The sequence below is a fragment of the Fundulus heteroclitus genome, chromosome 5, assembly GCF_011125445.2.
Source record: "Fundulus heteroclitus isolate FHET01 chromosome 5, MU-UCD_Fhet_4.1, whole genome shotgun sequence".
Taxonomy (NCBI): Eukaryota; Metazoa; Chordata; class Actinopteri; order Cyprinodontiformes; family Fundulidae; genus Fundulus; species Fundulus heteroclitus.
In genome coordinates, this window is record NC_046365.1 from 26,580,423 (window position 1) to 26,650,607 (window position 70,185).

The 70,185-nt window shown below is 42.4% G+C and overlaps 4 protein-coding genes across 11 annotated transcripts in view; 2 read left to right on the forward strand and 2 right to left on the reverse strand.

The window, feature by feature from the left end:
- crebbpa (CREB binding protein a) overlaps window positions 1-18,541 on the forward strand; it is a 56,039-nt gene extending 37,498 nt beyond the window's left edge. The window contains exons 12-30 of one of the 5 annotated variants that reach the window (XM_036137312.1): window positions 1-68; window positions 339-647; window positions 979-1,131; window positions 2,741-2,912; window positions 4,309-4,427; window positions 4,543-4,782; window positions 6,229-6,317; window positions 7,128-7,208; window positions 7,514-7,570; window positions 8,835-8,912; window positions 9,015-9,082; window positions 9,379-9,529; window positions 9,866-10,012; window positions 10,949-11,062; window positions 11,157-11,322; window positions 11,433-11,600; window positions 13,072-13,233; window positions 14,470-14,751; window positions 14,860-18,541. The exon at window positions 1-68 is cut by the window's left edge and continues 139 nt beyond it. In XM_036137312.1, coding sequence (XP_035993205.1) covers window positions 1-68; window positions 339-647; window positions 979-1,131; window positions 2,741-2,912; window positions 4,309-4,427; window positions 4,543-4,782; window positions 6,229-6,317; window positions 7,128-7,208; window positions 7,514-7,570; window positions 8,835-8,912; window positions 9,015-9,082; window positions 9,379-9,529; window positions 9,866-10,012; window positions 10,949-11,062; window positions 11,157-11,322; window positions 11,433-11,600; window positions 13,072-13,233; window positions 14,470-14,751; window positions 14,860-17,127 — 4,892 coding nt within the window. In that variant the 3' untranslated portion in view covers window positions 17,128-18,541. The remainder of the gene's footprint in view (window positions 69-338; window positions 648-978; window positions 1,132-2,740; window positions 2,913-4,308; window positions 4,428-4,542; window positions 4,783-6,228; window positions 6,318-7,127; window positions 7,209-7,513; window positions 7,571-8,834; window positions 8,913-9,014; window positions 9,083-9,378; window positions 9,530-9,865; window positions 10,013-10,948; window positions 11,063-11,156; window positions 11,323-11,432; window positions 11,601-13,071; window positions 13,234-14,469; window positions 14,752-14,859) is intronic. The other 4 variants (XM_036137313.1, XM_036137315.1, XM_036137314.1 and 1 more) reach the window with 4 other exon arrangements.
- Window positions 18,542-21,448: 2,907 nt separating this feature from the next.
- On the forward strand, window positions 21,449-41,882 carry slx4 (SLX4 structure-specific endonuclease subunit homolog (S. cerevisiae)). Its single transcript, XM_012866919.3, is given in 15 exon segments — window positions 21,449-21,657; window positions 21,763-22,253; window positions 22,537-22,747; window positions 24,827-25,042; window positions 25,122-25,339; window positions 28,697-28,998; window positions 29,206-29,380; window positions 30,775-30,920; window positions 32,279-32,428; window positions 34,004-34,173; window positions 35,958-37,565; window positions 37,567-37,712; window positions 39,366-39,465; window positions 39,629-39,919; window positions 41,350-41,882. Coding segments are annotated over 14 exon segments (4,491 nt in total). The 5' UTR covers window positions 21,449-21,657; window positions 21,763-21,862; the 3' UTR covers window positions 41,717-41,882.
- A 52-nt stretch (window positions 41,883-41,934) lies between these two features.
- On the reverse strand, window positions 41,935-50,617 carry mcrip2 (MAPK regulated corepressor interacting protein 2). 2 transcript variants are annotated; one of them, XM_012866946.3, is made up of 5 exons: window positions 50,084-50,617; window positions 49,894-49,963; window positions 48,540-48,676; window positions 45,394-45,495; window positions 41,935-42,362 (listed from the first exon to the last, which is right to left on the reverse strand). In XM_012866946.3, the coding sequence occupies exons 1-5, from the start codon at window positions 50,136-50,138 to the stop codon at window positions 42,292-42,294; spliced, it is 435 nt and encodes a 144-aa protein (XP_012722400.1). In that variant the 5' UTR covers window positions 50,139-50,617; the 3' UTR covers window positions 41,935-42,291. The 2 variants fall into 2 exon arrangements, with proteins under 2 accessions (XP_012722400.1, XP_035993210.1); XM_036137317.1 differs by lacking the exons at window positions 49,894-49,963; window positions 50,084-50,617 and adding an exon at window positions 48,779-48,971.
- Window positions 50,618-56,167: 5,550 nt separating this feature from the next.
- gde1 (glycerophosphodiester phosphodiesterase 1) lies at window positions 56,168-69,749 on the reverse strand. Of its 3 annotated transcripts, XM_021318757.2 has the most exons (8): window positions 69,499-69,744; window positions 69,176-69,312; window positions 64,969-65,144; window positions 63,709-63,814; window positions 61,336-61,428; window positions 59,238-59,449; window positions 58,845-59,010; window positions 56,168-57,441 (listed from the first exon to the last, which is right to left on the reverse strand). In XM_021318757.2, exons 2-7 carry the CDS (start codon window positions 69,308-69,310, stop codon window positions 58,863-58,865), a joined length of 870 nt encoding a protein of 289 aa, XP_021174432.2. In that variant the 5' UTR covers window positions 69,311-69,312; window positions 69,499-69,744; the 3' UTR covers window positions 56,168-57,441; window positions 58,845-58,862. The 3 variants fall into 3 exon arrangements, with proteins under 3 accessions (XP_021174432.2, XP_012722443.2, XP_035993211.1); XM_012866989.3 differs by having other exon boundaries at window positions 69,176-69,748; XM_036137318.1 differs by lacking the exon at window positions 56,168-57,441 and having other exon boundaries at window positions 58,727-59,010; window positions 69,176-69,749.
- Between the last annotated feature and the right edge of the window lie 436 nt (window positions 69,750-70,185).

The window sequence follows — 70,185 nt, forward strand, 5'->3', positions numbered from 1 at the left end:
CCAGCGCCATGAATGTTACGGTGGGTCCCGGCATGGGCCAGCCGCAGGCTCAGGCGCCTGTCACCCAGGTGAGACGCCGGGGGTGTGGAGCTGTAGTAAACCAAGCTGCGGGACTGATCTCATGACTAATTTGACATTCTCACAAAGTCATGTTAATTTCAAGTTATTCCCAGAAGTACATGAACTAATTGCTTTTTTTTTTTTAATTGATCATGCCGATCCCAGTGCGCTCTCTAAACCCTGAATTGTTTGCGGTGTTGTCCGTCTGACCTGTTATCGTGCGTTTGGCCGCTTATCTCGTGTTTTTGTCCGCCTGCTCCTTGTGTCCTTTTCTCCAGCAGCAGCAGCAAGCCAACGCTAATCTCCCCATGAACGCACTGGGGCCCCCGCTGGGCCCTCAGCTAGCCTCCTCCCAAACCCCCTTGCACTCCACGCCTCCGCCCACTGCTTCCTCGGCCTCCGCGGCTGGGGCGGCCACTAACCTGCCGCACCCCCAGTCCTCCTCCAGCCGCAGCTCCACCCCCACCCTCCCCGGCCCGGCCCCGGCCCAGGGGGCCACCCCGCCCTGCCCCTCTCAGCCCCAACCCCAGCCGGAGCTCCCAGCGGCGGCGCAGACGCAGCCCCTGCCTCAGCCCCCTACCACGCCGGTGAGACCGAGTCCCTCAGCATGCCGTCAAATTTTGACACCCCCCCCCCCCCTCCCCTCCTCTCTGTGCAGACTTCCACCCCTCTGATTAGCATCTACCCACCCATCCCATTCACATCCACCTTTCTGATAACTGCATCCTCACCTATAGCCACCATCACAAAGGGAATGTCACACATTTTCTACTCGGGGAGGCAGCAACACAGGAGGGTTGTTTATGTGTCATCAGCCCTGCATGCAGAAAAATGGGATGGGGGGGGGGCGGGTAGAGACTGTTATCAAGAACTTCATATTTAACCTTCGTCTCCTATCTTTTTTTTTTTGTGTCCCAGCTCTCGCAGCCAGGGGCCAGTCTGGATAACCGAGTGCCCACGCCTGCCTCGGCCGCCAGCGCCGACCTGCCGGCCCAGGAGGTCAAAGCGGAGACGCAGACCGACCAGCAGGAGTTTGAAGCCGCCGGTGGGAAGATTGAACCCAAGACTGAGGTGGGTGCGACCGGCCCGCCGAGTCACATCACGAGTCTGTTAGGTCACTATCAGCCATCCATCCATTTTCTAACACGTCTATCCCTATTGGATGGCCGAGAGGGCGGGGTCCACCCTGGACAGGTCCCCAGTCTATCGCTGGACAGGACAAGGAACCGTTCTCACACACCTAAGGAGAATTTAATTAACCTAACAGATGTTTTTGGACTGTGGGAGGAAGCCGGTCAGGGAGAGTTGAACCCAGGACCTTCTTGCTGCATGGCTACAGCTCTACCCACTGCGCCACTGTGCAGCTCTCTAATAACTTCTTTTCTCTTTTTTTTCTCCCTCACCTGAATTATCTTTAGACAGATTTTTTTTTTTGCTAAATCTAAATGCTGATTTTTTTGCCTCCGAAATGAGAGTTTTATGCAATACGCTACTAGATCCAGGGTTCCCGCGGATCCTTAAAAAGTCTTAAAAGGCATTGAATTCTGTAATATAGGACTAAGGCCTTAATTAGCATTAAAATGTCTTAAATCAGTCTTTCTTAGGTCTTAAAATTGTTACCAGGTCATAAATAGGATTTTATTTTTGTAATCCTTACCAAACAGTAAAATAATTGACACAATTATAATTTTTTAAATTTACCAAACGGCTCAATGTAACCGTTATTGGTTCCGGCCCGATAGGGAACCAATAAAAACTGTTGCGGCCGGACCATAGCTGTGAAAAAGAGTTGCCACTGGTTATGTTGTGGTTTTTAAAACTGATTTATAGTTTATTTTAGTAGGGAACAAAACAAAGTTTGTGAATTCAGTTCAGTAGTTGTTAAAAATGTATCTGTAATTTGTGTGTTTTTTAGCTTTCTTCCTATATGGAATGTTTTTCAAAATTTTAAACATGTCTACTGGGCCAGAAGGTAATGGTTTATGTTAAAATAAACATTTGGGTAAAGTTGTCGCAACCAAGTTTATCTTGTTTATCGTGAAGTTGGTCTTAACTTTTTATTTCAAGTGGCATTAAAAAGTCTTAAAAAGTCTTGAATTTAACTTGCCTTACGCTGTAGGAACCCTGTAGATCTATAATGGTCATTGCTCAAAGGGTGTCGGGTTATGGTCGTCATCCTCCATCAGCTTGGATGATTAGTGTTCCTCTGTACACACAAAGCTGCAGACCTCGCAGCAAATCCTCCCTTCCTTTCCTTTATTTGGGCTTCACAACATTAAACATGCAATGTTATTAAATATTGCTAACACCGTAACGATTATGATTAGAGCAGATTTCTCCTCTTTTTCTGTTCCATCATTCCAATATTCCCAACTCTCTCTGTGCGCTTTGATCTACATCAGGTGGAATCATCAAAGGCAGTAAAATCCATTCAATTTGACAAATAATCTTATTGGACTGCAGGGTTTGACTTCATGGCAACTCAAATATAAAAACCTACCAATGTGTCCGAGCATTCCTGTGCAGATGCTGGGTTTTGTGCATGTACACAGCCGGGTTTGTGTCTCAACGTTTGCTGTACTTTTACATGTTTCTAAATCATTCTGCATTTGTTTCACAAATGCGCTTTTAATTTCTCTAAAACCAGGCCCTGGTAGGATAATTATTCTCTTAATTACAGGCTGAGAACGACTCTGCCTCAGCTGTGGTGAAGAAAGAGGAGTCGGAAGAAAAGCCGGAGCCAATGGAGGTGGAGGAGAAAAAGCCGGAAATGAAGACGGAACCCAAAGAAGAGGAGGAGAATGGCACTAATGGCACCAGCTCCTCGTCTCCTCCCCAGTCACGGCGGAAAAGTGAGTCTCTGGTTCACGGAGCTCTGAGAAGCCGTTTACTCCAGCTAGGGCTCGCCTGCTCCAGATCTGTACTCATGTTCCAGCTCCTAAAATGATCTCATGGAGGAACAGCCAGAGCGCTCTCAGTGGTGTCTGAAGACACTCAGAGAGAAGACCCTTAAAAAAATACAAGAACACACTGTGGGGTGTGGGGGGGGGGGGATGAAAGTGCTGTGCAGGTGTTAATAGGTAATAAGGCGTGTTCAGATAAAAATAAATTGGTCAAGCTGAAATACCACACAACAATTGAAGAGAAGCTAAAAAGTTTGCAGCTAGTCTTTAGCATCTGATGTAGGGCTGAACGATTATCATGTCTTTTTAAACATATACAAACTACAAATCAATTTGTTTCCTCGCTGTGCAGATTAGTTGCTAAAACAACCCGCAGCATCTAAACTCAGAGCAGAAATGATTGCGTTCTGCCTACAATATATTTCAACCAAAATTGCAATTTTGACTTTTCTCTGCATTAACCACAAGCAACAAAAATGCCCTCTAAATAAAGATGTTTGTAAACAAGGACTATTTAAAACAAGAACTTTTAATGTTTCTATTAATCAGAATATTATTCAAGAGAACAGCTTTTAATTAACTTGGACATCAATCGTTGTTGAACATAAAGTGCAATTAAGTCTATGTATTAAACTGATTGATCAGAACTTAATGCTATGTATGATTATATAAACTCTAAAACAAGTAATAAAGTTAGATTATCTCACTGCTGCAACCCTCTTCCCTTCCATGTGGAGGCAAATCCACTTTAAACATTTTACCGACACCTAAAGGACGCGTCTGATTCACTAATTGTTACATAGCCAAAAATTGCAGACCTCTGCGATTTGGAAATTGCGTTTTTTTAAATCGCAATTATATTAAAAATGCGATTAATTGTGCAGCCCTAATCTGATGCATTTAAATATTTGTAGAAAAGAGGCGCACAAATGGCAGTCAGTTTACAGAACAATGTAAAAAAATTAAAATAAAGAAGCTATTTGCATAAATGTATCAAACCCTCTACGAGAAAATAGACGCGTTATAGACAAGTGAAATAGTTTGACCTTTATGTTTATGATGAATAAACGCCCTCATCACTCTGGGTTTATCCAGTGCTGGTTTTAGAGCCCATGAGTTGACTAGTATGACTAGTTTAAAAACAAACATCGTTGTATTTTAGCTCTTAAACAATATTTTGACGATCACAGTCCCAGTTACAGGCCTATTATGTTCGACACCAGACTGGACTTATACTCAGTGGTATAAAATGAAGATTTTATCCTCCTTTAGATTGTAATCCCGTGTATCTTAACTTGCCTGTTTTCTGCATAACTTAGTGTGCCTCCTCTTTGTTTGTTTTCAGTATTCAAGCCTGAGGAGTTGCGGCAGGCGTTGATGCCGACTCTGGAGTCTCTGTACCGGCAGGACCCGGAATCGTTGCCGTTCAGACAGCCGGTGGACCCCATGCTCCTCGGTATCCCGGTACGCATCACAGCGTCTCCCGCCGGCTTCAAACAACAGCTCAGACACTGAGAACCTGTGGCTGAGTTAGCGGACACACCGGCTCACTGTACCATATTTATATACGTTTCCCTAGGACTACTTCGATATCGTTAAGAACCCCATAGACCTGTCCACCATAAAGCGTAAGCTGGACACGGGCCAGTACCAGGAGCCCTGGCAGTACGTGGATGACGTGTGGCTGATGTTCAACAACGCCTGGCTTTACAACCGCAAGACGTCCCGCGTCTACAAGTACTGCTCCAAGCTGGCCGAGGTCTTCGAGTCCGAGATCGACCCCGTCATGCAGAGTCTGGGCTACTGCTGCGGGAGGAAGGTGAGACGGACACGCCCAAAACCGGCAGGCTAAATGTGAAGCAGAGCTGGAGTATGATTTCTCTTTGGTGTTTTAATTCATACTTTCTTCAATATTGTTGTTTTCTATTAACTTAAGAAGCTTCCTGTCATTCCAACAGGATCTTTCTTCATATTATTCCTGGAGAATAGGGATGTCTCAATCTGATTTTAACATTTTTGTTTGTCTCCAATACCAACCCGAGTTTAGGCCCCAGCATTAGCTGATGCTGATACATTTAGGGTATTAATGTTAAAGTGGAGGTTTACATTTCATCAGCATTACCTCATTCACACCAGACAAGAATGTTTCTGACCCCGCTGTGTTACTTTCTATAGCAGGGTTCCCACGGATCCTTAAAAAGTCATAAAAGGCATTGAATTCTGTATTATAAAACTAAGGCCTTAATTGGCATTAAAATGTCTTAAATTAGTCGTTCTTAGGTCTTAAAATTGTTACTAGGTCATAAATAGGATGTTATTTTTGTAATCCTTACCAAACGGTAAAATAATTGACACAATTATATTTTTTAATTTACCGAACGGCTCAATGTAACCATTATTGGTTCCTTTCCGATAGCGGAACCAATAAAAACTGTTGCGGCCGGATCATAGCTGAGAAAAAGAGTTGGCACTGGTTATGTTGTGGTTTTTAAAACTGATTTATAGTTTATCTTAGAAGGAAACAAAACAAAGTTTGTGAATTCAGTTCAGTAGTTGTTAAAAATGTATCTGTAAGTTGTGTGTGTTTTTTAGCTTTCTTCCTATATGGAATGTTTTTCAAAATGTTAAACATGTCTACTGGGCCAGAAGGTAATGGTTTATGTTAAAATAAACATTTGGGTGAAGTTGTCACAACCAGGTTTATCTTATTTATCGTCAAGTTGGTCTTAACTTTTTATTTCAAGTGGCATTAAAAAGGTCTTAAAAAGTCTTGAATTTCACTTGCCTTATGCTGTAGGAACACTGTGTAGAACCTTCTTAAAAAGCGGCTCCGCTCCAGGGTTATATTCGTCTTTTCTGTTTTAGAGAACTACAAAGGTGAGCACCAGCCCGTCTTACTGTATTGCAGGTTTTTGACGCCGTTTGTTTAAAAATGCGTTGATCCACACCCCCCGTATGAAATATCCATCTTGGATTTTCCCCGCACTGCAGTGCGTGTTGCTTTATTTCCTCTGTGCTTTTGTTGAGGATTATTTATGCAGCTTAAATAGTTGTTGATATGCGGGGCTGTTTTTTTTTTTTTCCAGCGTTATTGGTCGTTGTAGAGCTCTCTGATTGGATGGAGAGCTTCTCGTTAGGTTTTAAAAAAAAACCCTAGCTGAAGATGAGTTAAAGGTTGCGAGCAATAAGTTGAATGATCAAAACATTTCTTCTGCTTCTAATTGAAAGTTTTCGCTGATTTTCACCCACTCATTGTTTTCCGCAGTACGAGTTCTCCCCTCAAACTCTCTGTTGCTATGGCAAGCAGCTCTGCACCATACCTACTGGAGGAACTTACTACAGCTACCAAAACAGGTACGTCTGCACAGGTTTGGTTTTATTTATTTTTTTATATTTGTGAGTCTCAAATCTAAGCGGTTTGAGGGGGGGGGATCCTCATTTGCATGCCCAGCTGTTTTTACTGTGTGTACAACAGATTTGAGGCATTTACCAGCGTTGCCCGTCCCCTGCAGCAGGGTTCTGTTCATCGGCGGCGGCTCTGATCCACGTAGGACCGTTATATCAGCGGCTACAGCTTAAATGGTTAAACTTCCCCGTCCCGAAGCCGCACGGCGTTGTAAAATGTTTGTTCTAGCATTTATTAACTGCCAAACTTCCAGGATCGTGACAAAAAGGGAAATGCTTTATGCCCAAAGATAATTGTGCAACAATCTGCAGAGGGACTGAAATTACGGTGCCTCCATTCTCTCAAAAAAGATGATCTTATTTTAAGGCCACAAGCGGCTTCGCCCATCATTACCTGCTGCCTGGCAGCTGAAATGTGGCGTTTTATTGGGTTTTTTCCTCCCCCTGCTGTATGGATAGTGCAACTGCAAGCTTGTTCCCCCCCCCCTCACTTACACAAGGCACTCAGAGCGTGCAGCATTAGAGAGAGACGCTATCAGACTGTGGCAGCACAGCTCATTTACACTCTCAATGGGAGCGCTAGGATTCCCTGCCGTCTGTTAGAAAACATAAAAACACGCTGCAGTTTGTCGGCGAGCCGCAAACAAGTAGCGTAACGTCAGCTCATCGGGTCCAAAGTCGTACGTCTCACACGACAACCTTTTTAGTTTGAATTGAGAGCATTGAGTGTGTTTTTTTTTTTTTTTTTTTTTTTTCCAGGTATCATTTCTGTGAAAAATGCTTCAATGAGATCCAGGGAGACAGCGTGACGTTAGGAGACGATCCGGCACAGCCGCAGACGTAAGTCAATGGAGCAGCGAGGAACGCTAAATTAATTCACACACCTAATCTCTCAGAATAGCAGTCATGTTGGTTATAAACACAGCACTCCTTAAGATTATATTTTAATTTTTTTTGCCTTTTTTAAATAAACTAGTGTATTCATCTCAATGCAAAATCGTTTTAATTAAGTACTGTGGAAACGTTCCTTTAAACAAGTGAATTATTTATATTTACTAAATTATTTCTTTGTATTCAAACTTTAGTAACACACTTCCTATAATGATGATTATTTTTCTTTCTCGTTTATTTTTGTGCCGCTTCAGAATGATATCAAAAGACCAGTTTGAGCGCAAGAAGAATGACGTTCTCGACCCCGAACCGTAAGTAAAGAAAATGCCGTCTAAGCAAAACAGCTTTCTGAATGCGGAAACAATCGGTGCTAAATGTTTTTGTTACATTATTCACTGCTGGCTCCTTCACCAGAGGAAAGTGCATGTTTTGGAGCCTTATTTATAATTTATTTTTTAATTTCCCATCATTTTTATGGAACTGTATTTCAGTGGTTACTGCAGCTATTAATAAAGCTTATGTGCTGTTGATGTTGCCAGACTTGGATAGAAAAAATTGAGTCACGGGTTAAAGAACAGCAATTATAGCAATAAAGAAGCAAATTATATGCAAGATGTTAAGTTGTCGTAAAAGGTTATTTTTTTAAACTCAACAGGTGTTTTGACCATGTGTTCTTAAATGGCTTTTATTACAATTAAGCCACATTTTCCTAACCCTTGGTCACTCTTTGTTAGCCTTTAGCATTGCTAAAGGTATACATCAGGCACTAAGGGCAGTGAGAATCTGTCCATGATCGGAACGTAAAGTTAAAATGTAATATTTGACCAATTTTTGTGGCCAAGCAGTCATTTCTTTTAAATACAGCATTGCACACTGACATGGGTGACTTGTACAGCTAACGTTTTGTGCTCTGCTTTGGTTTTTCCTTATGCGTGTGACCCCCCCCTGAATAACAGTGCCAGAGACTGGCGAGCCCATTTTGCTCAGCAGGATTTTTTTTTTTTTGTGGAATTAGAGATTAAAGTCATAAAATTATGAGAATAAAGTAACATTTTAGTAATATTTAGTAAGGAAATGCTAAATCTTTTCATCACATCGGCATGAAATCGTCTCGTGGCCCAAACCCCTACTTTGGGAACCTTATTTGCAAGGTAGCAAACTTGCATTAATTTTGTCCACAGACAGTTTGGCTTCAGTGACTTTGCTGCCATTAAACATAAAGTCAGCCGATGGCCCGCGGTCCTCCGCAGTTGGAACCGTTTTAAATCGAATCTTGGAGCAAACCCGCCCAGAAACAAACTGAAGTGTCTCAATCCTTTGTGTGTGTTTTTTTATTATTATTAATAAACTTTACCACCATAAAAATATTTTAAATCAGCACCTTTCATTCTTGCTAAGGTGAAGCTGTTTGCATGATGATACAAAGGCTCATGTTTTGTCGATAAACAAAACATGTTGAAATGTGCTAAATCTATCTAGAACCACCTGTTAAAAAAAAAAAAAACTTGATCTTTAATCTGAAATCCTGCCAGTAATGATTGTTAATCTCCTGATTGTATTTTTGTCCCCCTCCAGGTTTGTTGAATGTAAAGACTGTGGACGCAAAATGCACCAGATCTGTGTTTTACACTACGAGGTCATTTGGCCGTCAGGGTGAGATCTTCTTTCACGGACGTTCTTGCTGCAGATGTTTGTATTTAAATCACTCATTTGTGTTCAGATAAGCAACAGTGGAATCTCTCTCAATGTGTTCAGATTCATCTGTGACAACTGTTTGAAGAAGAGTGGGAAATCACGGAAGGAGAACAAGTTCACCGCTAAAAGTCAGTACTCCCAGTGCGGAGCTCCTTTTACCCAGCTGTCAAGTTTTTGTGCTCTTTTATTAAGATAATTGTCGTTTAATTTGCAGTAATCTTATTGAACCCCACAGACCGCCTTGTAATAGTTGTGGGCTCTGGATCCCACATCAGCACCATCACATCATTGTGCTGCTTTTAATGGGAATGCAAATGTTGTTTGAAGTCTTGATGAAATTCCTGCTTTCCTTGTAACCCGGACTTGTGTCAAAGTTTGTTGGTTTTAAAGTTTTTTTCCCCTCGAATGTGCCGCTCCGCTTTAGGGCTGCAGTCGACGCGACTGGGAATGTACATAGAGGACCGTGTGAATAAATACTTGAAGAGGCAGAACCACCCAGAGGCCGGGGAAGTGTTTGTGCGAGTGGTGGCGAGCTCCGACAAAACAGTCGAAGTTAAACCCGGCATGAAAGCCAGGTAAGCTCAGAACGGCTCGACTAATTTAGACCGTGGTCTCGGGTTTTCGTCTGAAAACATCTTGTTAAAGACTAACTCAGAGCACTGCGTATTCATGGAGGGAAAATTACTAATTGCAAAACTTTTTAATAAATGGAAATCATTTGCAATATTTTGCCTTTACTTTGACTCCTCAAAAAGAAAATCCAGTGCAGCAGTTTGCCTTTAAAAGTCATCTGAATAATATTTTACCTGTAATTTAATCCCAGTATAATTTCACTCTGAGACACTCACAGCTCTGTGGTAAATTTTAATACCTTTCTTTTTCTTTTTTTTTTGTCCTTTTCATGACAACAGGTTTGTGGACACGGGTGAGATGCCCGATACGTTTCCCTACAGAACCAAAGCACTTTTTGCGTTTGAGGAGATTGATGGTGTTGATGTTTGCTTCTTTGGCATGCACGTGCAGGAGTACGGCTCCGAATGCCCATTTCCTAACACTAGGTTGGTCTGTTTGTGTATATTGATATATCTTAATTAATTACAGTATCATCCAATGATTGATGTTTCTCCAAGTCAGTTCAAACGGTAAAATGTACTTAGATCCGTTACAATCAGAGTAATACATTTCAAGCTTTTCTTTGCTAATTTCCACCATTGTAACTTACCTGCTAATGAAAACTCAAAGCTTCGGTTTCTCAAAAAAGGTTGGATATTACATATAAAAGAAGGCTTTTTAATACAGAAATGTTGTGTTTTGGCCTACGCAGTCGAGGTCGTTCAGTTAAAAATGGAAAATTTAGTGGAAGGAAAAGCGTATTTGGCAGATGTAGAAAAGCAGGGTGTAGGGGAAGATCCGCAGGCTGTGGACTGTTGCTGGTGTCGGGGCTTCGGGGGCCAAAACGCACAGCTGTTCATGTCGAACCGTTCCAGAACCAGAGACTTCAAAAGCATCTTAGCTGGTTTACAGAGAGAAAAGGCTGGACTGTTGCTCAGTGGTCCGAAAAATGCTGTTTTCAGATGGAAAAAAAGTTTTTTTTTCATTTGGAAACCTGGGCTTCCTGAACCACAGGCTGCTGGCCACGCCTCATCGATGCAGTAATTCACGCAGGAGGAGCTCAGACCAAGTTTTAAGAACATATACAGTACAGTTCATGGATTTACTCTTCTGCAGGCAGATTTTTCTGTGTCAGAAATGCTTTTTATTGGTCTTGGGTAATATTCAAATTTTCTGAGAAACTGAATTTTGGGTTTTTATTATCTAGAACCTGCTCTGGGAAATCAGTCTATATTATGAATTCTACTTTTTCAATTGAATTACTGAAGTAAATGGTAATTGATGGTGTAGTTTGAGACACACTTCCAATAGTTTGACCACATGAAGGTAAAATAATCAGTTTTTCATGATCTTTAACATTTACGTCCTCTGAATCTTTGCAGACGGGTCTACATATCGTACCTTGACAGTATTCACTTCTTCAGACCCAGAATTCTACGAACAGCGGTGTACCATGAGATTCTTATAGGCTATCTTGAGTATGTAAAAAAACTCGGGTAAGTCTTACACTTTCATAAAAAAAAAAAAAAAAACATCCTTTAAACCCAGGTCGTTGAGCCGAAGTGAACTGTTGTCCGTGTGGTTCTGAAGTTACACCCAGGGCCACATCTGGGCTTGTCCGCCCAGCGAAGGAGATGACTACATCTTCCACTGCCATCCTCCTGAACAGAAGATCCCCAAGCCTAAGAGACTGCAGGAGTGGTACAGGAAGATGCTGGACAAGGCCTTCGCTGAGAGGATCTTGCACGACTACAAGGTAGGTAAAAAAAAAAAAGGGCCGTTCTTAAAGAGGAGGACAACTCTTGGCAAGAATACTTTGTTTTAAATCATTTAATTAATATCTGGTGTGAAACTTCTTTTCTTCAGGACATCTTCAAACAGGCGACCGAGGACCGACTGACCAGCGCCAATGAGCTGCCGTACTTTGAAGGCGACTTCTGGCCCAACGTGTTGGAGGAGAGCATCAAGGAGCTGGAGCAGGAGGAGGAGGAGAGGAAGAAGGAGGAGAACACCGCTGCCACCGAAACTCCAGAGGTATTCTTCCATACTATAGTTTTGTGAGAAACTCTATTTGAATCTTAAAGGGAGCTATAAGTTAGATATTTCCTGTAAAATAAACCTAAATCATTCACCTTTCTCACCCGGGATGGACGTAATATTCCTTATAAACATTCGATCCTCTCCATCAACAATGTCTTAGTCACGCTTTTCTCCTTTCAAACTGAGAAGTATGGGCCGGTGTAGGTACCAGATTGACTCGGGTCCTGCCCCTTCTGATGACGTCACTATACATGGTTGGTTTAACGTTTGCTCAATTGCGCAAAATATTGAAATTGGTCTGGACAACTTACTAAAGTAATTATAGCGGGGTGTAGGTTTTATTCGAGAGCGGGATTGCGTTTGTAAATAGACAATTTTACGAAGAAATTCGCCATTGTCCCTGCGCCTCCCGATGACGTCACCTTATGGCAACACCAGTCAAACAAACTACATTGAGCCCGCGGTCTGCATTTGTAACAAATCAATTTTGTTAAGTTAATTTAGCGGTTTCTTTTTTCTCAAAAGCTTGAACAATGTACCAAATACCACAATAAAAAAATAATCAAATTCATCACAATCTCATCTGGAATAATAAAAAAAGACGTGATCAGAAAGAACAACATCAGTACAAAAAGGAGGAATGAACGTTTTGATTTTAAAGTGATGAATGCCGTGATAAAATTTAGTTTGGCTGCTGAATTTTATTAAAAATGAAATTAGTTTATGGTTTAGTTTCCCTTCACAACTTAAAAAAAATTGGAGGAATGAAATCTCTCTAAGGTTGTAACTTTGATCCGGCAAAATTACATTGCAAAATGATGTTAAAAGTTTTCATACCTTGACTAATTTACGGGAAAATAAATAACCATAAATTAACAAAATACAATTGATTTGTAAATGGAGACTGCGGGCGCAATGTAGTGTGTTTGAGATGAGTTGCCATATGTTGAAGTCTTCGAGAAGCGCAGACCCCGCCCCGAGTCGATCTGGTACCTACACCGGAACTACTTCAGTTCTGAGTGTAGACCGTGTTTACTTCCTGGTTCCTCAGCCAATCATATTAGAGTTCCCAGGGTTCCCAACACAGAGCGCAGCATTTGGTGTTTTATGTTGGCAAAAGAGCAGCAGCCTGCTAACGTGGAAGCCAGTAAGAGAAATAGAAGAGAATAGATCATCATAGATCTATCCCGTGTAAGTAAAAATAAAATAAAAAAAACGACATATTAGATTGTTGTGATTGGTGAGCTGCTGTACCCATTTGAGCCATAAGGTGTCAGTATTACTTATAGCTCCTTTAAACTGATGTTTCAAATTGATTACATATTCTTGAGTCTTAGGTAAAGATACTACAAGACCAGCCTTTATCCACATGTTAATCCAGGGAGCTCGATAACCAACACAGCAGTAGTTGTATGGAGATGTCTGACTCAAAGGTTTCGTTCATGTCTAACCTTGTGTCCTTCAGGGTACACCAAGTGACAGCAAAAACGCCAAGAAGAAGAACAACAAGAAGACGAATAAGAACAAGAGCAGCGTGAGCCGAGCCAACAAGAAGAAGCCCGGGATGCCCAACGTGGCGAATGATCTGTCGCAGAAGCTGTACGCCACCATGGAGAAGCACAAAGAGGTCCGATCATCTGGCTTTCTTAAAATGTTTTCTTTCACAGAAATCTGCTTACGGTTTATAGACCTAATATGTGATGGAAAAGCAAAAACCACACAGAGGTAGATTACCGCTGCTCAGAGTTGATGGGGAGATGGATGGAGCTAAATGCTGGGCTATTCGAGAAGGAAAACCTGTTAGAGGTACAAAAGCCCTGAAACTGGGGCAGAGGCTCACCGAGCAGGACGACGACCATGAACATACGGCCAGAGATTAAATGGAAATGTTTAGATCGAAGCACGTTTATGTGTTAGAATGAATCCAGTCAAAGGCCAGACCTCAAAGCCAAATTACTGTTTAGATGCTCTCCATCCAATCAGAGATTTCTGGCTCTGGATGTACAAAGCTGCTAGAGATTTGACCCCAAAATGCTTAGAAGCTGTAACTGCTTGGTAGTTTTACCGAGTTTTTAATCCAGGGCTATCCGTTTTCTTCTACTTCACAATTATGCTCTATGTTTGCTTGGTCTACCGCTCACAAAATTAACAATTAAGTGAAGTTTGTGGATGTAATGTAGCAAAATAATAAAAAATTAGCATGAATATTTAAAAATAAAGTAATTTTATAAGAATAAAAACAGTGTCTTAAGGACATTCCATAAAATTAGATGTAGGTATTTAATCTTAACACATTGATTTATCGCAGAGACACGTAGAATTGGTTTAAGGACGTATAAACCAGCTAAAGCTTTTTTTCCCCTCCTATATCTTAAATATAGTTGCTGCTCTATAAATTGGAATTTCATCAATAGGTTGATTTGTTTCGGTTATTCAACTTAAAAGCTGAATCGTATACTTAGATTTGTTTCTGTAATCCTTTTTTTTTTTTCCAACAAGAATGTCCTCCTGCTAATGAAAACCCAACGTTAAGTTTTTCAGAAAATATGGTTACAAGATCCATTAAAAAGGCTTTTTTTATTTTTTTGATGAGGGTTAGCATATTAACAGAAAGTTTAGTGGAAGGAAAAAATGTGCTTTATGGATGTCATAACTTATCGCTTTATTAAAACTGTTTTTCTGTGACGTTTTAGTGCTTTTTTAGTTACTGAAATGAACTTTCTGAAATATAAAAAAATGCTAATTTATTGTTAAAAACTTGCACTGAAAAGGGCACCAAGGCTGTTCTCCAGCTCTGACGGACACGGTACCGTTTCACGTTGCCTCCTTTTTCTTCACGGACTTATTTTTTTCCCCGCTTCAGGTGTTCTTTGTGATCCATCTGCACGCGGGCCCCATGGCCAACACCCTGCCTCCCATCGTCGACCCGGACCCCCTGATCTCCTGCGACCTGATGGACGGCCGCGACGCCTTCCTGACGCTGGCGAGGGACAAACACTGGGAGTTCAGCTCCCTGCGGAGGTGCATGTGGAGCACCATGTGCATGCTGGTGGAGCTGCACAACCAGGGACAGGATCGCTTCGTCTACACGTGCAACGAGTGCAAGCACCACGTGGAGACGCGCTGGCACTGCACTGTTTGTGAGGTGGGTGTTTCCAAAAAAAAAAACAAAAAAAAAAAAAAACGTGATTTGCATGCAGAATTCTGCCAGATGTTGATTCTCTTTACCTATTTATTTTCTTCTTTGCTCCAGGACTTTGATCTGTGCATCAGTTGCTATAACACGAAGGGCCACGAGCACCAGATGGTGAAGTGGGGTCTCGGTCTGGACGATGACAACAACAGCCAAAGCGGCGAAGCCTCCAAGAGCCCGCAGGAAAGCAGGCGCCTCAGCATCCAACGCTGCATCCAGTCTTTGGTGCACGCCTGTCAGTGCCGCAACGCCAACTGCTCTCTACCGTCCTGCCAGAAGATGAAGAGGGTGGTGCAGCACACCAAGGGCTGCAAGCGCAAAACCAACGGCGGCTGCCCCGTGTGCAAGCAGCTCATCGCTCTGTGCTGCTACCACGCGAAGCACTGTCAGGAGAACAAGTGTCCCGTCCCGTTCTGCCTGAACATCAAGCACAAGCTGCGCCAGCAGCAGCTGCAGCACAGGCTCCAGCAGGCCCAGCTGATGAGGAGGAGGATGGCCACCATGCAGGGCAGGACCATGCCCCTACCGTCCCCGCCGGCCTCCGCCGCTCCCAGCACTCCCACCTCCCACCCCCAGCCCAACACTCCTCAGACGCCCCAGCAGCCGCTGCCCAACCAGCCGCAGACCCCCGGCTCCGCCGCCGTCATGTCCCCCGCCTTCCCGAGCGCCGCCCGTCCCGGACCGCCTCAGGCCAACGTCTCCCAGGGCAAGCCGGGGCCCCAGGCGTCCCCCCTGCATCAGCAGCAGTCCCCCCTCCCCCAGCCACCCCAGCAGCGACAGCAGCAGGCTCCTCTCGCCGCGATCAAGATGGCACACCACATAGAGATGATGGCGCAGGCCCAGCAGAACCAGCAGAACTACAGGGTCAACATGAACGGCTTGCCCATGAACCCCCAGCAGCCGCAGCAGCGCATGGCCGGCCCTATGCCTCAGACCATGCAGATGGTGCAAGGACCCCGTGGGCCTCAGGTCATGCAGCCGGCCCCGGGGCAGTGGCCTGCAGCGGCGGGTCCCATGCCGGCGGCGCCGAATCAACAGCCGGGCGTCGTTCCAAACCAGACCCCGCAGCAGACCATGACCATTCAGCGGACCATGATGGCGCCCGGGCAACAAGGTCAGCAGGGTCAGAGGATGCTGATACCACAGCAAGCGGGTCCTCGGCCTCAGACTCCCCAGAGAACAGGTACTATACCCCCCAACGCTCTTCAAGACCTCCTCCGCACCCTGAAGTCTCCCAGCTCACCTCAGCAACAGCAGCAAGTCCTCAACATCCTGAAGTCGAACCCTCAGCTAATGGCAGCTTTCATCAAACAGCGAACAGCCAAGTACCACGCCAGCCAGCCGCAGCAGCAGCCGCAGCAGGCCGGCCAGCCGCAGCAGCAGCAGCCCAGCATGCCGACCATGCAGACCATGGCCATGCCGGGCGGGCCGGTGCAGAGGGCCGCCATGCCGCCTCAGCAGCCCCAGCAGCCGCCTGTGCAGGGCATGGCTCAGCTGAGTCCAGGGCAGCTGATGAATGCAGCACACAGCGCCAACCCGCAGATCCAGGAGCTCTACCGCCGCCAGCTGTTGCGACAACAGCAGCAGCAGCAACAACAGCAGCAGCAGCAACAACAACAACAGCCGCAGCAACAGCAGCAGCAAGCAGTGATGCCCCAGGCCCACCTCGGTCAGTTTCCTGCTCAACCGCAGGGCACGCCCGCCATGTACTCCCACCTCCGCATGCAGCAGCAGCAGCAGCAGATCACCATGCAGGCGGGCGGCGGAGCAGCCGGTGTCCCCATGGGTCAGCTGCCACCGATGGCTCAGATGGCCCAGTCCGGCATGGGCTTGGACTCCGCCCAGAACTTACTGCACCAACGGCTGCTTCCCCAGCAGCAGGCCGTCCTCAAGCAGCAGATGGGCTCCCCGGCCCACCCGAGCCCCATGAGCCCCCAGACCCACCTATTGACTGGCCAGGCGCAGGGCGCGGCGCACCACCCGAACCAGTCGGGATTGGCCAACGCCCTCGGCAACCAGGTCCGCTCCCCCGCGCCCGTCCAGTCGCCCTGCCCGCCCCCGCAGCCCCCACATTCCAGCCCGTCGCCGCAGGTGCAGACCCAACCGCAGCCCTCGCCCCAGCACCCGTCCCTGCCCCTGTCGGGCTCCCCCCACCCGGTGCTGGGCGGCCCGCTGCAGGCGCTGGACCAGGGACACTTGGGAACGCCGGAGCAAAGCGCCATGCTACCGCAGCTTAACACGCCCAACAGAGGAGCGCTGAGCAACGACTTGGGGTTGGTGGGAGACGCGACGGGGGACACGCTGGAGAAGTTTGTGGAGGGATTGTAGCATTTTTTTTTTTTTTTTTAAACTGGGAGCAAACAAACTCTCACAGTTTCTCCCCAGTTTTCCTCCCAGACTCTTGACCTCATTGGAGGGCTTCGTTTGTTCTTTCTAAGATTGAGAACGTTCTTTTTTTTGTTTTTTGTTTTGTACTGACATGTAAAAAGTTTCAATTGTGGGTGGGGCGGGGCGGGGTGGGGGGGAGGGGCAGAAGCAAAAAAAAAAAAAAAAAAAAAACACAGTCAAGAAAAAACTCTTCTCGGGAATGTAATAGTTTCCTAAACCCCAGACGTCGGGGTTTTTTTCTTCCTTAAGATGTTGAGGGATTTGCAAGTTTCTTCTTAAAGTGAAATTAAATCACAAAGAATATATTTTTGGTTGAGACCAAATGTGTTCAGTACTCAGTTTATTTTCGTTTGTGGTATAGTTTCATGCCTTTTCATTTTTTTTTCTCTTTTTTTTTTTTTTTTAAGAAAATGTACAATTGCATTATATCATTCATATCTTTATTTTGTACTTTTTTTTTTTTTTTTGGAAAGAAATGTAATGCGTTTTTGTGTTTAAAAACTGTAAAATATTTTTGTCTGGCATCCGGGGCGGGTGTGTGTGTGTGTGTGTGTGTGTGTGTTTTGAGAGCGAGCCGTCGCCCCTGGCAGTTGTAATCTAGTATTGTACCATTACTGCGAGACGATGCGTTCAGGGACGGCAGCCGCTCCCATCGTTTCGTTTTCTCCTTCCGTTGCGTGCGCGTTCTATGAAGAGCACTCGGTCGTATTAAGGTTAGGAGCCGGGCCTGCAGCGGGGCCGCATGAAGACACTGACACAGACCCACACAGTCACTAATAGGAAGGGTTTTCACCGAGGACTGCAAATCTCAATTTGGAAAAAAACAAACAAAAAAAACATTAATTTCTTCTGCTGGTGTAGAAAGTTGTTGGTTTTGACTTAAAAAGAATTTGTCATACCTTCTATTTTTATTTTTTTTTCTTTGTCACACCAAATGTAAAGTGTAAAGAGAGCGTGAGAAAGAGACCAGCCCCCTAAGCTGAGGTGGAATGAGAAACGGGTTGTTTGTAGAAAACGATCTCAGATGATTCCCGAGAGCCCGACGTTTTTTTACACTAAAGTTGTGTGCTTTCAAGGGGAGAAGGGCAACATTTGAGATCCGCCGCAAAGGAAAACTAATTGTCACCAACCTTTTTGTTCCTCTCACAAACACTTGAATTCGGGGGGGGATTTGCTTTTTCTCCTATTGTAAATCAAGCTATTAAGCAGAATACTATAAATATAAGGAAGAGAGAATGAGATCACTGTATAAACTAGTAAAAGATTCATTTCTTACTTATATACCATATTGTTAAATAAACTGTGTGCAACAGAAGAACGTCAGTACTCTGTTGACTGAATGAGGCAATACTTTTACTGTTGGTGTGTGTCTTTCATTTCTGCAGAACTTTTGGGTACCGGCCTGTTTTAGTACCAGGCTCTAGTACTACGGTGATACTAGGCAAGGCAAATTTATTTATTTATATAGCACAATTCAGTACAGAGACAATGCAAAGTGCTTTACATGATTAAAATATAGGAAAATAAAACAGAATATAAGCAAGTAGGAATAAAATGTAGAAACAAAATAGAACATCAATAAACAGTTTGAACTAATGCTGTTTCAGTAGAACAGTTTAACTAGAACAGTCAAAAGCAATCCTAAACAAATGTGTTTTTAATCTTGATTTAAAAGAACTCAGGTTTTCAGCACTTTTACAGTTTTCTGGAAGTTTGTTCCAGATAAGTGGAGCGTAGGAACTAAATGCTGCTTCTATTATTGCATCCCTTCCTACTCCCATCCAGTAACAGAGTATTTCATACTTTAGTACTTAACCAGAGCCATTTCTGCCCTCGGTCCAGCTAAACAAATTATTTAGAACCACAAAAGTTACACATCTCTTTGAAACAAGAGCTTATTATAGTATACTTAAGGAAATTTGTTTACATTTTTCTTTTATTTAAAGATTAACAGTTTTAATTATTTAACCGACAGTATTTTTGTTTAGTTTTAATGCAATTTCTTAAACTGGAAATTTTTTTTTTTATAGCAAATGGCATCAAAATGATGAAAAAGCAAGTCGTTTGCAACCTATTGACCAAAAGATGCCTCATAAAGTATGTACAGTAAAATATTCTATACACCATTAGTTTCTTTCTTTATGGAAATGTTATGCATATGTTGCAGAACTAAATGCATCCTAAAGCTAGCAGTATTAAATTACCTTTTACATTTAAAAACATTGACCAGGTTTTAAGAGCCAAAGCTGAAGGTGTAAAGAGCCACAGGTTGCAGACCCCTGCCATATACCAAAGGTTATTTTCTTTGCCATTTAGTATTTTCACCATACTAAGTCATAACATTTATTTAACATATGCATCTACAAACATTTAACCATCAAAAAGTTAATGTATTTCTGTCATTCTATTTTTAAAAGTGAAACCCTGATTCATTATACATGAAATATTTCAAGTGCAAATAAGAAAATATTGCATAATATGGCTATTTAAATGTTTTTTATTATTATTACAAATCTGTTACAGCTTGCACAACCACCCTTTTTTTTTCTTCCACCAAACTTTCCATTAATATTCTTTGATGCAACACTCTGAACAGTCAACGTTTTAAGGATATTTTGTGGAACATAATCCAGAAATATAGTCACGGGGAACCCCACAGATTATTACAGCAACTGCTCACTGACCCGTTCTACAAGGAAGGTGCGTTACAAAAGGTCGGTGCGAAAAAAGCTGGCAGGTTACCCTGTGTCCAATCCGGCTATACTGTAAATGGCATCAATGACAATTAAAAGTTTAAATTTCCATCTGTGCACCCTGACCTTCTATCCTCTCCAGAGGACAGGATCTTTGTTGAAACGTCTCGCCTCCAAGAGACTTCTTCACAGTGAGGAGTTAAAAATAAACATATAAGCAGCACCTTTTCATAGTGGCTCAGGTTTAACCTCTTTAGCAACAATAGCACGTTTGTAGCTGACTGAAACCGACACACATTTATAAAATGTCCAGATCTTCATCTGAGACTCCTCTACAGAAGTATCTACTAATGGGCATCCCACATTTTCAATTTCACGGATAAACTTAAAGAATTGTGCCAAAGTGGCACCAAACAGTATGGGTTCTAAACATGTACATCTTATTTGCTTGTTGTGTGGATATGGAAGCTGGGCACAGATATAACCAAGATGTACTTAAAATTTGTTGTATACATTCTTTACAGCAGAAGAAGTTTTGTATATAAACCTCAGTTTTTTAGGTGGAATTTATCTTTTTTTAGGCATTTAAATCTTATTTACTCAGGCCCAGAATAATTTTCTCTCAAATGTTCACATCTACATCATCCTCCAGGATCTCTATATTAGTTGATGACAAGATTAGCAGTTTAGGCATTGTACAAGTTAAGCAATGCCTTATAAAGCACGAGTATGCATTTGTTGGAAAATAGACCCTCCGGCTTAAGAAGTCAAAGGTGACAATCAAAGCTGGTTGCTCACATACAAAAGAGGACCATCAGCCTACCCAACCGCTTGCTGCTCTGACGAAATGTTTATTGTTCCCAGGTCATGCTCGCATGAGGGGGACAATTGGACCCGGAGGCCTCCGCCCCTGTTTAACGGCGGATGGTTTCTCTTCACATATATAACCCCCCTGTACTCCTCTCTATCCAGAATTAAAACGTCTTCATCTGCAGGTTTGCTGCCCTGCAGATAAGCAAACCTCAGAGTTTTGGCCTAATGAAGCTACTATTCTGTGCTGGGCCGTCCTTTTGGCCAGCAGCTCATCACTATGAAGACGTATTGCAACAAGCACAAAAAAGAAGACTTCATTATGCATTCTCTCCCCCCTTAAGTCTACAAAGTAGACTTAAGGGGGGAGACTACATTATGTTTGGTTTACACTTGTGAGCACCAACCTTCCAGTCTAGCCACAGATTCTCAGATGAATTGAGGGCAAGACAATCTGATATTAAAGTAATTTCTTGCACAATATGCCTAATTTCACACAGCAACGCCTAAAAGTCTGCATTCACGGTTGGAGGACCACTGAGTGGCCTTGCATTTTTTTTTTCCAGAGAAGAAGAAGAAGCGTCATTGCCTTCATAGTTAAAAAGAAAAAAAAATGTACACGTGATTTTGTAAATATGCAAAAGGCACACAAATAAAAGCTGCAAAAGTGCTTTCGGTAAGTTTAGTAGGAGTGTGGTCAAGAAACTGGACTTATTTCATATGGAGCCTGACGTCGGCGCTGAGGTCATCTCCATAACCGCTGTTCATTGGATAGTCCTCACGTGACCGGAAGTTAGAAATGGAGCGGTTTCAGTAAAAAACGATTTGAAACGTAAACAAGTCGTCCGTGTCTTTTCTCTATGGTTTTATACGTCAACAAGTAACGTTGCTTAAAGGCAACAATCCTCGTTCTTGACGGCGGCGAACGACGTGTGAGGAAATGAGGGAGCTGACTGAGCAGCCCCGGGTAAGTTTACGGTTAGCACCAGTGGTTAGCACAAGTAGCTAGCTCGCCGACTGTTGTTTTTTTTTCGTGTTGCGTTTAAGGACCGCGTTTTCTCTTCGTTCCCAGCTCGGGCAACGTGCCCATTCCTGCCTAACGCAGCTGTGTTTGCGGGTCGGCGGTGGCAGCAGGAAACGCGCGGCTTTGATGCGGGAGTAGGGACGCCGCCATGATGGATGATTCGGAGCTGGACTTCGTCGATCTCTGCTCCAAGTTGCTGAAGCGGGTCCGCAAGAAGGCGGCAGACCCGGGCAGGCAGAGCAGGGAGGCAGAGCAGCGGAGCTCCGGCCACGCAAGCCGAGGGAACAAGAAGGAGACCAAGAAGCAGGATGGGGACCGCGGCTCCAGGTCTGCAGCCTCCCAGCCGGTGGAGGCTGGAGGAAGTGGGTGTAATTCAGGGGATGCTGGCCAGCCTTCAGCCGGCGGAGGCCTGAGGGCAAAAGACAAAGTACTCCTCAGGATGCAAGCGTTTAAGAGGGCTTCTCCACAGAGGATGAAGCACGGAATCGGACCGGCGACCTGGGACGACTGTGCGCTGACTGCACAGCAGCAAAAAGCAGGTGCCTTAAAAAAAAAAAAAACACGCCCCTTCAGCAGCTTCTGATTAAACATGATGCCATCATGATGCTTTTAGTGTCATTCCAACCTCAAACTGCAAGTGGGGTTTTAAATGTTTCTCAAAGAAATCTGAAAAGTGCGGCGCGCAGTTTTATCCAGCTGGCTTTGGATGGGATTTTATTTAGGAGTAGCCAAGTAAAGGGGCTGAATGCAAGAGGGGCACCAGAATTATCAGATTTATGTTTAAAAAACAACAACTTTACCATAACTCTTATCTATCCTCAGATAAGCCATCGTCCCCCCGCTCTGGTCCCCACCCTGTTAACCCCGCGGAGAGTGATGAGGCCGTGGCGCTGCGGCTGCAGCAGCAGCTGGACAGGGAGGCGGCAGAGGCCCAGGTGGTGGACCTGGAGGACGGAGGCCTCTTCTTCTGTCAGATCTGCCAAAGAGACTTATCACACATGAGCTCCGAGGGGCGCACGCAGCACCTCAACAGGTCCGGACACTCGCTTTTGTTCCATCTCATAGCTGAACCCGTGTTATTCACCACTTTGAAACGTCCTGTGCTTTGTAAATAAATCTGCCTTTAAAAAAAAACACCTTAGGAAGAACCAGGTGTTCATGGCTGATCATTCATAAAACTTTACGTGGAACCCGTACTAAAAGTGTACATGCGGCAAAAAAATATTCAGATTCATAAAATTATGCACACACACCAGCACATAATTTCCCTTCTTAGATCACACCTGTACCTGAACATCTACGTACCCGGCTCCACCTCAGCTTCTGGCCACTACTCGCCCAGATTGGACAAGTGGTCAATGCAAAGCACCTCATGGATGTTAATGTGGATTTAAAATGGGTCAGCTGATTGTTTTTATTGCTTTTTTTTTTGTTGTTTTTTTCCCAACTTGGTGACGTAGCAACCGTGGAGTAAAAGCAAAGACACTTTGGGGAAATTTCACACAGACGCGTTAATTAAAGGTGTAAATCAGAGGTAAAAGCACAAATGTCCACGTTCAAAGAACCCGTCAAAAATAGCCCCCCCTGCAGGTTAGAACAAAATGCAAAATCCTGGGGCAGGAAATATTTCATACCTGAAACCGCGTCTCCTTCTAATTCCTTCTAATCTACAAGGACTTCCAGCACTGCCAACGCATCCACCCACCGCGCAGCTTTACGCGCGAGTGTAATTGACGGTTTACAGCAGTTAAAGTGACAGCCTCACACTTTGTCACAATAATCTGTTAATATGTGGAACACGTCACCCTGGTGATCATCGGGGATATATATTATATATATATATATATATATATATATATATATATATATATATATATATATATATATATATATATATATATATATATATATATATATATATATATAATATTATAGTTATGTCCCCAGCGTGAGCATGGGGACATAACTATAACTCGGCTCTTTGCTGATGATGAAGTCGATCTATGATTAAAGTCTGATACGGCGTGAAGTTGAGCGTCTGAGAGGAATCGTCGTGCAGTTTGGCTGCAATTCACCACTTCACCGTCTGCGTCGCCAGTTTCCCCCGTCTCCAAAACGAGCGTAACACCTGGGTCAGAGCCGCCGCGAGGAACGCACATTCTCCTGTCAAGTTTTTATTTTTTTTAAATAGATCCTAACTTTTGCGTGGAAAGTGGCGTACGCACGCTTCAGGCCCCGATTTGTGTGTACGCAGGCTTAATAAATGAGACCCCAGATGTTTACATACGGTCACGATCAGCATGAATTCTCATTTATGCTTTTAAATCACTCACTTTTCAGTGCTAAAAGCTTTAAAAACACAAAACTGCAACTCTTTTTCCCCACCTGAAATTTAAGATTTTCTCTACTCTGCTCTGGGTCAGAGTTAAGCAAAATGATCTGACCTCTTCCTCCCACAACATCGGTAGAGCTCATTGAAATCTGCTGATTTCCTGGCAGGGATTCACACACACTGCAAAAACGGAACTAAAAACAAGTGATATTTCCTTAAAATTAGTGTATCTGTCCTTGATTTTGAGCAGGTAAACAAGATTATCTGCCAATGGAATAAGACTTTTGCACTAAAAACAGGAACAATTCATCTCCATCATCTTATTTCAAGTGCAGGATGTCTAATTATCTTATTTTAGGGATCAAAATACTCATTCCATTGGCAGATAATATTATTTACCTGCTCAAATCTAGGACAAAAACACAAATTTTAAAGAACATTTTACTTATTTTTAGATCCATTTTACAGTGTTAGGGGTTGGTCCTCCAATCCTCCTTAGGGTTGACGTTGGGGCCTCCCTGGAGACGACATTAAGCGGCTTCATGGCTCAGAAACCAGCTGAGTAGGAGTATTCGTAAGAACTCCCCTTCCTTCACTGTTCTAATCAGGTTCTGTGTGCCAGTATTGCAAACAGCAGACCAGTCCCGCAGCATGTTGCTGCCACCACCAAGCTTGACTCTTGGTACAAGTGTTCTTAAGTAAAAAGCTCTACCTTTTTATTTCTAGAGGAGCCGGGTTATCAGGAACTGCTGGGGACTCACAGGCTTCTTCTATTTGCAGGTGTCTGGACCAGAACGAACAGAGCGACCCGTCTCTCCCTCCACCCTCTGCTGTCCCCGACTGCCCCATCTGTGGCAAGAGGTTCAAGAGCCAGAAGAGCCGCTCCGGCCACCTGAAGCGCTGCTCTGCAGACATGGGCGTCCCGCCGGCGGTGCTGCTGCAGGCTCTGCAGCGACAGGCGGAGGAGAGTCGGAGCTCCACCACCGCCAACGCTCGGTGAGGGCCTCTTGGCGGAGGATGCAGCCGTAACGCCGTTGTAACACAAAGCTGAAGAAGCGGGTTTTCCTCTTTGCAGGATGCAGCCCGGCGGCAGCAAAAGGAAGGCTCCTGCTAAGCCAGAAGAAGCAAGGAAGAAGAAGAAGAAGAAGAAGAAGACGGACCCGCTGGATGAGGAGACTATGGTGGCTCTGGCTCTGTCCTCCTCCCTGCAGGAGCAGCAGAAGGAGCAGCAGGCGCCAAGTGGTCCGCCGCACGGCTGCATGACTTCTGTGCTCACATGGAAGCCAGACGCTGGTACTGAGATTTATTTATATGAATAGATTGTTCCTTCTTGTGATGAAAATGTTGCTTTTTTTTGTTTGGTTTACAATAGTAGGTCAGTGGTGTTGCTGTCCAGGAGCGTTCCCCTAAAGCAGGGGTGTCCAAGCTTTTCAGTACATAGGCCAAAATCGTCAAGTCAAAGGAACTCGAGGGCCTAAAAAATTAATACAGAATTAGGGCTGAACAATTAATCGCATTTTCAATATAATCGTGATTTAAAAAAATGCAATTTCCAAATCGCAGAGGTCTGCAATTTTTGGCTTTGTAACAATTAGGGATTTAGACACGGTCCCTTAGGTGTCAGTAAAATGTTTGAAGTGGGTTTGCCTCCACATGGAAGGAGGGACAGTTGCAGCAGTGAGAAAATCTAACTTTATTACTTGTTTTAGAGTTTATATAATCATACATAGCATTAAGTACAGGTCAGTCAGTTTAATACATAGACTTGCTTGTTGGTTGCACTTTATGTTCAACAAGGATTGATGTCCAATTAAATTAAAAGCTGTTCTCTTGAATAATATTCTGATCAATAGAAACATTAAAAGTTCTTGTTTTAAATAGTCCTTGTTTACAAACATCTTTATTTAGAGGCCATTTTTGTTGCTTGTGGTTAATGCAGAGAAAAGTCAAAATTGCAATTTTGGTTGAAATATATCGTAGGCAGAAGGCAATCATTACTGCTCTGAGTTTAGATGCTGTGGGTCTTTTAGCAACTAATCCGCACGGCGAAGGAAATAAATTGATTTGTTGTTTGTATATGTTTAAAAAGACATGATAAATTAAACTGGGGGGAAAAAAATCGCATTAAATCGCAATATTAAGAAAAAAAATCGCAATTAGATTATTTTCCAAAATCGTTCAGCCCTATACAGAATTACAATTTTTTTTACCTGCTCTACAAAACAGGATCATTTTAAATCAGTTAGTCCGATTTTCTGTAGGAATTGAATGTCTAAATCACTGTAGACCCAAAGGTAAAAAAGAAGGGTTTTGTTCATTCGTCGTATTAAAAGATGGTCCTCCGGTTTGCAGATTATTTTGAATAATTTAATTTCACCCTCTAACAATATTAAACGTTACTCTTTTTGGTTTAGGAATATAAGAACGGTATTTCATAATAGAATTCAAAGCAGATTTTAATGCACCAAAGTCGGCGTCTGAGTAATTAAATGTCATCGGATAGGTGTTACTATGAAATTAAAGAGAACGTCTAAAGTCTGTTTATTAAAAGATGAACACTTTGTGTCGTACTTAACATTAAACAATTGAGAATTTTAACTTTTCTGTCCTTTCCTAATTTAAAAACTAAAATCTTCCATCTGCATCAGCCACCTGTACTGGTGGGTTAGAGTTTTTAAGATTAATATCATGCCTTTAACATTGACTTTGTTTTAAATCCTGCACTATTCACTCATCTGCAGCCATTTCAAGAGAAGAAAGAAAGGAGAAGCTTCTAGTCATGAATCCACAGCGGCTAATTTTCCTAAATCTGTTACAGCCTTTTTCCAAAGTAGACTCTTTATTGCCTCAGAATTTGACGCACAATAACGATGAGATGACAAAAGCTTGAAAAAGGTTTTTAGCCAAGATGCTTCCTGTTTCCACTCCTCACCCTTCAGATGTTTCTGCGTCTCAATCGGAGTCCGCCTTTGGGGCATTTAGTGGATTCCGCATGACTCGGAAAGGCCCACAATTACCCAGAACAAAGCTCCAGAGTTGACGCTGCACGTTGGAGGCCGAGCCATCACATGGAGTCCAAGAAGTTGTCTGTGGTCCTTTAAGGCCAGATTGGTGGCGGCAGAGGTCTGGGGAAGGATTCCAGCTCCCAGTGAGCACAGAGGCCTCCACCATCTGCTGGTGGTAGAAGTTTGGAATGACCAGGGGGTCTTCCTGCAGAACAACCCGTTCGTTAGGGACGAACCTAGCCAGATGTATTTCGCTCCGCCTAGCTTCACTCACATCCATCTGGGTCATCTCCCATAGAGAGTGATTTCTCCAACCAATTTTATTGTCCAGCCAATCAGGAAGCAGGGCTGGAGTTTCATAGATGTGACGTAGTGGAGAAGCGACCGTGACGTGAGACTGTTTTGATTCAGACAACAATGGCGGCTCGCATCGAGGAAGCAAGCGTTAACATTGATGCTGCTATTTCTTCTGTGTTGTCCAGTCTACCTAATATTGTTTCATTAAAAGAACATCAGAGAACGGCTCTGAAGGCTTTTGTTGGTGGAAACCATGTTTTCGCCCTTCTCCCGACCGGATTTGGCAAGTCTTGTTTTCCGGGTCGTGCCCGCAGCGGTTAGCGGGAACCATATTAGGAGGCCTTTAGTCCTCGACGCGGTCGGCCCGGGATCGACTCCGACCCGCGGCGCTTTGCCGCCTGTCTTCCCCCCTCTTCCTGTCAGCTCACTGTCAATAAAACGCGTGCCACTAGAGCCGCAAACACATTTAAAAAAAAAAGTTTTGTTTTTTCCTGCGTCGGTCTCATCTGCGTCACGGGTTAGCTTCAGTGTGAGTGGTTGAAATAGCACGTCGATAAAGATGACAGACAAGTGGCTTATCTAATCATATGCAAGGATTTTTGATAAGGTCCAGTCTTCTGAAACGCCATTCCTATGGAGAGGTCCCAGATGGATGAGTGGAGCTAGGCGGAGCGAAATCCATCTGGCTAGAGTCAGGTTAGCAAAGAGAAGCGGCAGGAGTAAACCAGGCGCCCGGCCGACGCCGCGGCCATGGTGAAGCATGGCGGTGGCAGCATCATGCTGTGCTTCAGCAGGAGGCTGTGTGCTCTTCTGTTCCTGTGCTCTCTTTTTGATTCTTTTTTTTATTTTTTTTATTACTAATTAATTAGCAAAGGCTAACAAGATAACCCGTGTCACCGTCTAATGGTCAACAAGGCAAGGCAAATTTATTTGTATAGCACATTTCAATACAACGTGCTTTACACGACTAAAATATAGGAAAATAAAACGGAATAAAAGCAAGTTGGAATAAAATGTAGAAACAAAATAAAACATGGGGAAACTAAAAACAAATATTAAAAACAGATGGACTGCAAAGTTGAACTAATGATGTTTCAGTAAAACAGTTTCACTAGAAGGCAATCCTAAACAAATGTGTTTTTAATCTTGTTTTAAAGCAACTTTTTCTGCAGTTTTACAGTTTTCTAGGAGTTTGTTCCAGATAAGTGGAGCATAGGAACCAAATGCTGCTTCAGGGAGCACAAAACGAACAGATTTGATCCCTTTTGGAAGAGCTCTGTAGGAAAATATGGAGAAAGCGAAGCGCCGTGTGAACTGTCCTGTTGTTGCTTCTCCCCTCGTTCTGCAGCCAGGAGACGTGTGAAACATAAGAAGGCCGGCGTCCCTCGCCCCCCGCCTCTCCTCCTCGTCCAGGACGCAGAGACGGCCCTGGCGAGGCTGCAGGAACGAGTCTCCGCCCTCCTGCTCCGCCGCCGGGCGCCCTCTCCTCCCACGCCGACGCGCCGCCCCAGCAGGCTGCCCGGCCCGACGGGCGCAGCGCCCCTCTGGACGAAGAGCACGCTGCCGGACGGCGGCGCCGCCCGTCTGTCTGATTTCTACGCCGCCGAGCTCCGGCACCTCTTTGCTCCGCTGGAGTCGGCGAAGGTGGAGGTGAGTCTTCATGCTTCACTGCGAGTCGTTCCGCCGTGTCTTACCTGGACTTAAAAGCTGAAAGTCTGCCTGTCAAGGTTCAGTTCATCGTTGGATTTCAGGCAGTTTAATGTTTACATATAACGCACGTAGATACACAGATTAGACGAGCGAGGCACTATGAGCTTATCTTATGATCTAATTGTGGTCCTCTTTTCCAACTTTTAGACGGATGCAGACTTATCGAGCACCAGCGACAAGCCGGAGACGTCTGTCCCGCCTTCCTGCTCCCAGGCTGCGTCCGCCACCAGAGAGCTGCACGCGGGAAGCCAGGCCCTCCAGGTCCTGATGGAGCTGGCCGAAGACGGCATGACTCTGACGCAATCTGGATACTCTGACAAAGGTAAGACCTGTCAATTTTTTTTGTTGTCAAACATTAAACGTGTGAAATATTTGCAACCAGTGTCCGAAATTAACTTCCTGATTCACCGGCCAAGTTGGCCGGTAGATGTAAAAAAATCGACCGCCCAGGCATGTTTTTTACCGGCCAAAATATTAATCCTCACCAGACCTCTCAATTTTTACCAAAAATTAAAAGTGAGATTATGTTAATTTTTTTTTTGGGGGGGGGGGGGCGTGGCTGACTGGACCCTGGAAGAGAAATCTTTGTTTCTTACCTTTTGATAGGAAAATATTAAGTTTATTATAAAAGGCACAATATGAATGATCAGATTCACATCCAGGCAATAAGAAAACACTACAGATTATCATTATTCTATCCATGTTGGTCTCATTTGTGAATGAGGCAGAGTTTCAAGCCTTTAGGGTCCAACACTTAAAGCACGCTGCCACACTTGAAGCACGCTGGGTTCACGCTGCGTCTTTACGCTGATCCAGCTGCTGGATAAACAGTGGGGAAAATGCATAAATGAAGACTGAAGGGCTCCTTTAGAGGGGAGAGAAGGAAAAATGGGTCTGAGCTAAAGCCCCCGATGTTACAAGTTCCTTAAAATGACCCTTAAAAGTGCGCACCTAAATTATATGTAACGTAATTTTGCGCACCTGAATTCAAGCGCAAAGCAGTGGTCCACCGAAGCACCGCTGGTTCTGTCGTTAAAACCAAAAGAGCATGAAACCCAGCTACTGACTCTCCTATTGATTTCAATTGGGACATTTTGGTACTAGTGGAAGGACATTAAACGTAGTGATTCACGTTTTGAAGGCTGGCCGCTGATAAAATCCCCATGGCTCTGAGAGGGCGGGGGGCAGTAAGAGCGGTGAAGCACAGAGACGCAGCGCACATAGTTAAAAAAACACAGAATAAATAAGAACGAAACTTATAGACAGACTAATTGGCGTTTTAGGATGCATCTGGTTAGCAGATCTGTTTTCTAATGCAGCGTGCAGCCATGACTGGTTCTGAATGAAGGATTTATCTGGGAGCCGCTCTCCCCCCTTACCTCCTGCTCCGCAGAAGGAGGAGTTTAGACTGAGCTCTGGATGGACAGAGCTGGGAACATCCGCAACCAAGATGGGTTTTGTTATTTTTATGTTATTTTTAATTTATTTGGTACAAACATTTACTCGCCACGTGGCAGCTAGCCCTCTGAAATTCACTCGCCAAACGGGAAATTTACTCGCATTTGGCGACTGGCGAGTGTTAATTTCGGACCCTGTTTGCAACTAGACTGGGGATGGGAAGGAGCAGGAAGGATGCTGTAAAGGGAATCTGGGTTATTCAGAGGCTGCGTAGCTGTCTGTAGCAGCGTTTGGTCCTGATCGTCTGTGTTTGTGCAGCCAAGCAGCTGAGCGGTTTCCTCCAGGAGGAAGAGTTGGCGGGTCGGGCCGAGCCGACACAGGACACCAGCAGCAGCAGCAGCCAGGCAGCAGCCAGGCGGTCAGATCGTCCAGATGCAGACAGAGACGGAGGGATCCACGAGTCGGTGAGGCGCTGTCATTCACTTCACTGGGTTAAACTCGCTGAATAGATTCAGTACACACAAGGGTGATGTAATTCAGTGGTTTTATTGTTGCTCATAATGATTGACTCAATATTTGTCCATAAATTTTGGAAGTAATTTAACATTTTTCACATTATCAAAACTGTCTGTTTTTATTTGTAAGGATTCTGATTTTTCATGCATCTCATTATACAGGACTGTCTTAGAAAATTAGAATATTGTGATAAAGCTCTTTATTTTCTGTAATGCAATTAAAAAACATGAAATGTCATACATTCTGGATTCATTACAAATCAACTGAAATATCACAAGCCTTTTATTGTTTTAATATCGCTGATTATGGCGTACAGCTGAAGAAAACTCAAAAATCCTATCTCAAAATATTAGAATATTTCCTCAGACCAAGTAAAAAAGAAAAATTATAACAGCAAAACAAAATCAAACATTTGAAAATGTCCATTAATGCACTCAGTACTTGGTTGGGAATCCTTTTGCACAGATTACTGCATCAATGCGGCGTGGCATGGAGGCAATCAGCCTGTGGCATTGCTGAGGTGTTATGGATGCCCAGGATGCTTCAATAGCGGCCTTTAGCTCATTTGCATTGTTGGGTCTGGTGTCTTTCAGCTTCTTCTTCACAATACCCCACAAATTCTCTATGGGGTTCAGGTCAGGGGAATTGGCAGGCCAATCAAGGACAGTAATGCCATGGTCAGTACACCAGTTACTGTGAGAATCTTATGTCGTCTCTTAACCACTACCATACTTGTGATTTAGTTTACTGAACCAAGCTGAGTGTTTTTCAAGGCTCAGGAAACCCTGCAGTGTTTCGAGTTAATTAGACGATTCAAGTGATTAGTTGAATAGCCTACTAGTATACTTTTTCACGATATTCTAATATTTTGAGATAGGATATTTGGGTTTCTTAAGCTGTAAGCCATAATCAGCGATATTAAAACAATAAAAGGTTTGTGATATTTCAGTTGATTTGTAATGAATCCAGAATGTATGACATTTCATGTTTTTTAATTGCATTACAGAAAATAAAGAACTTTATCACAATATTCTAATTTTCTGAGACAGTCCTGTATATTCTAACTTTTCACGTTTTAGCTACGCCTGATGATTTTGCAGATTTTTTTTTTCTGGTAAAGTTATTCGTCTATTTGAATTGGCCGAACAGGACGGCACACGTTTGTCTACCAAATGTCAACGGCACTTTTCTCACATCTTTTTTTTGTTCCTTGTTTTTGTTGTAAATCTCAACCCAGGAGGAGTATAAAAGGCCGTGTTGCGTTTGCGGCCCAGCCTAATGTGTCGTTCCGGTGTTTTCCCTGTAGGTGGCGCTGCTGTCCAGGCTGTCTTCAGACCTGAGCAGCATGGTGAACAACCCTCAGCTCAGTGATCTGCAGCTCCAAGTGGACAGCGGCGAGGTCTTCTTCGCACATTCCTTCATGGTGTACGCTCGCTGCCCCCTGCTGGCGGAAATGGTAAAAGCATTCCTGTTTTTATTGATGCTTTATTACCAGTCGTTGGTTTTGAAATAAAATAACGTTGTTTACACAGAATAGCTGAACTAGCGCTACTTAGGGAGCATTTTTGCAGCACTCCCTACCAAAGTATCTTGAGATAGTTACTTGGTATATGGATACTTATTTGGCAGACGACATTTGCACTATGCACTATGACGGTACAAATGTCATTTTAATTTTTTGTCTTTTACTGATTTATTTCATCTGCGTTTTTCACCGCGGACCGATCTCACAACAGAAGTTGCCTAATTTACATTGTTTACGTTAAGTGAGATTATTGTGGGTTTTATCTAATCCCCCCAGGGTCAAAATGAATGAATAATTCAGGGTTCCTATGCAAGCTTGGAAAACCTGAAATTTGATTTGATTATTTTACAGTCCTGGATAAGTGTGGCAAGAAGAAAATTCAGTCTTAAAATGTTTGTTTCCAGACTGAAGGATACAATTTTTTTTATGATAAAATTAAATAATTTCTGGATGATAAATGTTTTTTTATATTTAGATAACACCTTTTATTTTACCTTTGCCACATTAAAGCTTAAACTTATGTCTAACCTATTGATTATTTGGGATCATGGAGAATCTCTTATTTGGTTTGCTATGGTTTTCCTGTCAGATATGTGCTTCCTAAACAGGTATTTTTACCAAGCAACATCAAAGCTGTTAAATGTTAACAACCCTTTATTTAAGGAGTTTGTATTTACTGTTGAGTAATCCATCTGGATTTTCTAAATCTAAGCGTACTGGATCTAGATTTGTTCATAAACCGAAAAAAACGATGAACTCGTACTTTTTCATTCAGTAAAACAGCTTGATAAATGTTCTACGGATCGTATAAAAACCGATGGACTAAAAACAATTTAGTCGGAAAGTTTGACCTTTTAGAATGGACAATTTTGTCGGTGCCTTAATATTTGGCCAAACGTCCTTTCACAAGTTGCATGCTGACCGTCCATTTTAGTCGCTTCTTGCGTAACTCTGGCCAGATACCCGACCACGTTTCGTCCTGAAGACGGCGGCACCATCTCGGTCCCCGGCGGAAGAGGGTTGTCAGATTTATGCCAGAAGCTTATTTAATGCTCCAAAATGTCTTCTTTTTCCCTGCAACGTGCTAAAGGCCACTCATCCAAATAGTAAAGAGGAAGTATAAATATAAATGTATTTGAGAGCATATGTATAAATTTTTGGCTCTGTGGATTACAGATTAAATGTGTGAATCGTTGTGTGATCTTTCCACCATGCGAGAAAAAGTAGTAACTATTAATTAAAAGCCTGAAACTGGAAGAGCTCAAGTCAAATAAATGTAGTCTCTTCATCTTTTTATTCTCCCAGTTTCTCTGCGCTGCATTTACTGAACCTTAGACGTGGAAATTGACTTGGTTTCTGCATTTTAGGTTGTCAGTAGACCTTATTATTGTCATTATTTAACTGTTTTTCCCCCCCCCCCCTTTTTAAGGGTGAAGATTCAGACCAAAATGTGCCTAAAATGCTGTTTTGACGGAGCTGAACTCGATCTTTCGCTCCTCCTTCCAGGTGCATGAGAGCGGGTTCGGGGTGCAGGAGGAGGGCGCGCCCGCGGCTCAGAGGGTGCTGCTGAGCGACGTGCCGGGCCCGGCGGTGTCGGCTCTGCTGCGGTACCTCTACACCGCCCGCTGCTCCGTCGCCGCGGCGCTGCGGCCTCACGTGCTGGAGCTGGCGTCCAGGTTAGCCCAACACACCAGAACACGGGCTGGGCGGGCCGTGCAGCTGCAGTAGGGTCCAACACAAGAAGAGTTTAGATTTTACATTGGTTATACATGGTTTTTAAAGTTTTTTTGACAAAGAAAAAAAAGTCTGAAAAATATAATGTCTATTTGTGTTCGACGCCAAAACAATGCCCCGAAAATAAAATCCAGATCAACCAGCTGCCTTCAGTCAGTAGTCACCTGCATAGTAAATGGAGTCCTGCTGTTCTGTGACGGCCTCAGAGGTTTTAAAGATCCTAAGCTGTAGGTGAGATGCAGAAGGAGGAATTTTGGTCATTTGAGTGCAAAGGTGAACATTTCGTACCTGCGATAATTCGCGAAATGCAACATTTGACAAATTTAGCATTGGTGGCAGAATCACGCAGTCAGGGAAATTTACAGCGCTTTTCTAGTCGTACAATAAACTCAACATGCTTCACGCTCTGCAGCCACATTGACCCAATCACAGTCGCTACTGCAGACGCGTTCATACACAGATATGCAGATCAATAGGCAACATGTGGGATGAAGCTGGACTCGCACCAGCAACCTCTCAGTTGCAAGATGACTGCTCTACCCACTGGTAAGAGATGACTATGTGTGAATGGCCCAATTCCGATCTTTTCACCCCCAAAAATCCGATCTGAGCCGCTTCCATATGTGCTGCTAATTCAGATGCGTATTGATTTTTTTCAAAGCGTCCACAGTCTGAACGGTCATGTCGTATTTTATCCGTCTCTCACGTCACTCTCCTGTTTCTCGCTACACATCCACACACAGCAGCAGCAGCCAGCGCTCCATAAAAGACCGTTATTAATATCTGTGCTGCTTTCTTCTTGCCTTAATTAATCTTGCTGTGATGTCGTCTTAATATTGTCGGCTCCCGTTGCTCAACAGCTCTCTAATAACAGCGAGGAGAGATGCCGGTTGGTATCTGCGTTTTTTTATTTATTTTTCAAGGTTTTCTTTTTTTAAAACAAAACTTTATTGAACACTTCTAGAAACAATTAAATTCACAATAACATCCATAAACAGCGCCCTGCTGTGTGATGCCTCCTTCTGTAATCCGAGCATGTGGGTTGCTTTGCTCTCTTTAACCGTTCTGACAGCAGAATGACGACGGTCGCATTTAATAATAAAATGAATGGCCACCTAAAAAAATAAATTAAAAAAATCTGATTTCAGCAATAAAGATGCATTGAGCATCAATACCTGCAGTGTATAAATATATACACTGCAAAAAGGGAACTAAAAGTAAGTAAAATGTTCTTAAAATTTGTATATATTTCCTTGATTTCAGCAGCTAAATAAGATTATTTGCCAATGGAATGAGAATTTCTATCCCTAAAATAAGATAATTAGACACCCTGCACTTGGAATAAGGTGATGGAGATGAATTGTTCTTATTTTAAGTGCAAAAATCTTATTCCATTGGCAAATAATCTGATTTACCAGCTCAAATCAATGAAAAATACGCTAATTTCAAGAGGATTTTACCTACTTTGAGTTCCCTTTTTGCATTGTAGTGAAGGTTAACCTTTCAGCAGAACAGCGAACCTAAACTTTCAGCCTGAGCCACAATGGAAGAGCGTAAATTAAACCATATTCCTGTTTTTAGATCGGCCCAGTCAAAGTCCAGACCTAAATCCTGCTGAAGCAAGACCTAGAAATTTATGTTTTAATTTTTAATACTTTTGTCTAACATTTACTTTTACCTTTTTTCTTTGGCCTGAGCTCTTCTCCTCGTTTCTGCTCGTCTTCAGGTTCGACCTGCAGGAGCTTCAGCAGCAGCTACTGCTGCGTGATTCACAGCCGGAGAACGCGGCGGGCGACCAGCCCGACCCGAGCCGGGAGGAAAACGTCTGCGACCAAACGGATCAGGCCTTCATGGAGCTCATCCGATCCATGTGGCACGAGGAGGACGAGGAGGGAGGCGACACCGGGGACTCGGACGGCGCAGGGCGGCTGGAGGAGGGCCGACGAGAGGAGGAGGAGGACACCGCAGGCGACGGAGAGGAGCGAGTGAACGAGGAGGAGCTGGAGGAGATCTACGAGTTTGCTGCCACACAGAGACAGAGGGAGGAGCGGCAGAGCAGCGTGGAGCAGGAGGAGGAGGAGGAGGATGCAGCGGGTACAGACCTGCAGCCTGACCCCGGGTCAGATCCCAGCTACAGTCGCCTGTTCTCTCAGTCCTGGGGCGTCTACGATGACGCAGCGTCTAAACATTCAGGCAGGAACTTGCTTCAGTCATCAGCGAGTGTCGTAGACGAGCTTCCCCCCAACCTGCCCTCCCCAGGGCCGTCCCCGGGCCGAGCGGCCCACCGACCGGTGACCACTGAGAGCCAAAGTCCTCGCCGTACCCGCCTCCCTCTTTCGCCCGATTCCCCCGCAAAGAAAGCCGAACCCGACCTCATAGTTCTGTCCGATTCCAGCGAAGAGACGGACGCAAACAGCCGGCCTCCGCCTCAGAGCTACACAGGCATCAAATCCAGTCACACCCCGAGTCCCAAAGACTCTGCTGGCAGTTTGGAGCTCAGCCCCGATCCGGCCGGCTGCTCCCCAGAGCTCTCCTGGCTGATCCCTGCCACGCCTCTCCAGGCTGGCCGGGACACGAGGACCAGCTCGGTGCAGACCGACAGCAGCATGTGCAAGAAGCTTTTCCCAAGAGAGGGCTCCCCCCCACCCGCCTCGCCTCCCCAGAGCAAAGGCCGAGCCTCCAGCAGTCCTCTTAGACGCTCAGATCTCAGAGTTTCTCCCATAAAATGTCGGAGCGCCAGTGAGAAAACCGAAGTCTTTGCCGCCCGCCTTTCCTTCAGAGATCCCTCACAGCGAAGGTCTCCTCTCCTGCTGAGGTTTCCGCCGTGCAGCAGCACCCCGCTGCACCCAGAGCCCCCGCTGGCCCCCGTCCCCCCGGCCGCCTGGCTGCTCCACGGGGGACCGGAGGGGCAGGACGTTCCCGGGCGAATGACAGAGAGGACTTCCTTAGAAAGCCTGGAGGCAACAGAGTTGGGGAGCTTTCATCTGTCTCCTCTATCCAGCCCCTCAGATCCGCCCTCCTCTTCTTCTCACGCCAAATCCGGCGTCCAGCACGGTCTCCAGAGGACAGCAGGGAGGGACGAGCCAGAGGAGATGAAGGGAGACGTATGTGGTGCAGATGTCCTGGAGTCCAGTTTCCACCAGAGCTTCATGGATGAACCTCCGATAGCGTTCAATGATTCCTGGGGACCCGACGGCCACGCAGAGCCCAGTCCAGGCGGCTTCAGCCTCAGACTCAGAGAGAGTGGAGAGTCCAGCCCGCCAGAGAGAGCCGGGTCCTCCTCCGCCTCCAAGCCGGCGTCCGATAGCAGCAACCAGAATCCCGCCGCGGGCCCAGCCTCACCGCTCACCGGAGATCGACAACGCGCTCCTGGACTCCAAAATATGGGACAGCTGGGAGGGGGATGAAGAAGAAGAGGAGGAAGAGCAGGACCTTCCTCTTTCTCAAAGGCTGAACATGGACGCGCTGCTTAAAACTCCAAGTAAGTGCTGCCATTTTTAACCACAACCTATTTTCTCTTCTGAAGCTACAGGCCTCTCAGTTAATTTAAAAATTACTCCAAATACTAATTTATCTGCCAGGATGAGAATGTTACTTAAGAACCACTAAAACGGGAGTTGATCATGGCTTTATGTGTCCAGATGTCAGTCAGTCTCTGGCAGCCTCTAAAAGGAGGGAGCGGCTTTTCTAACCGCACCTTAGTGGAAAGTTGAGTGGAAGGAAAACGTGCAAGAAAGACCAGAGCGCAAGCAGCAGAAAGAACCTCAGCTTTGAGAGGGTTGTGAAGCAAAGTTTCAGGGTTTGGTTTTCTGCAATATTCACATTTTCTAAGAAACCAAACTGTAAACTATAAAAGTCACGATAAACAAATGCTAGGAATAAGTAACCCACTGCCCAAGGAACCCTACAGGTTTCACTTTTGGAGTCGAATTACTGAAATGAGTTCACTGTTTGTTTATATTCAGTTTTTTTTAGATGCACTTATATTTTAGATTTCAGTTTACTAAAAGAGGTCAACGTAGTTGTATTTAAAATGTATCCCAAAGAGTTTAAGACACCACGCCTCTGAAAAAGTAACTTAACAGGCACCACAAGTTAAATATGGCGGAGCATCTGTGATGCTGGGGGCCTTTTTAACACGACGTGTTTCCACCTTCCTGGAGCGATTGTTGAAGAAAAACCTCAATATTTGACTCATTTGACAAAAGCAAAAACAACTGACTGGTGTGTAGTTGGTCGTTATAGATTTGAATTTTCTCTTTTTCTTTCTGTTTTTTTCTTACCTCCCTTACCCTTTATGGCTCGGGGGGGGGTCAAGCAAAGCAAAGCTGTTGGTTTTCTGATTGACTTAGGGTAAAGTATACAATCATAAAGATGCTTCAGTTACTTTTATATTATAGGAATGACGACCTAGCAATAAATGTGACAAAGTAGGGCTGGGCCATAATTCAATAATACATATGATCGACAGACGTGTATCGATGATAGGAAAAAAAAACAGGTCAATAAAAAGTTCATTAGATAACAGTTTTCCTTCCTTTTGCATTCTAGTCATGTTGGTTAATATTACATCCTCCCAACCAATCACAAACACAGAACCAGGAACCAAGCTCCGCCCCCTTCAAAGAGTTCAAAGAGCACCTTTTATTTTTTTTATTAGTTTTTTTTTCTTCAAACCTGCAGTTTTGGGAAATGGTTGGTTGAATAAAGGGTTGAGTTTGAATTCAGTGTCTGTTCTTTATCTAAAAATAAGTCGCTAAGCGACAGCATAAAATGGCCAAGGCTGCACTTAAAATATATGCTTTTGAATTTGTTGATATTTATCGATATGGATCAATATCATTTCTACTTTATCTATATGCTTTTTTGTCTGTATCATCCAGACATTTTATTTAACCAACTGAATAAAAATTCAAGGTAAATATTGGATTTCTCAGTCTGAGAATCTGTTACTTTTGTTATTTTGCAGTAAACGATTTATAAAATGTTTTTACTTTTTACCAGGGTTACCTATAAATGGGGAGGGGGGGGGTGGTTGCTGTAGTATCGTCCGTTTGCTGCTGCTTTTCTAAATTCTTCTTAAACTCTTCAGTCTGTAAACCTGAAGCTGTCCTCCTGCTTAATGTCTCCTCAGAACCGTTGAAGCAGAGACGGCGCCGCTCCGTGGTCCCCATCACTCCCATGCCTCACTACTCTGACATGGACACACCGGACCTCAAGAGCAAACTCAGCAGGTAAGCTGGTTCACTCTCACCTCCATCAATGTCCTAATAAAGGTTCACACACAAGCCAGGTTGGTCCCCCCCAAAAAAACCCGATCCTAATCAAGGGGACTAAGTCGCTCTGAGTCTCTTCCTCTGATCCATCACCATGCCTTTAATGTTCTCCTGCGTGCAGCTTCGGCGTGCGGCCGTTACCCAAGCGTCAGATGGTCCTCAAGCTGAAGGAGATCCACCAGTACACCCACCAGCTGGCCAGCTCCGACTCAGAGGAGGAAGAAGAGCCCCCCCGGGCGAAGCCTCCGCTCAGCGGGGCGGCCTCCTGCGCCCAGACGGGGCGGTTTAAAGAGCCGAGGGCGCCTGCCACCACCTCCCCCATCAAAGCTGACCAAGAGGAGGACGGCGAGGTGCTCTCTGCCTCTCAGGGCTCCAACACCTCCTCCACCGCCGCCAGCGAGGAGTCCGAAAGGTGAGCGGAGCCCCAGCTCTGCTAATGCAGCTACAGCGTCTATTTATAGCTTTACTGCTGCAAAAAAATAATAATTCTGTATATTTTATTAGGTATTTATTTCAAAACACAAAGCGGTGTAAAAAATGGTTTAGGTGGAAGGAAAATTGTGTTGGTTTTCCAAACTGGCGTAAAATATGAATCTAAAGATTGTGGGATGCATTTCTGTTTAGGACCGCCGACTTGTTTGTAGAACCTCAGCGCAAAGTCCAGCGTTTAGAGTTTGCTGGTGAAGATCACATTTCAAGTTATGTCTTAGATTTTAATGTAGTTCTGGACTTTGACTAGGCCGTTCTAATGCATGAATATGCTTTTATCAGAGCCATCCCACCACCACACGCCTGCAAACGTTACAGTTTTCTTCTTGTCACGCTCCCGTAAAGGCCAGATTTATGGAGCGCACGAGTATTAGATGTCCTGCCAATGGATTCTCCCACCTGAGCTGTGGATCCTTGCAGCTCCTCCAGAGTTACCATCGGCCTCTAGGCTGCTTATTGGATTCCTGCCATGTCTTGGTGCTTTTTCCAGTTACAGACGGTGAATTGAACAGAGCTCTGAGCTATTTAAAGCTTCTGTTATAGGGCTGAACAATTAATCGCATTTTCAATATAATCGCGATTTAAAAAAACGCAATTTCCAAATCGCAGAGTCTGCAATTGTTTGCTATGTAACAATTAGGGAATTAGACACGTCTATTAGGTGTTGGTAAAATGTTTAAAGTGGGTTTGCCTCCACATGGAAGGGAAAACAGTTGCAGCAGTGAGATAATCTAATTTTATTACTTGTTTTAGACTTTATATAATCATACATAGCATTAAGTACAGGTCAATCAGTTTAATACATAGACTTGTTTGTTGGTTGCACTTTATGTTCAACAAGGATTGATGTCCAAATCAACTAAAAGCTGTTCTCTTGAATAATATTCTGATTAATAGAAACATTAAAAGTTCATGTTTTAAATAGTCCTTGTTTACAAATGTCTTTATTTAGACGCCATTTTTGTTTCTTGTGGTTAACGCAGAGAAAAGTCAAAATTGCAATTTTGGTTGAAATATATTGTAGGCAGAACGCAATCATTTCTGCTCTGAGTTTAGATGCAACTAATCTGCACAGCTAGGAAACAAATTGATTTGTTGTTTGTATATGTTTAAAAAGACATGATAAATTAAACTGTAAAAAAAATAGAAAAATTGCATTAAATCGCAATGTTAAGAAAAAAAAATCGCAATTAGATTATTTTCCAAAATCGTTCAGCCCTATTCTGTTATACCGTAGTTTTTTAAGCTAACGTCACTTTAAACTTCTCCACAGCTTTTGACCTGACCTGGGGAAAAAAAAAAAAAAAAAGTTTTTGTGACTTATTGAACGCTCCCCTGTAAATGCCTCATCAGGTCCAACCCCGAGCTGGTTCTCTCTTCTGACGGCGACTCGGAGAGCGAAGGCGGCATCTCGTCCTCCCAGGCTGCGTCGCGCCTGCAGGACCGCCTCCAGGCGGTGCGCGCCTTCATCCTGTCGGACTCCAGCCTGTACAGTCGGATCCTGCAGTACCGGCCCTTGGTTCTCTCCCAGCTCCAGCAGCAGCTCAAGGCGGCGGGGATCCGCCTGGGCGCCGCCAAGCTGGCCGACTACCTGGACTCCCAGTGCATCACCTTCACCACGGCCAAGCCGGGCCGCCCTGCAGCCGCACGCAGACGGGCCAAGACGGGGGGCCGGGGGGCGAGAGGAGGGAGCAGGAAAAACGGCGCTTTGAAACTTTAACGGAGAGATGAGACAGATTTGTCTGGAAGCTAAAGTTATAAAGCGTTTACTCAGGTTTAAACTTTGTACATAGTTTTTTTTTTTTAAAAGGTTTAGGATTTTAGGAGATTGCTTTTCAGATGTTGCATTTATTATAATGTTAAAATAAAACAAGTGTTGTACCGTTTCTGATTTCAGCCATGTCCTTCACACCGACGGAAAACCGCACCACACGGGAATATTTGAAAAACATGTTTACTTTTTTAAGTTTAACATCCAAACACCCAAAAAGCACAGAGAGCTGGGTGAATTTAAAAGAGGAGGAAACTCCCGCAGCTTCTCATACATTGTTCAAGTACAGAGAGGTGTCCTTTAACGCAGCACAGCATGAGGTCAGTTCTGTCAAGAGTCCGCATTCAGGGCGCTGCAGCTGCGACGCTCGGGTTAACACTGAACCGAGGTTTCTCTAGAACAGCGTAAAACCAGGCGGCTTTAAAATCAGATTCCAAAAAAAAAAAAAAAAAAGACAAAACTGCAGCTTGGGGGGACGGGCCGTCTCCGGTCTCCTCGCGGTGAGCGCCGATGCAGACTCTTTGTTACGACAGGTTGGCAATGTTGGCGAGGAAGCGCTGAGCCCACCACTCCTCCAGGTCTATAGGCACAAAGTCTGGACAGAAACCATAAGAGAGGAAAATTAAAAAGGTCAAGTTGTGCTCTAGAGTTTGTCTTTTTGTTTAGTTATTAAACTGATTAGATCAGATCAGTTTTCAGCTTTAAGCAAAAGCTTCAGAAATGTTTTCTTTTAAGTCAAAGTGAACTCAAGCAACAAATTCGTATGAGCAACAGCGCACGTTTGGTTGTGGAGGTTTTTAGTAAATAAGTTGTATTCCTAATTAACAGAATCACAAAGCATTGTATAGAAACCAATAAAACAATTAAAATATAAAGATAACATTCAACAAAAAGGCCTGCTTAAAAAGTTTTTAACCCAGCGAAGAGAATTACAAAAATCTAAGCGCAATGACACAAACGCATCAATTAGAAATGTTCTTTAAATGAAAGAAACAGGAGTGACAGATATTTCACATGAGTCAAGGCCCAGAGTAGAGTGGGAAAATGATTATTTCAGATGCTAGACTTTGGAGTTTGTCTGATTTTAGAATGTGGAGGAGGCGCTATAATCATCGTCTCAGTCTTTTTTTGGCGTTTAAAACGAGGTAATTGCTGGAAAGCCAAACACCGATCACAGACAGCGGACAAAGGTCCAGTGTCTATGAGGCTCAAGACTTATCACTTTTATGCAGATGACATTTAACTATATAAGAATCAATAAAAGTTTTCATAACGCATTATAAGACGTTAGCAATTTTTAATGCAAGTAAAACTTTTCAAAATCAAGTATTTCCAGACTTTTTCTCACCCATTGTCTAAATGTTGGGTTCTTTCGTATCTACCCATCCTTAATAAACCTTAACGAGGTAATCAGAGATGAAGTCTCAGTGATTGGGTGATTTTTTTTTTTATATCTTCATATACTGAAGATGAAATAATTTAACAGTGTACTACAAATAAATACAGATCATTTACTCTAAAATATTTGTTTTTCATTACATGTATTCTAGTGCTTTAAGTGGACCAGTAACGAGCGATACGCCGTACCGCCACTTCTAAATTTCACCCATCAACGTACCGGGACTCCACAGTTTACAGCTTGTAGCCTATTTTTTGATTTTGAAAAATTTTTATAAAAATTGCCTCATAAGTAACCCATTGCGTTGATGCACAACGCTTGCCGTGTATTCATGTGGATGTTGGCGCTTCACATGTGAGGATCAGCGGAGGAAAATGATCACCGCTGTGATGTTTATCTGGTTCCAAGAGGACCTGAACTGGAGCAGAGTTAAATGATACCTGAACAGTTTTTCACTACAAGAGAACGGAGGTCGGACTCAGCTGGCATCAACGCCTCCAACAGGGAACCTGCATGAGACTCTGTAAAATCAGGGGCGGTGCTAGCCATTTGGAGTCCCTGAGCACAAATGCTGTGTGGTGTGGTGTCCCGTCCCCCCCATGCGGGAATGAACAATAATACATAATTTACCAGTGTGTTTCTCTTTGTTTCCAAAATAACTTCTCAATATTAATGTTTAAAAACAATTGCAACAAATAACAGAAATCAAAATCCTGGAAAAAAAATGGTGCACATACTTCCACACAAGATATGTGTTTACCTATCAAGGAGGAAAATTAAAGTGGGATTAAAATGAGAAAACAAAAAAGTACAATGAATAAACAATGGAGAATGTAATACAGAACTAGGACTCATCCTATGAAGTGCTCTTAGAATAAAACTAATTTTTATTTTGTATTAATGTTGCACCCCTGAAGACATCATCAATGTCGACTTTCCAGAGGGAACTGAACAATGTGATCATGACAAGATTGGTTTTCTGAGGGAGATTCATTAGGAGGTGCTTATTAAAACCAAAGATTCTCAAAGTCTGCAGAACAAATTATTTCTGATTAACAGACTAACACTGCTATTCAGAGTAAATCATTTTGATTTAGGGTAGATGTAACAGGCTGAACATGGGATCAATTACCTTGTCTGTTGCTTTTGCATTTATAATTATTCATTTGTTCAAAAACTTGTAGTGTTGCTTTAGTGAAAAACTGCATGTGAAACGATACTTTTGCTACTTTTTAGTCTACAAAAAGTGAAAAAAGTTATTTTTGCAAGGTATTTCCAGCATTGCTTTGGCTAACATTTTTTCCATTCAACTAATGACTTTGTTAAAGTGTAGCTTAGGTACCTTTTCTTCACTATTCAGTAATATACTGGGCTCATGAAGGAGAGACTGGAGAGATGTCCATCTTTTTCTTGGGCAAATATGTCCTGCATGCATGCATGGATGCATACATACATGCATACATACATATGTATGAAGAATTTGCACAGGCGAAATGAAGCTTTTTAAATGAGAAAAGAAATACCTGTACTCTCCTTTTTTTGCATTGCATGCATACATACATACATACATACCTTTTTTTGCATTGCATGTATGTAAGTACAGGTATTTCTTTTCTCATTTAAAGAGCTTCATGTATTATATCAGCACTCATGGGACATTTAGGGTTTATATTGATCACCAACGAACACGAGAGCAGCATCGCCCCCTTGCAGCAAAGTCTAAAATGCAGAAATAGGCCATTATCCAAAAATAATATGGAAATCAACATCTGATGTCTTCAGTTATACAAGAGAGGTGCTACTACAGTTAAAAATAATCCATCGGAAACGTTTTCCTGCCACAAACCGGAGCAGTCTGGTGCGACAGTAAATGATTCTGAGAGAGAAGACGGTCACGAGCCGGTTTATCTGGAACAGCCAGACCTTCGCATACTGAAAGGGTGAGTAAAGGATTTAATCACTGTTTCAAAAGCTGTCCTCGGGCGGCACGAGAAGGATAAAAAAAGAAAAAAGAAAAAGTGGCATCTGACTCAACTGGAGCAATCAAAGCAGCGCTTTTTGTGGCGTTTCTGAAATCAACAAGGTGAGATTACAGGTTCAAAGTTCTGTAGGCGGCCGAGCAGGAAGAGAGATGCCTGTTGTAAATCACACATATCAGGCTGACGAGTGCGGCTTTGCTTTGTTGTTCTGTTTGAAGTCCTGAAGTGACCCAAGTGGAGGTACTCACTCTTCATTACAGTGCTGGGGGTCTTCTCTGTGTACTGAACAGGCCCCTTGCTGTCAGCCGACTCCCCTCGGTCCTCCAGCTTCTGCTCCACCTCCTGCCAAACTGCACGCAGTCAAACACACAAAGATTCAGGTCAACGTATAAAACAAACGTCTGCATTCAGACTCTCTCCAGACAGCAAAGGAGGTACCGCTTGATTCTGCCAGTTTGACGGGTTTATTTACGTAAATAATTTGACAAACCATGTCCATATTTACAGAGGAGTACTTGCAAACGAGTTCACATTCCTTAAAAACACCTCTAAATTAAAAAAAATGCTTTATCGAAGGAAGATTCCATATAAAATTTTGGGCCAATGTCGATATATCGATACATTATTTCTGCAGTTATGGACGATTTTTTTATTTTATTTTTTCCACAGAACAGCAGGATTTATACTGGGAATAAATGATACTCAGGTTGACTCCCCTCTTCACTAATTAGGATGACTTCTTTAGAGGTTAAATGCAAATAACCATATTTTTATTTGCGAAGAAAAAAAAACAACAACAACTTTCCAATTCACAATTAACTCAGATAATTAAATTAGAGGCAAGCGGACATTGGGACTGTTGCGATGACCCGGATAACAGAATTTGCACAGGCGAATTTACAATGAGGCACACAAAATCCCTATAAAATACTAATATATACTAAATATTGAAGTCTTGCATTGTGACAACATGTGAAGAAGGGACTCAGTGAGACATTGTAGATGGTCGTATGATGAATGCAGGGAGTCCACTTTCTGCACACATCTTTCATCAGTTTGTAAGACACTGTAAGGCCGGCATTTATGAAAACCAAATCCCAGTAATATCACTGTAGGAGGGGAGGGATGAGCTGCAGGGCTTTGTGGTAACACACAACCCCACCCCCCCCCCAGAGACATCTTTCCTGGTAAAAGCCCAAAAGTAACAGAGAGGTGCTGATTTACACAAACCCGGCCCTCCTAGCTTTTTTTCCACCGTGGGACGCTGGGTTCTTCTCAACCTACATTTAAGTAACTTGAAGCAAGTTTCCCTTTTGAGGCTCTGCTGAAAAAGTGGGTTTTAATTATTGTACTCAAGAGGTGTCAAATTGTAACTTGAGAAATGGTTCTGGGTTAGATTTAATTATGCAACCCAATTAAAGAGAAATCCTGAAACGGCTTTACAGTCTGAACAGCTCCTTCGTGCTCTTTATCTGAATTAAAATGACTTTGCCAAAGCCCCTTGTAACAGGGAGAACATTTTAAAAAGAAACATTAAATTCCTCCTCTAGCTTAAACACATTTTGAGCGATGTAAAATAGTATTTGCCACCTTACAGATTACAAAATACACTTTAAATGTTGATTTTATTTAGTATGGGTGGTGGAAGGTAAAGTAATTGTAACCAAGTAATTGGACATGTCACCTTTGGAGGATGTAGCTGCTGCCATGAAGTGTTTGTGATGACTGACATCTCTTCTCTGCTGGATTGTTTTTAAAATCATCCAAACCGGCTGGTTTTCAACCATGAATGGCTCGATTATGGTCAATGGTCAATTTAAAGGAGATAGCTACAAGTTTAACTCCTCCCGGCCAATAGGCGGCGCACTCGCCCACTCTCATTCCAAAATTCAATTGTAAATAAGAGCAGACCAGCCGGTTGCCAGGTCTGCCGGATACCGGAGGTGGAGGGCGGAGAGAAATTTCAAGCGAGGAGTCTTTCATGCTACATTACGCGTCAAATCGTAAGCCTTTCAGTGTTTCTATAGAACGCCATTACTCACTGTAACAATCTGCGTGTAAAACATGTTTAGATCGCTAGTAAGAGTTGAAAGCAGAGAACTAATTTTACGGAGCTACTACGATCTGGCAACGCCTGAGCTCCCCCTCATGTGACTTCAACCTACTATTCCTATCGGTGCAGAACCCTTTCACGTCGGCATCATAACCAGAAGTACATATTTATGTATTTTGGACCTGCCTAAATGTATAAAACAATTTATGTACATTATATTTATTTTTCAGTAAAATTAATACTTTTATTCTGCACTACTCTAGATGTTCTGTGGATGTATTATTTTTGAGAAATGAAATGTTTTGATGAAAAAGTTGTAGCTATGACATTTAAGTCCAGATTTTGACTAGGCCATTCCAAAAATTTTGATTTATTTTAGCCATTTAAAAATGTGGTGACCTGCTGATCTGCTTTGGATCATTGTCCTCTTAACTCTGGTCCATTAAGGTCATAAGCTTTTGTGATTTTCTGATAGAGAGCAGAATTTACGAGTCCTTTACTTCTGTTGATTTGTCCAGGTCCTGAAATGGCAACACGGCCCAAACCGTCATGCCACCAGTCCACCACCACCATGTTTCACTGGCATTGTGATCTTTTTCTGCGTTAGCTTTAGGTCAGATGTAACATGAAGCCCACCTTCCAGAAAGTTTCACATTTATCTCGTCAGTCCAAAGAGCATTTTGCCAAAAGTCTCTGGGATCACTTTTTCTGACAAAGATGACATGAGCATTTTTGTTGTTTTCAGCCGGCAGTGTTTTACGACGTTAGTTCAAAAAGCCTTAAAATGAACTTTGTAACAATTTCGAGACTGAAAGGTGTTGATAACAGTCTCTCATCAGCTCTTGGATTTCTGTAGATCAAAGTTTGCCTACTTTATGGTGTCAGAGGGGTTCTAATTAAATGATTTCTTGATTCTATGGGTCAGGCATTGATCTGGCCTACGTGTGGTTAGGGAAACTGGATCAAAAAAATTTAAATAAAAAAAGAAGTTAATCACAATTATTTAACGTTTTAATACGCAGGGGCATTTACTTGTTTGACTTGGGGTACAGTTAAATAGTAAATGGACAGAATTTATATCGGCCTTTTCTCTTGATTAATTAATACATAATTTGTACACTGCTTTATGCAATTGCAGAGGGTATCTATTGTGTGGTGTCCAAAAGTAATTATTTGAAAGGCGACCAATGACAAAAAACAAAACAAAAATAAAAACAGTCTGTATTCTCCGCCGGCTGCTGAAGCGAACCGTCCTGCTTCCAATCTTAAGCCAATAGCGACAGATCACTATTGACTTAAGACCAGGACGTCTGACCTCACGCCTGAACCGCCGACCCTCACCTTCGTAGACGAATCTGACGTTCTCCTCGTGCGCGGGTGTGAATCCCTCTGCGGCGGGGCTGTGGCTCTTCTGCGTGGCCGTCCCGTTGTGGCGCTTCCCGTTGAGTCGGTTGAAGACGATCTTTGGGGGCGGGGAGCTGCGGAGCACATAGACAGACAGTCATTTAGGGTTAAAAAAAAAAAAAGCCACATTTGTTATGTTGGAACTTAAAAGCTGCAGGAATGTGAGGCGAGTTTGCCTTGGACTGCAACCGTCGTGCATCGTTTGTTTATTGATGGGGAAGACAAACAATAACTCTGAGGTGGCCTCTGGTTTCTTCAGAGCGTTGACCCACATGGTGCAATCGGCAGCTGGGAGGTGTGTGGTGAAAAATATTTCACTTGTACTCAAGTGGCCAGACGTTCCACAGAAAGCCTTTTAACTGAGGAGATAGCCCTATTTACTTATATTGTTATTCACAAAAAAAATACAGTTTACCTTGTAAAAGTGGGCTCATGTTTGAAAGCTTGCTTACGATTTCTAAAAATCGGCCGGAACTTCTTTAGATTTTGTTTCTAAGGAGTCAGAGTTTCTTAAATGTTAAACTTGTCTTGACCAATGATCCTTCAAGCTTTCTGGGGCTCTTTTATACGGGTAGTGACATCAGAGGATGCAGCATACCCTTTGCCGGGTCTAGTTGATTTCAATCTAGGTTGTCAGAAATTGCTGAAACTGGCGTTTCTGAAATCAACAAGGTGAGATTACAGGTTCAAAAACTGCTCTAATTTTAATTTTACATATTGAATTTCAAAAAAATAAAAGAAAATACCGGTCTCTGATTAGAAATTACTCAAGAAAAACAAAATACAATATGCACAGATTCGCCAATTAATAAAAAAATAAACATTTATAAACAGCGAATGTCCAAGTGTTCCACTGTTTAAATTTTTCACTCCATATTGTTACATACTTGGAAAAGGTTGCCATTTACTACGGTGTTACTTTGTTATAAAAACAATGTGACAACACGCTCTCCTGAGAAAAGAAAGGACAGCCGTGGATACAGGTGAAGTACCTGGTTTTACAACAGATCGTGAACGCACCATCAAAAAAACTACAGCATAGGACATTAAATGACTCCAAATTAAACGTTTTTGTGTAGACCCGGGAGTCCGACGGGAGGTCAAGGGAAAAAAAGAGGAGAGAGAGCAATGCCCGATGATGGAGGCAGGCCACGTCGAGGTGTTACATGATCGCGCTTCTGGTCCACGTGGGAAGAGAAGTATTTTGAGCCCGCGCGGCTGCCAGCGCGAGCCGCGTAAACAAGACGCCCCAATTACAGGTGCGACTATAAAGCAAAGCAGTAGTACTCACTTAGAGGCCAACCAGGAGGTGGGCTTTAGCTTCAAGTCGCTGAACTTGCTCTCGATCTGCTGCGTGGGACCTGCGGTGAAATCCGACAGGTTAATTTAAAGCCCGGGGTTTTACACCAAACTCCCAGCACGGCTTGCGAACTTCCCTCCGCGAGCCTCTCAGGTGTTGCGTCACGCGACACGCCACTCACCTGTCCTCCGCTGTGTAACAAGTTTGCTGGGACCTCTGGTGATTGTGTACATCATGTGGTGTCAGCAAACGGTGGCGAGTCCTGCAGTGGTGACCGGCTTTAAACTCCCAGACTGCTCCTTTCTGACGCGGCCGTGTCCTGGTTCGTCCCCCGCGGGTCAGCTGCTCTGGGTCGGCTCGGCCTGCATGGGACTCGCTGTGTTCTGGCTCGCCGCCTGCTGGGTTTTGGATCAGTGCGCTCCAACCCTGCTGCTGCTGCTTGCTGCTGCTGCTCAGGTGCCAGCGGGACCACTGCGTGTTTTTAGGGTTGGTGTGTAGGTCATTCAAGGAGAACGCAGGTTCCACATGCCGGGTGGGAGAAGGCTTCCTGACGCCCGTGGGTCGTGACACTCTGAGCCGGACGCTGTGTCTTCTGTGCACCGTCGCAGCTACGCGGCTGACTGCGAAAACGCCTGCTTCTCTGGTTGATTACAAGGGCACTTTACTTTCATAAGGACTAGGAACCACCACGCTCGTTCACTGTAAAGCTGCCCGCTGCCAACTGCAAAGCTTCCGGTGACGAATTTCAAAATAAAGCCTCACACTACAGGCTGCAGTATCAAACTTCACTCATGGTGCTTCTGGTAGAGGGATAGATACAGTGGCGGTTCTAGACCAAATTTACCAGGGGGGGCAAGATGGGGCCAGTGTTTTTTCACAGGGGCACAGAACAAAAAAAATAAAAAAATAACAATAAAATGGCAACATTTAACTGTGGAATAATATTAAGTGAGCCACTTGTGGCTCTGGAACTGCAGTTTTCAGACCCCTGATCTAGCAGTTGAATACTTTGCCCCCAGCTCAATACGGCTAAAGCTAAACGTGAAACATCTTAAGTTTTAAATTCTTTTTAAGTAGAGTAAAACTGTATAGGTAAAAAAAATAATAATAATATTGATCAAAGTGACCAATCAGTTATGGTTTCTTTGCCATTGCAAATAATTATGAGAAGTGTATTTAATATCATGTCTTTAGTACAGGGGCCATAACAGGGGCCAGGACCATTTCTACAGGGGCATGGGCCCCTGTTGGCCCCTGTCTAGAACCGCCCCTGGATAGATAGATAGATATGATAATTTAGCTATAAGGGGATATTCTAAAACGCTTAACGTGAAAAAACACCAAACGTGAAAATGATTAACCTGGCTTAAGGTAGGAAAACAATGAGGAATCATCACCAAATTTCACATGCCCAATTCTTGTCATGAAGACTTAAGCCTGAAAAAAAGAGAAAATAAACCGAAATCCAACGATTAAAGAAGATATCTCACATTAATGTTTTCTTCTTCATTGGCGCCTATGGCGAGAAAAAGGCTTAACGTGGTTTAATGTACCTAATCAACGATCAATGATCACCAAATTTCTCTCATATATTGCTCCTCATAAGCACATGAAACTATCAAAAAATCGAAACCAAAGTCTAATTATTATGGACGCTATCTGACATTAAGCCTTGCTGCTTCATTGAGGCCTATATTAAAAGAAAAAAGCTTAACGTGGGTTTGATATTTTTTTATAGTTTTACGTGGACATGATGAGAAATATGAGAGAGACATTTGGTGATCACTGAGCGTTTAGGTAGGCTACATTGAACCACGTTAAGCTGTTTTCTTTTAATATGGGCCTCAATGAAGCAGCAACGCTTAATGTCAGATAGCGTCCATAATAATTAGACTTTGGTTTCGATTTTTTGATAGTTTCATGCGCTTATGAGGAGCAATATATGAGAGAAATTTGGTGATCATTCATTGTTGATTAGGTACATTAAACCACGTTAAGCCTTTTTCTCGCCATAGGCGCCAATGAAGAACAAAACGTTAATGTGAGATATCTTCTATAATCGTTGGGGTCCAACAGGGCTTAATATTCAGACCAGTGCAGTTTCATTTGTGTATGTTTCTCGTGGGAGCACAATTTACCTTATAATAATTTTTATTATTCTAGTAAAACTCAGTTTTTTCCAAATAAGAGTTGTAGCTAGAGGCAAGCCTTTCTGCCATCTGAAAGATCTCCAGAAGGTCATCCATGCTGTTATCACCTCTCATCTAGATTATCGTTGATCTAGATTAGCCATGCTAACATATTGAAGCAAGCAATTCTCGGTATGCAGGTGCTTAGAACATTAATTTAAATACTATGTCAGGCCACAGGAACCTTGTTAGTGTGCATGTCATTGTGCACTTACTCAAAATCTGGAACATTTTAGGTGTAAATCTGGTTTGACTCCTGCAATAAATCAAATGTGGACAAACAAATTTAAATCTTGAAGCAAAGACAAAGAAACGTTAAAATGGTTTGCAGGACAACTTGACTTTCTTTCATGACCAACGTCCAAGAAGCAGATAAAATGAAACATTCTATTTGTTTCAAATTGTCAGTACAAAAAGATCTCAGCATAAAGTTTAGCCAGTACTTTGCAACAGGCTCTGTGGCAAGAATCAAAGTTAATACGGTCTCCGGCAGAGTTATGTGAATCTGAGGCTTTTTTTCATGGGCTGCCCTTTTCAGAGCCTCAGCAGTGGTTAGGCTGGATATCCTGCGCGTCATGGCAACAGCTTTAATATTAACTCTTCACTATCAGCAATTAGGTGCGTTTGAAATCATCACCTTTAAATCTGCAATGAGAGCCGTAGCTTCAGTAATTTGGTATTTAACCTACTCTTCAGGACAATTCATCACATTTAAATGTCTTTTATCTTTACCTCTCTTCCATTTATCTCCAAATTCATCCATGCAAGACAACCACTCTGGTCCCCTATTTGACCAATCAGGAGGACTTGCTCATAAAAATGCATCTAGAATATGTTCATTTGCATACCTCTAAGTTTGAATTAACTGAATGGACATGCTTTCACCCAAACACTTTTGATCTTAATCTGACACTGAAGCATAAAATCTTTTATTTCTGAAGGTGTTTTCCATGTGAACATTTCAGAATATGTGCAATGCTGTCTGAACATATTACTGTTTTCTGGTAATTTGACGCCTTTGAACAAACAGTACACAACCTCATGATAACAATTTTCATGCACTTCGCAGGAATCAGTAATGCAAGAATCCTAGACAGCGACGATGAGAAATGATTTACAATTTGTTGCAGAGACAAATTGTGAGGGGTTGGATTGTTTGAGTCAAAAACTTGCCTTACCTGCTCTATTTTTATTTTCTTTTAATTACTTGGAAGATGTGATAAGTGTAAGAAGATACATCTGTTTCTATTAAAGAGTGCCGCTTTCTCAGGGTGTCGAGACTTTATTGGCAAAACAGTTTGTAAATAATCTTAGTGTTTGGCTTAAGAGTAACCCTTATTTATTTATTTTTATCAGTCCAATGTTAACTAAAAAATATTATGTTATTGAGTTTAAATGCGCTTGTTCTTTAAATGCAATGTTCTTTTTGTCTTTATACCTTATCTGCTCAAATATTGAAAGGGAAAAGTGAAAAAAAAAACATAATTAAGCATGCCATAAATTAAATAGATAATGCATAAAATATTTTTCCACATGTTTAATATATAGCGTGTTTTATGATGACCTTTGTCATTTTACTTAATAATTCTAGCTTATAGTATGATGGCAGCTTTTATTTTGAAGTTGTAAACCCTCGGTTTCCGCTAGCCTTGTTTCTCTTTAATCTTTGTGGGCGGGGCCAAGCGTTCACCTTTCACCCAATAAACCACTTCAGGCAGAGATCAAATGGCTTTTTCCAGGCCGGTTGTTAATTAACAAAGTTTCATTGTACAGTGACTCAACATTTTACACTCATTTAACAGATGCACTCCACTTTCTACTGATCTTCAGCTCTACGGGGGTGTTTTTTTTGTTTTTGTTTCTAGCATTACTCTGAGATCTAAGAGCCATAAGCACAGGTGGCATCTGTCGTTCAGGTAAAAAGCACCTGAGTGTCAGCCGACAGTCTGTGTTTTAGCTCCTGGAGATCAGTGGAGACAAGAAGCGGCTCAGACAGGCTTATCTGCGCTGATATCCAATACTACTCACTCACTCCCCCCCCTCATTCATCTGCACTATCTGGGTCAGACAGCAGCGAGCTAATCATCTACAATCCACCACACACAGGCTTAACGTTAACAGCAAAGTCACACAACCTTTGCCGGATAAATGACAACTTTTGCGCTCCCTAAAGTTTTCCCGTGTCATATTCAGCTTAGGAGACAAGGGCTTCTACACATAGTGGTTTAAAATCCCTTTTTTTAAGCCGGACACCTAAAACCCTCATAGCCAAAAATGAACAAAAGCAGATGAGTTTCAGCTCATATTTCCATCCAGGTTTAGTCAAGAAACATTTATGTGACTCAAGGGACCACAATTGTTTTAATCACAGCTGATGGACTGACTCTCTGTTTTCATTCAGCTATGAATTTATTCCCAACATGTGAACAAAGAAGCTTCTGGGTTTTTCTTTTAAATGGAAAAAGAATTACCGTAGCTTTTCTGTCCCAATACCTTTAGAGAGAGCTGCATAAAATGTTGTATTCATAGTTGCTTTATTCAAATTAATAATTGTTTTACGCTGCTTTGCAAAAGGTTTTCGCTGCCACTGGAAACCTACACCTTTGGTCAGGTTAAAATGAACTAAACATTTTTTGAAAAGTGTGGCGTGCGTTTGTATTTAGCCCAGCTTGCGTGTCTGTTGACATCGTTTTCGAGTCTGACTCTGTTACATTTAGGGTTGTTTTCCTGCTGGAAGGTGAACCTTTGCCCCAGTCAGTCTTAGGTCCTTTTCAGCATCTAGTTGGTTTTCTTCTAAACTGAGTTGTTTATTTTGCCATCAACTCCAACCAGCGTCCATTTTCCTCCTGGAGAACCCCCCACCCCTCACAGTATGTCGGCAAAGTCCCCATGTTTCACAATCTAGATGATTACTGCGATGGGCAGCTTTAGGTTTTCAAATACACATGGTCCTTTGGACGCAGCCCAAATGGGTTTGCCTATCGATATGTTCTGGTTAGGTGATTCTATATTACCGCCTTCCTCCACATGGTTGCCGTTACCCCTCTTTCTTCAACATTGGGTTTTTTCCTGCCATAAAAGTCTGTTTGGTGGTGCACAGCTAATAGTTGTCCTGTTGACAGATTTTCCACCTGAGATGTGGATCTCTGAAGGTCCTCCAGAGCTACTATCAGCTTCTGCGCTGCTTCTCTGACTATTTCTGCCTTGCCCACAGGTGTAGGGGTGCAGCCAGGTCTTAGTAGATTTGCAGATATGGAAAAATCATAGTCAGATGATGGACTGCACTGCAAAAACGGATCTAAAAATCAGTAAAATGTTCTTAAAGTTAGTGTATGTATCCTTCATTTGAGCAGGTAAATAATATTATCTGCCAATGGAGTGAGTATTTTGACCCCTAAAATAAGATATTTAGACATCCTGCACTTGAAATAAGATGATGGAGATGAATTGTTCCTATTCTAAGTGCAAAAATCTTATTCCATTGGCAAATCATCTTATTTACCTGCTCAAATCAAGGACAAATACACTCATTTTAAAGAACATTTTACTTATTTCTATTTTGCAGTGTGGAGTCTGGGATATATATATATATATATATATATATATATATATATATATATATATATATATATATATATATATATATATATATATATATATATATATATATATATATTTTTTTTTTTTTTTTTTTAAGCCGACCCTGCTTTAACCTTTTTCCACAGTTTTTGCTCCGACCTGTTGTGCTCTTTGTTCTTCATGATCTGGTTTGTTCAATAATGTTCTAACATTATTCATGGAGCATCTATCCCACAATGTACATTGAAGTCTGAGGTTGTAACGTGAGCATATGCGAACACAATAGGCTATGAGTACTAAACTTTTCTACGTTTTCTCAAGATGTTAATGAGATGCAGACGCCCTTTTGTCCCTGAACAATTTGCTTCCTGCCTGTAGAAGAGCCGCTGGATTCCTCGACATCCAGATTGTCCCGAGATGCTAGAAAACATGTGAGATATTCACTAATATGTACATGTTTCTACCCCAAAAACACCTCCCACATCACCACAGACATATTCAATCAAAAGCACTGAGACATTGTTTTATTTTAAGACTTATAACAATGTAATTGGCAATTCACCGATAGTCACATTCGTTATATAGTGCAAAACACATGAGGCTAAGATGTGAAAGAAATACAAGCAATATAATCAAGTTTTCTTAAATACTCAAGTATACATTGTTGATCACAGCTGCAACCCACTATGGTGTCGCACTTGGAATAATTTAATATAATCACGCTTTTATTAGCCACAGCTCACTTGTAGAGTTCAGTTACATTCCTGCTTTCTCTGCTGTTTCTCAAACTCGCTTCCTGTTGGTTAATCTGGTCAGTACCACTGTTGTCCTAACCACTTTGATCTTTTCTTATTCCCTAAAAATATACTTTATAGGACAAAAGAGAAAAAAAAAAGATTAAATATGAGTGGGAATAGATATCCCACTGCAGAAAAATTGGATGGATGTTTAAAAACTAATATCTGATGCTATTTGCACACAAGTATTTAGTTATTTTGAATCCATACTAAGTTTATTCTATTTGTATAGAATCTATTTATATATTGTTTCATTAACATTATTTTAGTGCCATTCACCCTATTCTGCTTAAACAGACTTGGACCAAAACAAGTGAAGCAAAGCCCTTTCACTCTATCTGTGGAGGAGCTGATCTACATTAAATCTGCGTCACCATTCATAAACAATAAATGTTGCTGTAAATAGTTTTCTCCACATTATTTTTTTTTTAGTGCGTGGAAGGACAAACGGTATAGGCCCCAACAATAAGTAGAATAAACAGTAAATAAACAAAAACTTATTAAAGTCCTGAGTGTGGAAGACTTTCTGTGCAAAAGTCTTGAGGAAACCCTCATTTCTTTACATTTTGCGTCAAATAGAAATTAATTTCATTTTAAGCAGTAGCTGTTCATTGTTTCTGATAATACGTGAAAAAAACAAAAACAAAAAAACAACTTCTGGATATTGGTCGTCTTTTTTATTGCAGATTTTAAATATGTCGGAGGTAGAGATTCAATTTAAAAAGACCTAAACTGCGGACTGAATTCAGGATAGCCATGTATTTAGCTCCATTCATCGCCTCACGCTCGTTTATCCCCATCTGAAGAAAAGCATCCCCGTACCATGATGCTACCACCACCATGTTTCACACCGGGGGTTATTTTTCCAGTTTTTGCTCATTCTTCAATACAAAAGAGCTCAAACCCAGTCAAATGTGATGGAGGGTTTGTGAACATCATCTGTTTATATGGATGGTGTCGCCATCTTGTTTGTCCTAAGAAAGACACGAGAACAAATTAGGTTTCAGGACCAGATGTAAAATTTACAACGGTTTCTTTAAAAGCCATCATTTCTAAACATAAACTAGTTTATTTCTTGAGGTAAGAGCTTCTTATGCTTGATTTGCTTTACTCAGAGGCCCAGTATAAGTTGCTAATTTAAAGCAATCTTTCAAAAAGGACCATAAAATAGACTAAGCAGACCCTCAGAAAAATCTGTATAAAAAAAATCTTCGAAAAGTCTGAGTTTAGGGAACAAAGATGACTCAAAACTTTTGCACAGCTCGTCTGAGATGTGGTTGTTAAAGACAAAAAACCCCACAAATGCTTATTTACACTGCATGCACGAATTAATCCATTATATTCATATTGTTTAAAGGAGGATAAAACCTGGTACTTGGCCTGTTTTTTAGGAAGTTAGAAATTACGTTTAAAAAGTTTGACTCCTGGAAACAGCCATAGATAACATTCAGCATATAGTTACAGTACTGAAACCCTGCCTAAAACAGTGCTTTAAATGACCCTCTGCACACCAGATTAGGACCTCCCTAAGACCTCCAGAGTCTCCAAGACTGCTTAGATGTCACTAGATTGTGGCAAATCTGGAAAAAGAAAATGAATATGGTGAAGGTTGCTGCTCTCTTTACCTATCCTGGTCAGCCAGACTGCCTTATGGCGGAAATACGACATATCAGTCAGGAAAGCAGCGGTAGAGGACGATTTAAAAGGCGGGACTAGTCACCGGAAACAGGTTAGAACCAATCAGATGACTACAGCGGTGACACCAAGCGACGCGCTCCGTTTTAATGCCAAAAGTAACACATCGTAAACAGTATATCTAATTATCTTATTTTAGGGGTCAAAATACTCATTCCATTATTTACCTGCTTAAATTAAGGATAAATACACTAACTTTAAGAACATTTTACTTATTTTTAGATCCGTTTTGCAGTGTGTCAAACCAAGTCTCTGAATCCTGGGTTAGTTGTTATGAGTTCCCCTTGCAGGGCAGTTATAAAAATATAAAAATATCGCTGTGAGCTGCTGCTTGCACCTTTTCCTCCTTCACCTCCCTCCTGATCCCTGAATATAACGCCAAGGCTTCTATTTAACAGGGTCACAGAAACAGAAACCCACAGCCTGGAGCGCTTACAACTGCCTGCAACTTCCCAGACACCGGCACAACTTTGGGGGAAAGTCCAACGGACCCCGGCGCATAATGAAGAGCTCACTCTGTTCTTCCATCCAGCTCCTGGCAGATTTTTTTTTTATGCTGTCGCGTGGTCCTAGTCTGGTGGGAAGAGGGCCTTACCTGTTGACACCTATGGCTGAGGAGTAGGTAGTTAAAACATCCTTTTATTTAAGCACGTTGTCTTATAAACGAGAAGTCGCGGGGCACCTATTGTTGGTGCGTTTCTCAGTAATGAGGGTCACAGTCTTCCACGAGGCTGTCGGTGATGTAGTTGACGTGTAGCACCTCTTCGAAATACTGCTTCTCCAGTTTGGTGTTGATGGTCCAGGCTACGACTTCCACTCCCCTTTGAGCCCAGTACTGGATGTAACTCCTGCATCAGCAACACAGGGAAACAGCGCGTCACCGACAGCAGCACGATAAGCCACTAATATTCAAACATCAAGATTATCCCACGATTGGTTCACGAAAAATGTTCAGACATGTCAAAATGTCGCAATCTGAACTTTTTGGAAGGTCTTGTGAGAGTAACTTCAGAGCAAATGCTGAAATTCAAAAAGGGAAAAGCAAAAAAGCAACAACAACAAAACAAAAACTCACTGTGACACGAAGTTCTTCTGCATCAGGAAGGCTGAGACGCCGCATAGCTTCCACAGCAGGTGATGGTGAGCCCAGTCCAGCAGGATGTCCATCAGAGTCATCCAGTGATGTTTCCACACGGACGAAAACCGCGGGGTGCCGTCGCCGAGCGTGCTCAGGCTCCACGGCCTGTGGGTCAACGCCGTGAGCACTTCAGGGTCGCTCTGTCTCATCTGGACCAAAAGAAACGCTGTTATTTGTTGCAGGGTATAATCCTGGCGCATTTAGTTTTATTAATATCAGTTTCCTTGAGTTTGTGATCCGAGTTTGCACAGGCCACCACAGCCTCCGTTAACATTACAATTTTAGGTAAAAATAAAAGAAGTTTAGTTGCGTTTCTACGGTTCGTCTACACAACAACGGCGTCCTTTTTCCCTCAAAACACCGTGATTTGAAAACCAGTTTCAGAATGTAATGTTTTGAAAAGATTAGATTAGATTCAACTTTATTGTCATTACACAGGTACAGGTTAAAAGGCAACGAAATGCAGTTTAGGTCTAACCAGAAGTGCAATAGCAGCAGATGCAGGATAAACAATGGTTCTATAAGTACAGGACATGGATATGTACTGAATAAATATAGAGATGAATACTATTATAAACAGAATTTTACTGATAGATTTGTCCTATGAATATAATATATAGATAACTAGTATTGTGAACTAAATTTACAGCTGGATATGTACCGAATATAATATACAGGTGGATATTACTATGAATAGAGTTTTACAGATATGTACAATAGCGTAATATACAGATGATTGTTATTATAACAGAGTTTACATGTACTATGAATATATAAACTCTGTTATAATAACAATCATCTGTATATTATGCTAATATGCTATGATAAAAGATCCCACTCTCCGCTGTCGTGTAAACAGGAAAAGTCCATTCTGCCTGCATGGGGTGGACCTGACACATTCACTGTATGACTTAGTGGAAGTGCCTTTTTAATCAGGGAGTGTTTGTGTGCATGTGCTTGTTGAGTTAAAAAAAAACAACAACATACTGCCCATTAGTGGGCAGCAGATTCAATAACCAAGTGTGTGATTCCCATTCTGTCATTCAGGACACATAAACCAGCCTGTTGTGATGTGAACATCTGGGCTTTTAAAAAAAATCTGAAATGCCAGCCGACTGCGCTGAGTCTTTAACCTTGCAGCAATCCCTCCTCCTGAAGGAGCATGCAGCCACAGAGCAACTCCCTTTTAAAGTTTCCTGTTCAATCTGAACATATTCGACAATCCAGATACATTTGTAAATTTATGCATAACGACTTAAATCAATACTTATGTTTTAGTCTATTAAGCATATGATTGTTTTAAATTTTATCTGAAAAAATTCTAATAAATATGAAACTTTACTGCCAAAATAATAAAAAAAAAAACAACAGAATGTGGTGGTTGCATTAGATTAATACTGATACTAAGGTTCTATATAGGAAACATTGTTGAGACCAGAACATTTAGTTTTTAAAAACAAAACACTTGGCTCGCAGATCTTTGCAAATGGCAGCGGGCTGTTCCCGTCTGCCCTGCTCCTCTTTATAAGACGCTTCAATGTGGCTTATTGTTGCTAGACTTTCCTGAAATCCGTGCAGTGTTCTCAGATAAAGCTAAAATGACACAAGTAAACACATTTAAAGCAACTGAAGTAAAAATAAGAAACATAAAATAAATGAACCTGGACTTAAAGTGAGCTTCATTGATCAAACAGAAACACGTAGCTTTAAAAAGGGTGAGTTAAAATGATTGTACTGTATTCAATCATAATTAAGTTTATATATTGAATGGGGATAGCTATGGTGCGTGTGTTGTGTATATAGTGATAACATAAATAATGCACCTAGAAGTGTTTACCTACAGGTGCAAAAGAACACAGACTGAGTTAATGCAACAATGACAAAAAGGTTATATATAATATAAATTTACAATTCTTTACGGAAATGTTTGTCCCCCTGTTGGGCTGGGTAAAATGAAATGAGAATATAGTAAAAGCAGTGGTGGGAACCTTGCAGAAACTCCCCACAGAACAAGCGGCAGAGCTCTCCTGCTTACCCTGTAGATGACTTTGGGTTGGAAGGAGCAGACGATGCTGCTGTTGTAGAGGCCTGGATGTCTCTTGTACAAGTCTTTAAACGCTGCAGCTGCCTGGATGGGAAGGAAAAACAAAGGGGTGCCAAAGGTCAGTCGGTTGTTTACAGTGAGAGTTTGAACCTCGTGGTGTGAGTGCAGACGCACCGCTGTGGGCCCCTGACTCCAAAATGTCAGGGCCAAACAAGCAAACAATAAATACCGTACCATCTTTATTTATAAAGCGCTTAAAAACAGCCAACAGCTGAAACAAAGTGCTATACATTGCTACAAACTAAAACACGGCAAAAAAAACACTTTGCGCTAGTGGTAAAAGCCAAAGAATAATAGTGGGTTTTAAGGCGAGTCTTAAAAGTGGGGAGTCAAGGAGCCTCTCTTATATGCGGGGGACAGGTTATTGCACAATTGAGGACCAACTTATTTATTAAATAAATAAAAAAAAAAATTCAACACTGCAAATTTCCTGACTCAACTGAAAATAGGCTGAGCATCAACTAACTGAAGTTATCAAGAGCATACAAACAAGAATAAAAAGAGCTGTTTAACCAAACTCGTGTACATCTTTCAAACACTAAAAAAAAACTTACATCATATAAATCATTTCCTTCTCTTTTACAAATCGAACATCTTTAGTATTAAAGATATAGTGGAGGATCTTCTTTAGGCTTTGAGCTCCAGGGGATCCTCTTATCTGTTGGTTGTCCCACCTGCCAATCGTAAACCTAAACGCTAATGTGTGGAAACGTTTCTTCTTGCTGGCTGCGCACTGGCTGACGGTCATCCAAACTTCTTATTCTATTTATAATTGCCCTGTAACAATCTAGTAGAGCATATTTTAACAAAAAAGGCTATATATATTCGTGTCACAACACACAATTCATTTCTGCTATTTTTTTCATTAGGTGTATTTTTTTTTAAGTTTTTAGACAACAATGATGCTGTTTTATTCCGATCATCATCTTCAAGGTTAAAGCTATTTTTGGACCTCATGTAAAGCCACGGAGTAGGATAGAAATGTGTAGTAGAAGGAAAGTAATAGATACTTTTCACATTTTCTTGCAAATTAAAAATCTGAAAAGCGTGGCAGATGTTTGTATAGCCCTTAACTCTGAAACACTTAAACAAAATCAAGAGCAACCAACTGTCTTTAGACCTTACCCTGATAAAAACAATACGTTAATCTTTTACCTTCTCAGAGCTATGGATTGAACATAGTTATGGCACAGCAGCAAACCGTCCAAGACATCTGCAATGGTTTCCACTGACGCTACAAGAGTAACTCTGGAGGAGCTGCAGAGACCCACATAGGGCTGGGCAACAAATCGCTTTAATCGATTCATTCAAAATTACAATTTTTTAAAGGTTTATTTTTGGAAAATCTGGATTTTATTTTGCCAATGCACTCTTGGACTTCCTTGAAGAGAACAGCATGCAATGCTGAATATGTTTAATTAACTATATTGACAATTATTTATTACCATAATATGAAGCACTTTAATTAACTTGTTTAATTTTAAAGTTAGTTTGAAGTTACACAAGTGAAGTGAAGTCTGTTCTTAGATTGTTGTGTAATACCACTAGCAGCAAACATTTTGTTAGAATTTCATTGTTTAAAGTGGCAGGACCATCATATTGTTGTTTCACAGCTTATATGTAGTTGTACTTACAATTCAGGTCAGCTCTCAGACAAAATATTTTGACATAAAGCAAATTTTAAAAATAATTTATTTTTGTGAAATGAAAAGAGGGGAAAAATGTATTTATTGGATTTGGTATGATAAAATCAGATCCACAGCTCAGGTATTTGTTGAAAGCACGGTTGTTAGACGTCTACTTCATTTTTTTTTAATGGAAGAGATGCAAGAAGGAAGGCATTGTTTAAATAAACAAAATCACGATTAATCAATAAATATGGGTTATAAGTTCTGCTGTATTGAGCGACGAAGAGTGTGCGTTGGTTTTTGAAGAAGAAATATGGCCAACACCAATTCTGCCGATGCCTTTATGAAGAGAGCAGGAGGACCAGCTGGGAGCATCTGTTCCTGCTCAGGTGGAAGAGGCTGTCGTTGTACTGTCGACTTTTCAAAACCAGGTTTCTTGTTCCTTCCACTTAACAGCAGTCACACTACCTTGATCGCTCACATAAAACATTAAATAAATTGAAGCGGGTGGTTGTAACCGGACAACACGCAGAAACGTTCATTTGGTATGAACAGCTCTGTTTTGACCAACATCCTCTCGTTTACCTTCTGCGCCCTCGCCTGCACGTAACTCAATAAAAACCAGCTGACTGGCTGCACATCATCAATTCTGATTAGTTAGTTTTGTTCGCCGCACCTCATCTGGATGACCTTTGACATCAAAGTAGATGGTGAGCTGCAGCCTGATGCATTCCTTCACCGCCTCCTCCAGAGTCGGGATCTTCTCACCCGCAAACTTGGACCTGGTGAGAAAAGCAAGGCTCGCTTAGAAGTCCGTGTTGGAAAGAAAAACTGTTATTTTCTGATTAAATAATGGCAGAAAAGTACAATGTTCACACTCGTGCAAGTCCCACTGCTCTTTCTGGGTCTCATACAGGTGAACCCTAACAATAAAATGCATTTTCTATAAAGTGACCATGACATTAGGTCAGGCGTGTCCAATGTGCGGCCCGGGGACTGATTTTTGCCCCCCCCCCCAAAAAAAAACTGCATTTCAGGAAAGATTTGGTCCACCAGCCCAGATGACTGACAGAGAGGGAAACTATAAGTTTTTATTACAGAAAAATGATTACAGACAGGTTAAGATCTAACAACGGAACATTGTATTCATGTTTTAATAACCACAATTTTACATTCTATTTCATTTCAGAGTAGACACGACCACATGGTTTCGTTGTATGTTTTCCATTTTGTTTTATAATGCTGTTTAAGTATTGCTGTATACTGTTTTTTTGTATTTGTATTTTACTGTGAAGCACTTTGTGATTTTCATCTGAGAAAAGTGCTATATAAATAAATTTGACTTACTTACTTATCTATCTGAGGACATCATCTCAAATGCAACCTTTTGTGCATTAAAAGCTGCCCACCCCCAATTCATTGATTAAAATTAGTTAAATACAGAAAGTGTTTTCAGAGAAATACCAGCCCTAATCTTTTTCTCATATTGCTAGACCAAAAAGAAAGTTTGCAAACTGGGTGACCATCTTTTAATAGAGCAAATGAGCAAACTTGTTTTTAACTTTTCATCTACAGTGATTTAACATCCCTTTCCTTCTGAAAATCAGACTAGTTTGTTTAATTGAAATTATCATTATTTGTAGAGCAGGTAAAAAAAGAAAATACGAACATAACTTTTTGCTTATATTTTAATATGTTTATCAATTTCCTTGGCCCTCAAGTACTTTTCACTTGATAGTGTTGGCCCAAGTGCTGAAAAGTTTGGACCCCCTGCATTAGGTGCTCGTTGAGGCAGCAGCGCTACATTGAATTCAATTAAATTTTATCAATACTACCTCGCAGCACGACACGCGTGTGTACAGGAGTTCGTCTTTCACCGGTTTGTTTTGTGCGTTTCACGCTTTTATGACCCTCCGCACCAAATCGGTTTTCCCACCTGAGCCGATGTTTGGCAGCTGCATCCAGTCTGCGCAGCTCTGAAAAGCTCATCTTGCCGAGTGGACCCGAGCCGTTGGTGGTCCGGTCCACGGTATCGTCGTGCATGAGTACGGGGATCCCGTCTGCGGAAAACTCCAGATCCAGCTCCACGCCGGTCGCACCGTTCTTGCTGGCCTACAAGCACAGCAAGAGGGCGTTAGCATGATGAGGTTTTCCAAAGATTTGGCTTCAGAAAAACACGATATAAGGTTTGTGAGAAAAATAATCCGATTTACCAAGTAAAGTTGGACAGGGGCGAACACAGCAAACTCGTTTTAAACATCTCTAAGGCTACGTTCACACTGCAGCCTGACGTGACCCAATTCCGATTTTTTTGGCCATATGCGACCTGGATCTGATCTTTTTATGACAGTCTGAACAACACAGATCGTTTTTTTTCAAATGCGACCCAGGCCACTTGGATATGTGGTCTTGAATCCGATACGTATCTGATCTTTTTCAAATGCGACCTGCGTCTGTACGGCCGGGTCGCATTTATCCGACCTGTACGTCACCGATACTCGACAAACGGCACTATTTTGCGTCCTGCTATGCAGAAGCGGGAAGAAAGACGACACCCATAGTGGACTACAATGAGGAGAGCAGTCAATGGAGAGAAAGCTCCGGTTAGAAAATTAATTAATGACCGCAAAATGCGCGGCGGCATTATAATCCATGTTTACTTCCGCAAACACTGAGGACGCTTGCTACGTGTGACGTCATCGCGTCCTCAAGTGTTGCATGCGGGACACTTCGGTTGAACACATTCAGTTCACACATCACATACAAGTCGCATATATTTGGAAATGTGAACGGACACGCAAAAAAATCAGATTTCACAAAAAGATCAGAATTGAGCATTAAGACCTGCAGTGTGAACGTAGCCTAACCTCGCCAAAAGAGTACCATGTCACCTGTGTGTGTGTGTGTATATATATATATATATATATATACACTCCTGATCAAAATCTTAAGACCAGTCAAAACTTTGCAAGAATAAGCATTTTGCAACACTGAATCTTAAGAAGGTTCTAAGTAGAGCTTCACAATGTTAAAAGGACAAATCAGTGCAAGAGACAAGAACATTTGAGCAGGGAATTGTCTGAAAACTGCATTTATACTCAAACATGATTTTTTCAGCTGATCAAAAGTTTAAGACCATAGCTCAAAAAACCCCGAAAACCCCCCAAAACAGAAATCAAAATGTCAAAAAAAGGACTCAGTAATGAGTAGCTCCACCATTCTTGTTGATGACTTCAAACAATCGTTTAGGCATGCTCGATGCCAGTGTTTCCAGAAGGCTAGTGGGAACGTTGCTCCAAGTGTTGAAGATGGCTTCACGAAGGGCATCCATTGTCTGGAACTGATGTCCATTTTTGTAAACTTCCCTTGCCATCCATCCCCAAATGTTCTCAATTGGGTTTAGATCCGGGGAACATGCAGGATGGTCCAAAAGAGTGATGTTATTCTCTTGGAAGAACTCCTTTGTCGGGCGGGCATTGTGAACTGCAGCATTGTCCTGTTGAAAAACCCAATCATTACCACACAGACGAGGGCGCTCAGTCATGAGGGATGCCCGCTGCAACATCTCCACATAGCCAGCTGCTGTTTGACGCCCCTGCACAACCTGAAGCTCCATTGTTCCATTGAAGGAAAACGCACCCCAAATCATGATGGCGCCCCCACCACTGTGCCGTGTAGAAAACATCTCAGGTGGGATCTCCCTGTCATGCCAGTAACGTTGGAAGCCATCAGGACCATCAAGGTTAATTTTTTTCTCATCAGAGAAGACAACTTTCTTCCACCTTTCAATGTCCCATGTTTGGTGCATCCTTGCAAAGTCCAAACGGGCAATTCTGTGGCGTTGAAGAAGACGTGGCCTTTGAAGACGTTTTTTGTTTCTGAAGCCCTTCTCTTGCAGATGCCGTCTGATGGTTATTGGGCTGCAGTCAGCACCAGTAATGGCCTTAATTTGGGTAGAGGATCGTCCCGTGTCTTGACGGACAGCCAATCGGATCCTGCGGCTCAGAGCTGGTGACATTTTTTGGGGTCTACCACTTGACTTTTTTGTTCCATAACCCTCAGGATCATTTAAAAAATGCAAAATGACTGTCTTACTGCGTCCAACCTCAGCAGCGATGGCACGTTGTGAGAGGCCTTGCTTATGCAGCTCAACAATCCTACCACGTTCAAAGTCAGTGAGCTTTTTTGCTTTTGCCATCAGGAGGTCTTGACAGTGTAAAGACTTCACAGAAAATGACATGGAATCCAGATGTTTGCACAGCTTTTGGCTTTTAAAGACTATGGTCTTAAACTTTTGATCAGCTGAAAAAATCATGTTTGAGTGTAAATGTAGTTTTCAGACAATTCCCTGCTCAAATGTTCTTGTCTCTTGCACTGATTTGTCCTTTTAACATTGTGAAGCTCTACTTAGAACCTTCTTAAGATTCAGTGTTGCAAAATGCTAATTCTTGCAAATTTTTGACTGGTCTTAAGATTTTGATCAGGAGTGTATATATATATATATATATATATATATATATATATATATATATATATATATATATATATATATATATATGTGTGTGTGTGTGTGTGTGAAATCCAAAGCCTGGCTGAGTCACTAGGTGTCACTGTTGAGTCTCAACAGTCTCATTCAGGTGTCCCCCCTGAGGGTTGAAAGTACAAACAGTTTTGGCCGTGTTGGCACAAAGAAGCGTTTGCTGCACAAAGATCAGATGTATTAAGGCGAGTACAGGGTTGAAGAAGCACGTCGAGATATGTTGGGTTTTTGTTGAGAGAAGAAGCCGTCACCCCCAAAGTTCAGTCCAACTAGCACCTTTGGAGTATTTTTAATGTTATTGATCGATATTTTTTTTCCTTCCCTTTAGTTTTATACAAGCAATAAAGTTCTTACTTAGTGGGCGGAGACTGGTGGGTATGGAGGCTCGCTGACTTTTGCAGCTGGAGGACCATCTGACCATAGAATGGGTTTGTGTCTGAAGCACCGGGATAAGGAGAGGCCAGCCCCTCTCTGTAGACACGCTGACCTGCTACACCTTTAAATGTGGGGTTGTACGGGCGGGAAGCGTACCCAGTTTCACAGTAAATGTAATTGTTCTGCTGCTGCGTTTACTTACAGAGAAAATATAATTATCCTGACGCCGAACCTGGAATTTGAGATTTAATCTGTACCTTTTACAAACTTTTTTTTTTTTTTCCCCTCGAGGTGAAATGGTTTTTTTTTTTCCTTTCTCTGAAGTCTTACCTGCAAAACAGGTTTGGAAAAACAACTTAGAGGACACAGCAAATATGCAACTACCCCACCCGAATGCCAAAATCAGATTTGTTTTGAGTCAATTTAGTTAAATCACAAGAGTTTTCTTGAGCAAGTTAAAACGGAGAAGTTTGGGTCAAATCTTTGCTCATGTTTAGCCTACGTCATAAATAAAAAGAGCCGTTTATCCAGAAATAATTACAAAAGCTGCAAAATGCTTAACTGACACGCTCTATGGAGTTTATTAGAACAGGGTTTCCCAAACTTTTGAGCCTGCTTTCACCTCCTTTTTTTTTGGCAGGTGGGATTTTTATTTCTTTTTTTGGGGGGACGGGGGAATTATGAGAATAAAGTCGTAAAATTATGAGAATGAAGTAGTATTTTTATAACAACGCTTAAAAAGTGCGGACTACCCCCTGAATTAAAATGATAAACATATTGTAAAGTTATATTTTGATATCAGTTTAGCTAATAAGGAAATGCCACATCTTAATACCAGGTGTGCAAAAAAATCATCTCGTGACCCCCCAGGAGCTGTTTCGTGACCCTCAGGGGGGGTCACGACCCCCACTTTGGGAACCCCTGGAATGGAAGATGGGTGGAGCTAAATGGAGGTCAAAACAATGTTAGGGGGCTGCAGAAGATTGTGCTGTAGGTTCACCTTCCTGCAGTGAGACACCCACTGTCCTTCCACCACAACCACGCGCAATTGCAGTAAAAATTATGCAAAGTTAATGGAAAAATAGGAACATTTCAAGCGACACGATTAATTTTACAAGCACTGCAACTGGTAAAGCAATTAAAACCACAGCCTAGTTATTTGCTGGGTTTTCCTAGTCAAATACAAGTTCCTTTATATGAAAAGTGTTTTATTTATTTTTTTCCTCACCTCCCGTATGGCTGCTATCGTGTTCTCGGGCGCATCGTGTCCGCCGCCGCGGTGAGCGACCGCGGACACCTTCCCCGCTACCGGGTGCAGCACCTGCCGAGCCCGGCTGGTCGCCACCTGCGGGAACCTGAACATGGCTAGAAAGAGATAGAGGGAGGCGGTGAGGGCGGTGGACCACAGGGGGCTCCGGGTTCCCAGCAGGACCAGCACGAAGACCAGCGAGTAGAGGGTGACTTCATCTTCCAGCTGAAGCATTGTGGTCTTCCTGTTCCCCCCCCTTTTTTTTCTTTTTCTTGTCTTCCGAGTCGGAAAGCAGAAATTACCTTCAAACTGCAGAGGCAAACTCGCCCTTGAATGTGATATTTATCGTCCTGCAGAGGTCATTTTCCTTAAACGCGGCTTTACGCAAAATTACATTCTACTATTATATATAAATTTGAGAAATCTTAATTTGCTGACTTTTAAAGAGGGAAACAGCCTGCAGGCAGCTGGTGGGGCATTTAGCCCGATGAACAACGGACCACTGAGCTATATAATACACCGGAGTGCTAATCGCCCGCTGTTAGAACGATTCGCTTTGAAGCCACCGGCCGCCATATTGGTACTCCCCATTTTCCTCCAGTAACTAGGGAATATGTGCGCTACACAACATCGAATAACGAGGATTTTGTCACGTTCAGGGGGAGCTTAAAACTTTTAAAATGTCAAATGCCATATACTTTTATGTTATATTCTAAAACTATCAAGTACTGGGAAGGTAATGTGCTGAAATATTTTGCATTTTATTTATATATATATATATATTTATATATATATATATATATATATATATATATATATATATATATATATATATATATATAAAATTTATAAATATATAAATAACAATATACAATATATTCACAATATATGTATATATATATATATATATATATATATATATATATTTACATATATGTATACATATATATATATACATATACACATACTTATATATACATATATATTTA

What these genes read in the sequence shown, in the direction of transcription:
- mcrip2 (XM_012866946.3), bottom strand. Translation starts at nt 50,138, where the DNA reads ATGATGTACACAATCACCAGAGGTCCCAGCAAACTTGTTACACAGCGG. An exon ending in ACCTCCTGGTTGGCCTCTAA is followed by an intron (nt 48,677 to 49,893) that starts GTGAGTACTACT and finishes TGTGCTCCGCAG; the next exon opens with CTCCCCGCCCCCAAAGATCG. An exon ending in CGTCAGATTCGTCTACGAAG is followed by an intron (nt 45,496 to 48,539) that starts GTGAGGGTCGGC and finishes GACTGCGTGCAG; the next exon opens with TTTGGCAGGAGGTGGAGCAG.
- gde1 (XM_012866989.3), bottom strand. Translation starts at nt 69,430, where the DNA reads ATGCTTCAGCTGGAAGATGAAGTCACCCTCTACTCGCTGGTCTTCGTG. An exon ending in CGATAGCAGCCATACGGGAG is followed by an intron (nt 65,145 to 69,175) that starts GTGAGGAAAAAA and finishes CTGTGCTTGTAG; the next exon opens with GCCAGCAAGAACGGTGCGAC. An exon ending in CAGAAGAACTTCGTGTCACA is followed by an intron (nt 59,011 to 59,237) that starts GTGAGTTTTTGT and finishes TTGCTGATGCAG; the next exon opens with GAGTTACATCCAGTACTGGG.